At 43.3% G+C, this 70,763-nt stretch overlaps 1 protein-coding gene and 1 pseudogene across 2 annotated transcripts; one reads left to right on the top strand and one right to left on the bottom strand.

Moving 5' to 3' along the window:
• Window positions 1-945: 945 nt before the first annotated feature.
• Window positions 946-25,055, bottom strand: ACTR6 (ARP6 actin related protein 6 homolog). The gene is made up of 11 exons (XM_025403001.1): window positions 24,877-25,055; window positions 20,884-21,001; window positions 20,192-20,260; window positions 18,133-18,256; window positions 15,691-15,826; window positions 15,548-15,604; window positions 13,562-13,660; window positions 13,388-13,466; window positions 7,117-7,288; window positions 5,558-5,696; window positions 946-1,595 (listed from the first exon to the last, which is right to left on the bottom strand). The coding sequence occupies exons 1-11, from the start codon at window positions 25,038-25,040 to the stop codon at window positions 1,466-1,468; spliced, it is 1,287 nt and encodes a 428-aa protein (XP_025258786.1). The 5' UTR covers window positions 25,041-25,055; the 3' UTR covers window positions 946-1,465.
• A 13,997-nt stretch (window positions 25,056-39,052) lies between these two features.
• On the top strand, window positions 39,053-70,260 carry LOC112634954 (annotated as a pseudogene). Its single transcript, XR_003121852.1, has 24 exons — window positions 39,053-39,092; window positions 40,061-40,193; window positions 44,784-44,947; window positions 48,378-48,455; window positions 53,509-53,564; window positions 55,250-55,288; window positions 55,540-55,590; window positions 55,675-55,768; window positions 55,864-55,968; window positions 57,559-57,632; window positions 57,952-58,080; window positions 58,896-58,986; window positions 59,093-59,200; window positions 59,395-59,482; window positions 59,859-60,185; window positions 60,453-60,545; window positions 67,519-67,731; window positions 67,812-67,887; window positions 68,598-68,683; window positions 68,942-69,152; window positions 69,243-69,339; window positions 69,422-69,532; window positions 69,616-69,761; window positions 69,834-70,260. The product of XR_003121852.1 is annotated as a golgin subfamily A member 2-like (transcript).
• The last annotated feature ends 503 nt before the right edge of the window (window positions 70,261-70,763 follow it).

The following is a 70,763-nucleotide window of genomic DNA, read 5'->3' as shown; positions in this document are numbered from 1 at the left end:
TAGGATTGTCAATCAAAGCCCCTAGAGCCATAGGATAGGAACATAATCCTAGTTAGGGTGAAAAGAGTGCTAGAAATTTGATTCCTGAGCACAATGACATAAGATAGAAAATATAGGAGCTATTTTGATGGCAGGGCTCTAGGACTGTCCCTGTTTCTGTAACTTAAGATTTCTAAAGTTACCCTGGTTTTTATCTTTCTTAAGGCTGTGGACCCAGCTTTTCTTAGACTTTATACACTATCCTTTGTCCTGCTGATAAATTTTGTTTTGCTGAAGATATAGCCCAAATGAGTTTCTACTGCTTGCAATCAGAAAAGCCTACCTGATCTATTCATTGATGTCACTGTCAGCTGTTACCTAAAATTGGAAAGCTGGAATCTTGACCACTTTAATGTTTATTGTGGATCATTGTTTTGGGTTAAAGGAGTTTTAAAAACAAAATGCTAACATTTGTATCAAGAGTTCTTGAACAGGCCAGGTGCAGTGGCTCACGCCTATAACCCCATCATCTCAGGAGGCTGAGGCGGGCAGATACTTGAGCTCAGGACTTCAAGACCAGCCTGGCCAACATGGCGAAACCCTGTCTCTACTAAAAATACAAAAATTAGCCAGGTGTGGTGGTGGTGGCACACACCTGTAATCCCAGCTACTCGGGAGGCTGAGGTAGGAGAATCGCTTGAACCTGGGAAGCGGAGGTTGCAGTGAGCCAAGATGACGCCACTGCACTCCGGCCTGGGTGAGAGCAAGGCTCTGTCTCAAAATAAATAAATAAATAAATAAATAAATAAATAAATAAATAAATAAATAAATAAATAAATAAATAAATAAATAAATAAATAAATAAAAGAGTTCTTGCACAACCCTGAGTTAACTTCAAATCTCTTTTCATACATCCTAAAAAAAATAGTACTTTTATGAGTGAAATAAGATATTCTGCCAACACAGTAGTGACCAAAAAAACTTTATTAGCTTAGTCTCCACCCTTTTAAATGTACTCTAGGTACAAAATAAACATTATACACATAAAGATCAGTCTTTCCAACTCTAGAATGTATAAATAAGAATGACAGTTTTTAAATAAAATACTTTAGTCACAGTCACACAAAACTACCTTCTAAGGAAAACTGTCCAGTGAAGCAGTTAAATTTGTGTTTTCACCTATGAAGAATTAAACTTAAAATGCTTCATTCTTTCTTCTTTTAATGAAAAATAACCTACCCTTGGAAACAGCATAAGCATTGTTATGGTAGTCTAGCTCCTAAATGAAAATGTGGACTGAGTTACAGTTTACTATAATAACCTACATAAAAAGCCTTTGAAAATTAGCAATTAATCAAAGTATTTATAAATTCAAGCCTTTTTCTTAGGATGAAAGGTAACACAGTTCCTTAACCTCTTTTAAAAGGAACTTTGAAATTAAACCTTACGGTCACAACTAGTCAAGACTTTCATTCAAAAATGTTGCTTAAATATCAAATTTCTCTTCACAGACACTATGTCCATTTTCTTCATAATCTTCTCTTGTTACCACCATATCTTCAAAATCATCGTTCTCTGATATCAATTTTCCACCTTCCCAGGCATAAGTAATAGGGCTGAAAATAAAGGTATAAATGAACCCAGATGATTTTACAGTAAAACTGAAATGCCTGAAACATAAATTACTTATTAGGTTGGTGCAAAAGTAATTTGTGGGGTTTTTTTTTTTTGCCATTAAAATGTGGCAAGCTCTACCCAACCCAACAGAAAATCATTTAAGGTACAGAAATAAGCATACATTTCATATGAGTAAAGCAACCCAAAAAGGAAAGGAACCTTGTTCACTGCTACAAAATAGTAAATGTTCCTTTTTCCCTATGTCCTGAATTTATGGACCCTCTAATTCTAAGGAAAAAACAAGAATATAAGCAAAAGACCAAAAGATGCCTAAAAAGAAAAACTGTCATACTGAGTCTAAATTCTGAATGTGGCAAAGATATGTCATCTCAGTAATTCTCATAGCAACCCATAAAATAGCTACTTTCTTTCTTTTTGAGATGGAGCCTCACTCCATCTCAACCTCACTGCCCAGGTTGGAGTGCAGTGGTGCAACCTCAGCTCACTGCAACCTCCACCCCCTAGGTTCAAGCAATTCTCCTGCTTTAGCCTCCCAAGTAGCTGGGACTATAGGCACATGCCACCACACATGGCTAATTTTTTTGTATTTTTAGTAGAGGTGGGGTTTTGCCATGTTGGCCAGGCTGGTCTCGAACTCCTGACCTCAGGTGATCCACACACCTCGGCCTCTCGAAGTGCTGGGATTATAGTCATGAGCCCCCTTTATAGATTTGAAAAATGAGGCTCAGAGAAGTTAAGTCTGGAACTAGAATTTAGGCTGGAACTAGGATTTAACTGAGAACTATTTTCACAGTCTGTGCTTTTGCTGCTACACTTTGTTGCCTCTAATAAACGAAACAGAAAACACAGTGTATGATAAACAATTATGTGGGAAGACACAGACAATAGGTAAAATTAGAGCAAGTAAAACATCTAGTTTGGTTTTGCTATCTACAACCAAGGTTATACTTTGTGTTATGACTCAATTCTATTTCTACTCTTCTTTTTCCCCAGTTTAGAGTTTCAAATCTGAAAAAGGTAAAGAAAAAAGTTAAATCAATGTTTTCTAGTCAAGTGTAGTGGCATATACCTGTAGTCCTAGCTACTTAGGAGGCTGAGGCAGAAGGACTGCTTGGACCCAGGAGTTCAAGGTTGCAGTGAGCTGTGATCACACAAGTAACAGAGGGAGACTTTGTCTCTATTAAATAAACAAAGGTCGGTTATGGTGGCTCACACCTGTAATCCCAGCACTTTGGTAGGTTGAGGTGGGAGGACTGCTTGAGCCTAGGAGTTCAAGACCAGCCTGAGCAACACAGCGAGATCCCATCTCTACCAAAAATTTTAAAAATTAGCCAGGCATGGTGGCGCATGCATGTAGTCCCAGCTACATGGAAGGCTGTGGTGAGAGGATCACCTGAGTCCAGAGGTCAAGGGTGTAGTGAGCCGTGATCACACCACTGCATTCCAGCCTGGTGACAGAGTGAGACTCTGTCTCAGGAAAAAAAAAAAAAAAAAAGAAACCCCAAAGCCAGGCACAGTAGCTCATACCTGTAATCCCAGCACTTTGAGAGGCCAAGACAGGCGGATCACATGGTCAGGAGTTTGAGACAAGCGTGGCCAACATAGTGAAACCCCATCTCTACCAAAAGTACAAAAATTAGCCAAGTATGATGGCGTGTACCTGTAGTCCCAGCTATTCGGGAGGCTGAGGGAGAAGAATCACTTGAACCCGGGAAGCGGAGGTTGTGGTGAGCCGAGATTGCACCACTGCACTCCAGCCTGGGCAACAGAGTGAGACTCCATCTCAAAAAATAAAAAAAAAAAGTAAAAAAACCCCAAAACCCAACTTGGCTGGGCTTAGGCAGAAGATTACTGAGCCCAGGAGTTGGAGGCAAGCTTGTGTGAAACAGTGAGACTGTCTCTACAGAAAAAAAAAAAAAGAAGGTTTTCTTTTCTTTCTTTTTTCCTTCTTTTTTTTCTTTTTGTTTTTTTTAGAGACACGGTCACACACTGTTGCCCGGGCTGCAGTGCACTGATGCAATCCTAACTCACTGTAACCTCCAACTCCTGGACTCAAGTGATCTCCCTACCTTGGCCACCCAAACTGGTACAATTACAGGTGTGAGCCACCAAACCTGGCCAATAAATGTTTTCTTTATTGTATTTATTATATTTGCATTAAGCTTTTATAAAAATGGATTTATATGTAAGTATACACATATATTTATACAAAAGCAGTGGATGCACAATAAAAATTTATTTAATAAAATAATAAGACTTATTTCTGTGGATCCTTTGGCCTGTAACCTGTGCATGCAAGATAAAAAGCCAATATGCTTTATACTCTTAAGAACATATGAACATTAGTGGTGAGAAAAATCATTCCAATATTTTTAAATTGTTTATTCATTTATCTCATAGCTATAAAAGAAAGGGATACCAATGAGGGCCTTCTATGAACTTCTATTGATTTTGGAAAATTCTACTTTAGCTTTAAAGCAAAACTCTAGAATTAAGAGTCAGGTATGTGGGGTCTTGTTTGCAACTCTGCCACTAACACTAGAGGTGAGTTTTTTAGACATATATTTTGGTAAGAAGTCCTCACTCAAGGTAAGAAAACTGGGTTTTAATCTGATCATTGCTATTAATTCACTATAAGGCATTTGCCAACTCATGAGCCCTTGTTTCTTTATTTACAAAATACGAATATTGAATAGGATGATATATAAGCCCTTAGAGCTGTAAAATTCTACCTTTGTTTTTTTTGTTTTTTTTGCAGCGGGTCTGGGGGAGTTGTTAGTTTGTTTTTGAGACAGAGTCTCGCTCTGTCACCCAGGCTAGTATACAGTGGTGCAATCTTAGCTCACACCAACCTCCACCTCCTGGGCTCAAATGATCCTCCTTCCTCAGCCTCCTGACTAGCTTGGACTACAGGTGCACAGCAGCACATCCGACTAATTTTTTATAGAGACGGGGCTTCACCATGTTGCCCAGGCTGTTCTCAAACTCCTGAGCTCAAGTGATCTGCCTGCCACAGCCTCCCAAAGTGCTGGGATTACAGGTGAGAGCCACTGCGCCTGGCCCTACCTTAGTTTATTTTAACCACTAAAGTGGAAGTGATGATATGCACTTTTTCCTCATATAACAGGGTACAGGGTAGACATAAAACAGTTTTGAATTTTAAAAACCTCATTAGAAAAATCATTTAGGCCGGGCGCGGTGGCTCAAGCCTGTAATCCCAGCACTTTGGGAGGCCGAGACGGGCGGATCACGAGGTCAGGAGATCGAGACCATCCTGGCTAACACGGTGAAACCCCGTCTCTACTAAAAAATACAAAAAACTAGCCGGGCGAGATGGCGAGCGCCTGCAGTCCCAGCTACTCGGGAGGCTGAGGCCGGAGAATGGCGTAAACCCAGGAGGCGGAGCTTGCAGTGAGCTGAGATCCGGCCACTGCACTCCAGCCTGGGCGACAGAGCCAGACTCCGTCTCAAAAAAAAAAAAAAAAAAAAAAATCATTTAAAGGAGAATTTTTAAAATTCTAAAATAATTTATGAATTGATAAAACTTATCACAATGGTTCAATTATTCAATTTCTATTCCTGACAGAAACTGTCAAGAAATAATACATCTCAAATAAACCATATAGATAATAGCCTGATTGCTTTGCCTATAAAAATCTTTTAGGACCAAGGCTGATTTACTACATGGGAGTAATCACCCCATATACTTAATTGAGCACCTATTGTGTACGAAACATTATGGTTGGCACTTTACATACTTCCATTTAATTTAGTGAAATGTAAGATTTATCATTTCAATTTTTGAAAGAAGAGAAATGAATATTCAGCAGGTGAAATAAATCTGCCACCGTGGGACAGCCAGGCTTTAAACTCAAGTCAACAGACCACCTTTTCTATATGCAGACTTCCATGTTTCATTTCTATATAAAACAACACTTACTTTTCAGGCAGCACAACAGAAACATCATAATCTGTTGGAGTAAGACATCGAACTTCTGAGTAAACCCGATCCCTAAATCCTGGGAAAAGGGAATTTCCTCCTGTCAAGACAATGTTCTTAAAAAAATGCGGCTGCATTTCTTTAAAAGAAAAAAGAGAAAGGAAAAAAGGCATTAGAAAATCTGTTTACTTTTCTGGAAAGATGTGGATGAGGGATCAGATAAGAAGCAATGAGGGATTAGAGTTACTGGTGGGAAATCAAATAAATTTTCAAGTCCATTCTAAGATTCATAATGAGGTTACAGTTTATACAAATAAAGACATTAAAGAGTGAAATATGACCTCATAGATCTTTAAAAGAAAAACCTAAGGTGAGGGGGGTAAACTACTGGCTACTTACTGTACACTCATGTAAGCCATATAAAAATGAGTGACACTGTAGTTAAAAAAAAAAGTTGATAATTATAATTATTATTCTCTAAAATGGGGGGGAGGGGTCTTGCTGTAGGCTGAGACTGTGAGCTATCATAAGGATGAAAAGGTCTTTCATGACATTTGAACTTACAAGCCCAAATCTCCACATTATCTCACTGAGGCAAACATATATGCTGTGCAATACTTACCTTTGATAGTTAAAAACACTCATAATCTATATTTAAAGAGGGGATCTAAGTATGAACACGCATTAAAGTTACATGATAGCAAATGTTAAGTATTAAAAGCCTTCAAAACACCACTGGAAAATCCATCAGGAATTAAGAAGTACAGACTGTCCCACCTAATGTTTCTGTTCAGTAAAACAAGGGCAGAGTTTCCTTATATTGACCTTGAGTCTCACTCTGCCATGACATTAAAGCAGTGTAGTACAAAATGTTGTACACATTGTGACTGCAACCTTATATAAAATGGGAAATATGAAAATAGCTGTGAAATAATTATGTACGGATGGCATTATTATTATTATTATTTTTTTTTTATGAGAAGAAAGTACATGGCCTGTGCTAGATTTTCTCCAATGCCTACTTCTTGTGAACCAGGGAGATATTAAAGTATCCTAAAACTCTAGAACATTATTTACTTAAGGCATGTTTCAGGAGAATCCAGAAATCACTATGAAACACCATATTCCAATCCCTTTAAAATTAATCCTGTATGTTACTCTAAATATAACAGAAAGAATAAGTCAGTCCACCAATAGCTGAAAACCATTAAATTGTTAAGTCATAAATTTTTATTCTGTACAGACCTGGGTTAAATGAAAACTTTTCTAAAATGGATATGGCAATTTAATACTCATGGAGAGATACATTTCTTCAAGTTTAAATGGACCATAATGATTTCTCCTCTATCAAATTTATAATCACAAGAAAAGATAAAAAAAAGAAAAAAACTTAAAGATGAATCAAGAATTATTTAAGTGCATTATGAGATCTAGAAATCTCTGCAAATAAAACAGACTCACCAATTTCCCTGAAATTATTTAGAAGAAACAGCGTTCATAGGGCTTATGATTCTTTTTAAACAATTATAATTCTTTAGTATTTTACTCTATTTATGTACCTTCAGGTAGATTCTGAATTGAATAGACAATAGCTTCTGGAATTCCCATTTCTTGAATGCCTATATCAGAAGGATTAAAGAGTATTTCTGGAACAGCAAATCTCTCATTGGCCAAACGAAGAATTTGTTCCCCAGATTTGTATTTTCCACTCAATACCATCTCTTCCCTTGGCTTAAAGAAAAAGAAGATTAAAAGTTTAAGTTACATTAATAATATGCAATACTAATATATTAACCATGGTCTTGGAAGTTTCAGGATTCTCAAAATTGAGAAAAATGTGGCTGCCTTTACTGTTGCCAAAATCATACAAAACACAACTAAATAATTACTGACGCCAATATGGCCGTTCCTTCAAAGATAATTTGGCAGCTTTATTCCACACACTTTAAAATACAAAGAGGGCCAGGTGCCCTGGCTCACGCCTGTAATCCCAGCACTTTAGGAGGTCAAGGCGGGTGGATCACTTGAGCCCAGAAGTTCAAGACAGCCTGGAAAACATAGCAAGACACCTGTCTCTTAAGAAAAATAAAATAAAATAAAATACAAAGGAAAAAAAGAGAACAGACAAGAGAGAACTTGATAATCTATCTCTAATGGTACAATGATTCTAGTTCCTAGGGAACAAAGAACACACTCTAAATAAAAAAAAATTTACTATGTCTTGTGTTTCTACTGTCTACTTTCACTCCCCTAATTTAGGTGTTTACTGGATATGTGCCTCTATTCTACTAGGATTTCCCCATTCCCTTCTGGAAACAGTCTACATCTCTACATTTCTTTACTATGTATTCAATCTCTCTTCTAAATTAGTTTACAAATGATTTAAGCAAGTCCATGGTCCTTATCCTTGAAATTACCTTATAATTATAAGGCCTATGTATAACAAACAAACTTTAAACAACCATGACTCATATTTTCTTGTTATTTATTTTCTGCTACCCCACCCATTCTGTGAGCTGTAGTGCTGAGGGGGCTAGAAAAAATAATCTCCTCTCACAATATTCTAAATCATTAAAAATAACGGTCCCTCTCAATTTTACAACCATCAGCTTTCCTAGATTCAAGTAAAGACACTCATTTCATTTGACTTATTAATGCAGTTGTCCTCCCATGAAAGGATAGGTCCCAGTCCTTTATGTAAGTATAAAAATACTTAAAATATATTAAAAACTAGCAATTTATTAAAAAGTAACATATACAAATAACATTATAGATTCCTTAATATGATCAGCCATCTACTCTCTATTCAGATTTCAGCTTCCTGAGAGGTTTTTTTCTGCTTCCCAAATAAAAAGATCCTTCACTATTCTCTGTCACCCTGTATTATCCTTCATAGCTTATATTGTTCACCATCACATATCCACGAACTAGCGTAAAAAAGTACCTGGCACACAGTGCTCAATAAATTTTTGAATAACAGTATGCAAGACAACAGCATATCATTCATTAAACATATTACATACATTATCCCACTGAACTCTCATATAACCCTGTAACACGGGCGTATTTTCCTTTTAAAGTAATGATGCAGTTGGGCTCTGCAAGAGCATATTACTTGTTCAAGGTCGTTCATATCATAACCCAAAGCACATATAAAATGTTCCTTCCACGATACTACCACTCATAATCTGGATATAAATGCTTAGATTTTGATCATTTGGGAATTCCATGCTCAAAACATTATTCTAGAATAAAAAATATCCTGAAAATTACACAATATTCACAAATACTCCAGGAAGAACAGAAAACTATCAATCACTTTTAACCCAGAAAACTATAAATCACTTTTAACCCAAAATACAGTTCTATGTAACAAAGAGAAGAATATTATGCCTCACAGAAGTATTCTTCCTTCTCAAGCAGAATGGAAAATATTTTCTATGAATTTACAAATTCATTAAATTCCAGCCATTCACTGACTTGAGTTTAAGGGATATAAGTCATTTTGTCAACATTCGAAATAACCTGAGATAGTTGCAGACTTAGAGAATTTCAGTTGATAAAACATTAGAGGTTATCTAGTTCATAGACCTGATTGACAGAAGAGGATCATGGGACTTATTCTGGATAAAATGACTAACTAGGGGAGAGAGCCAGTCTAGATATCCTTGTTAAATGTTAGCACTAAAGCCATTAACCATTAACATGTAATCTGGAGGCTGGGCACACTGGTTCACACCTATAATCCCAGCACTTTGGAGGCCAAAGTGGGAGGATCACTTGAGCCCAGGAGTTGAGGCTAGCCTGGGCAACACAGATGAGCATGGTAGCTCGTCTCTACAAGTAACTTTTTAAAAACTTAGGCGTGGTGGCAAACATCTGTGGTTCCAGCTACTTGGGAGGCTAAGGTGGGAGGATCACTTGAGCCTGAGAGGCCAAAGCTGCAGTGAGCTGTGATCGCACTCCAGCCTGGGCTACAGAACAAGACCCCGTCTCAAAACAAACAAAAAATGTAATCTGGTACTATAAGTAGTTTCTGTTTTATTACAGTATAATTACAAAAGAGTATAATTACAAAAAGACTTTTATTTTAGACATAGACAAATGAAATTTTTAAGTGTCACTGGGAGCTGCTACTTTAGGTCATGTGTCAATGTAGGTCATGGTTACTACACAGCCCTCATAAAGTTAGTTCCAGTACAATTAAAGAAATGATCAGTGTAAGTTATGCTGGCTCTGCAGAAAGTGCTAATCAATGTTGAGGACGATTTTCTCAATTTAGGCCAGTCAAATTCATTATACATTAGCAGGCTTCCTCTTTCTGATAAGAAATAAAACTGGAATTTCTATTGGTTGTTATCTGTAAGGATATTACAGGCCTATTTTTATTGCTATTGTTACTAGCGTTAGTGCTAGAAAATCAAGTATGTAACTTCCCCCAACTACTTAAAAATATTCTTGAAACTATCAAAGTTCAAGTGTTAACAAAATCCTAGGAATAAAGGCTCTCAAATGTTTATTTTAATCAAGTATTAAAATCAAAACAATATACAAAATCCCAATATGTAAAATATAACTGTTTCTAAATCTTTAAAAAATTAAGATGATTTAACACAGAATCTGAATAAGGTATACATTTTAACAAAATTGACAAAGATTAAACCATTCTTTCTATAATAAACATTTGCTGTAACACTGTATCATCTGCCAAAAGCCCAGTTCCAACTGACTGTGTCCACTCATCTGATATTAAAATACACATTAGATATGAGAATCAGCAACAGTGTATCCTGAGTAAATTAAGTGCAGTCTATAACCAGATTCTGTTCACAAGGTCAAAGGCCAATAAGAAACCTTATACGGCTTCTGCCTTTTCTAAAGATGAGGAAACTAATGGTCAACTAGGAGAATAACCACACCTCTACTGGCTTATTGCATAAGGTACTCACTTGAGAAAACACGGCTTATGATTTGGCAAGGAAGAAGCCGGCAGAGTTTAGAAGACAATGTCCGATAAACAAATAGGTTGTCATTTGCAGGGAAGGAGAGTTGTTCTAAAAAGAAAGATTTCCTAGTTGACTATCCAATCACCTGGAAGAGGTTTTAAGTTTTCAAACTTATGAAGTAAATAATTCTAGGAAGAGGAACTGAGAACATGGCTACAGGTTTTGTTTTGTTTTGAAGTGCCCCAAGAGATTCCAGTGACCAGTCAGGTTTAAGACTGGAAGTCACTGAGACTTTATTCAGATCCATCTCTGTAGAAATCAGGATTACTTTACCCCTGTTAACCCTACAGAGTACCATAAATTTTCCACAAGGTATCAGCTATAAAATATGACGATGATCAAATATTCCTAGTTAGAAAGAGGTTTGGTATTTAAATGTTTGGGGCAGTTTTCCTCGTCTTGTAAAGAAGAAAAAAAATCACACCTTCCGTATCCTAGCTAGGACTTGGGCTTCCAGTTTCTCTCCACCTGATGCATGCCCAGGCAACCTTTTCCCATCATGTATCTTAATTCCCATTTCTGAAAGCCAGCCTAGGTCCTTTCAAAAGGATCTGTTTCATTCTTTGTTTTTTGTTTCTTCTGTTTTTAAAGAGACAGGGTCTGGCTCTGTTGCCCAGTTCTGGAGTACAGTGAAATGATAATAGTTCACTGTAAAATCGAATTCATGGGCACAAGCAATCCTCCTACCTTGGCCTCCTGAGTAGCTAGAACTACAGGTGTGCGACACCATGCCCAGCTGATTTTAATTAATTTATTTATTTATTTTTTCCGTAGAGACAGGGTCTCACTTTGTTGCTGAGACTGGTCTCAAACTCCTGGCCTCAAACAATCCTCCCACTTCAGCCTCCCAAAATGCTGGGATTATAGGTAGGTGTGTGCCACCACAACCAGTCACAAGGATCTGTTTCTAAGAACATAAAAGGCTGATTTCAGTTTTTATAGGGCCCCAAGTGGTCTCTGAACTCTGATTCATATTTCACCTCAATAATCTGGCCAAACAAAATTCATTTTTGTTTTCAGGCATACTAAGTATAAATAACTACATAAAACCCACGTATTCACCAACCAGCTTAATGTAACTTTACAGATAAGCTGACACTCCCCTAATTTGGTGTTTTATCATTCACACACATAGTGTTTTACACTTTTACTTCATATTTAAGTATACCTTAATAACATATTATTATTCTCACCAAAAAAAGAGAACATATATTATTCTGCATAGACTAAAAGTATACATAGCTTTCTAAATGTGCTTTTCTATGAAAATCAGATTTCTGAGATTTATTCATGCTGTTTATATAGGCTCTACTTGATTTCACTACTGCTTATTATTTTATTATATGAACATATTCAAAAATTATTCTCCTTCCATTAGTGGATATTTAGGCAGGACTCAATTTTTCACTATTTTAAAGTACACTGCAATGAATATTATAAATGTCTCCTTGTACAAATGTGCTTATGTTTCTAACCAACGATTTTTAACTTCCCAACAGTCCTCATCAAGTTGGTAACCAGAAACGCAAACTTCACATTTACCTAAACACAGAAGTCATTTTATCTGAGCTGATCAAAGATAAATAGAAATTATTTTGACATCCATGATAAACTGCTTCTCAACACTTTGAAACTCCATTGGATTTTGCCCTTTTCTAATCTAATCATACCAGACCAAACAGAAGTAAAATTTGGCCCTGGGTCAACCATGTCAATAATTTTCACAATAGGAAAATAACCAATTTCTAACTCAATTTAAACTAGTAAACAAAAATGAGTTAGCCATAATATACATAATGATACTGTTTATCTCCAGATTTGCCCTATGTGCTATCTTTTGGCTGATAGTTCTTTTTCTAAATAAATTTACTAAGAAATTTATCAATCAAATTTCACTTTCGCCTGGTGAAATGGCCAGCAGGAAGGTAGTAATCAACAACTCTCTAAGGGCCAGGAGCTGTGGCTCATGCCTGTAATCCCAACACCTACAAGCCAAGGCAGGAGGATCATTCGAGTCCAGGAGTTTGAGGTCAGCCTAGGCAACACTGTAGGACCCCGTCTCTACAAAAAATACAAATATGAGCCAGGCGTGGTGGCACATGCCTGCAGTCACAGCAACTCTGGAGGCTGAAACAGGAGGATCACTTGGGCCTGGGAGGTCAAGGTTATAGTGAGTGCTGTGATCGCACCATTGCACTCTAGCCTGGGTCACAGAGTGAGATGCTGTCTCAAAACAAAAAACAAAAAACAGACAGACAAAAGAAAAGCAACTCTCTAAGGCCCTGCCAATCCCAGCTGGATGTGAAATTATTATATTATTATTATTATTTTTTTTTTTTTTGAGACAGAGTCTAGCTGTGTCACCTAGGCTGGAGCGCAGTGGTGTGATCTCAGCTCACTGCAACCTCCACCTCCTGGGTTCAAGTGATTCTCCTGCCTCAGCCTCCCAAGTAGCTGGAACTACAGGCACCCGCCACCACACCCAGCTAATTTTTTTTATATTTTTAGCAGAGACGGGGTTTCACTATGTTGGTCAGGCTGGTCTTGAACTCCTGACCTCGTGATCCACCTGACTCAGCCTCCCAAAGTGCTGGGATTACATGTGTGAGCCATTGCGCCTGGCCTAAATGAAATTCTTTTCAAATCTAACTGAGGTGATCACTTGAAATATCACTGATTTTTTTTTTTTTTAATTTTATAATAAGAGACAGGGGCTTGCTTTGTTGCCCAGGCCAGTGTCTTAACTCCCATCTTGGCCTCCCCAAGTGTTGGGATTATAGACATGAGCGATAGCAACCATCCATTGATGGTTTTTAAAAATTACCTTACAAAAGCCCTTTTTAATTGTACTGAAGTCAGGCAAGACATAGTCTATCATTACTGTATTTTCTTCTCCTTTCAACCTGGAAAACAAAATTGAGATTTATGAAATATCCTAATTATGTGTAACATCCCCCAACAATCTACTTTCCAATTCTTAGACTGTCATTATACATACTTTGCAATATCCATGTCTCTATAAAAATCCTGAGACACATAGCATACATCTTCTTTCACTTGATTAATCACATGTGTTTCATCCATAACATGTAGCTGCCTAACAAAAATAAAAGTTGTAAAATTTGACACAGAAACAAATATAATTTACAATTATCTGACATTTTTTCTGGAATTAAATTTTCAGGCAACTGATTTTTTGAAATTTGAAATTCTTGAATGTGTAAAATAATTTTAACTTTATGGAATACTGTCACTTCCATTAATTTCCATACTATTCCTCTGAGGGTAGATATTAGTCAGTTTATAGGTAAGGAAATGGAAAACAAAGATATTAAGTGGGGTTTATCTAACTAAAAAGCAAACATCCCCCCGCAAACCGTTCTGAATAGAATCTGGCTACAATGCCTTAACTCTATGCACTTTCTTTTCTGATAAGCATTGTTGAGTCAGCACACAGTACCAAGCACATACAAGCTGTTTAATAATAAATATTTGACTGAGGGTGAAGCTTAAACATTGGCTTACTATAGAAATAAAGATGTTTAACAATAAACAAAAACTTTTCCACCTCCCAAAGTGCTGGGACTACAGATGTGAGCCACTGTACCTGGCCATAATTATTTTTAATGAAAAAATTGGAAAATGTATGGCATGACTGGGTGTGGCCATCCCAGTATTCATTCTCCCACCAGTATCTTTAAAATATATATGTGTATACTTTAAGTTGACATGTAATAATTGTACATATTTCTCAGGTACACAGTGATGGTTTGCTGGGAGCTGTGGCTACACCTGTAATCCCAGCACTTTGGAAGGCTGAGGCAGGAGGACAGCTTAAACCCACGAGTTTCAGACCAGCCTGGGCAACACAGTGAGAACCTGTTTACAAAAATTAGCCAGGTGTGGTAGCACATGCCTGTGGTCCCAGCTACTTGGGAGGCTGAGGCAGGATAATTTCTTGAGCCTAGGAGTTGAGGATGCAGTGAACCATGAACACACCACTGCACTCCAGCCTGGGTGACAAAGTAAGACCCTGTCTCAAAATAAAAAAGAAACTCACACAGTGCATCAGATCAGGATAACTAGAATATCCATCATCTTAAACACTTATCCATTTTTTTGTGTTGGTAACACTCAATATCCTCCTTCTAGTTGTCTGAGACTGTAACATTCTTGCCAAGCTCAGGGGCGCGAAGTGCAGGTCAGTAATCCCAGCTACTAAGGGAGGCTGAGATGGGAGATCTCCTGAGCCCAGGAGTTTGAGACCAGACTGGGCAACATTGTGAGAACTTGCCTCAAATAACAATAATAGTAATAATAAAATTATAAAAAGAAAACAAACAAAAAGCAACTAACATTCTTCAAATAATAAACATATAGCGATGGAAAGCCAATCAGTGGTTGCCAGGGGTCAGTGACACAGTGGGGGAGCAAATATAAAGGAGTAGGGCACTTAGGGGAGCAAAGGGATACTGATGGTATGATACCATCCAAAGTTAATGTAACAAGAAATTGAGATTTAAGAAATCTACTTACGTGTTAAACACAATAAAATTAAAAATAGCAGCATAAGTTAATGTACAACATTTACTATTTTTTTTTTCCTTTTTTTTTTGGAGAGAGAGGGTCTCACTCTGTCACCCAGGCTGGAGTGAAGTGGTGCGATTTTGGCTCACTGCAACCTCCACCTCCTGGTTCAAGTGATTCTCATGCCCCAGCCTCCCAAGTAGCTAGGATTACAGGTGTGCACCACCACACCTGGCTAATTTTTGTATTTTTAGTAGAGGTGGGGTTTTGCCATGTTGCCCAGGCTGGTCTTGAACCCCTGGCCTCAAGTGATGCACCCACCTCGGCCTCCCAATGTGCTGGGATTACAGGCATGAGTCACCATGCCTGGCATTAAAAGTTAAGAATAATCTTAAATTACCTTAAGAAGTTCCTCCCCAGAGCCCCATCCTCCCAAAGAATCAAAGCTAAGCATCACCTGTAAGATATGATCTCCTTTAGATGATTGGTTAAGAGTTTTCCTCCCACATTTATCCTGAAAGAGGAGAACTCAAATTTAATTATTGCACATATCATTCTGTTTAATCTTTAGAAACAACATGAAAATTAAATGCAACTCACCGAATAATTGCTTCTTTTTTCTTTTTACTTCTACAGTAAGGAACTATATGTGTAAAGGAATATCCACTATCAACAATGATACAGCATAATTCGGAAGGATTATCTCGGAAATACCTATGTGCACTGAGAGCCCCAGCTATTTAAAAAAAAGATAAAGAAAAAAGTGAACAAAAATATAACACTACTTTAAAGAAATTAAAAAGGAAGAAAACAAAGACAAGCAGCAAGACAGAAATGTTCCCTTTAATTACAAGAAAAATGTTAATTTATAATACTATTCAGAACTGTCAAAAGATCTGTATAGTGTTTATACTTTAAAATACCACACTTACATGGTAAACATAATAAAAATCTGGTATCCATTTTTAAAGGTAAATATTCACTCCATAGTTTAAAATAATTACTACAACAGCAGCTCATTTTTACTGATCATTTATTACATGCCAGACTCTATTCTAAAATCTGTATAATGAGTGTGTGTGTTAATACTCAAAACAATTCCATTTTACAGATGAGGAACCTGAAGCTCAGAGAAGTTAAGTAATGTGCTCAAAGTCACACAGTTAGGAAGTACCAGAGCCAGGATTCAAACCTAGGCTGTGTGTCTGTACAGCAGGGTTCTCAACCTCAGAACTACTGACATTGGGGGTTGGATAACTCCTTGTTGTATAGGGCTTTCCTGTGTGTTGTAGGATGTTTAACAGTATCTTGGCCTCTACCCATGAGATGCCAGTAGCACCTTCCCAGTGATAACGATCATGGTTCAATGCAACCTCCACCTCCTAGGCTCAAGTGATCCTCTTGCCTCAGCCTCTCCAGTAGCTGGGACTATACACATGCACCACCAAGCCTGGTTAATTTTTTAATTTTTCTTTTGTAGAGATGGAGTCTCATTATGTTGACCAGGCTGATTTCAAACTCCTAGCCTAAAGTGGTCCTGCTACCTTGGCCTCCCAAAGTTCTGGGATTATAGGCATGAGCCACTGCACCTGGTTGAGATTGTGCCCTTAACCACTGCACATACTGCTGCTTATATGGACTTAAATTCTGAAAATTAAATATTTAAATACTTTCATTGTACCCAACCATGTCACGTAATCTAAGCCTGTAATAAACGTGCTTCTAGATGATATTTACAGATTGTTCTCCCTCACACTGGCAGCCTGAGCTTCTAACATAATTTCAAACAATAAGAATTGGGCCTGGAGCCATGGCTTACGCCTATAATCCCAGCACTCTGGGAGGCTGAGGCAGGAAAATCTCTTGAGTCCAGGAGTTCAAGACCAGCCTGGGCAAGAAAATGAGAACCTGTCTCTACAAAAAATAAATAAATCAGCCAGATGTGGCAGCACACACCAGTGGTGCCAGCTATTTGGGAAGCTAAGGCAGGAGGATACCTTGAGCCCAGGAGGTGGAGGCTGCAGTGAGCCATGTTTGTGCCAACACACTCTAGCCTGGGCAACAGAGCCAGACCCTGACTTAACAAAAACAAACAAACAATAATAATTGCAAACACATAAATGACAGAAAAGATAACTACCTCAGAATCTTTCAGAAATGAGAAATATGTGGCTAATAACTTCTTTAGAAAGAAATGTTAGTAAAAAGATAAAATGAGAGATGTCTGACTATATAATCTCTGAGGGTTCGTTTAGTTTTAAAATTCCAAGACTTGCCAGGTGCAATGCCTCATGCCTGTAATCCCAGCACTTTGGGAGGGCAAGGCGGGTGGATCACTTGAGATCAGTTCAAGACCAGCCTGACCAACATGGTGAAACTCCATCTCTACTAAAAATACAAAATTAGCCAGGCATGGTGGCGCACGCCTGTAATCCCAGCTACTTGGGAGGCTGAGGCAGGAGAATCGCTTGAACCCAGGAGGCGGAGGGTGCAGTGAGCAGAGATCGCTCCATTGCACACCAGCCTGGGCAACAAGACCAAAACCCGGTCTCAAAAAAAAAAAAAAAAAAAAGTCCAAATCTAAAAAATGCCACACAGCATTCTGGAACTTTAAGAGTTTATTTACTCGGTTCATATCCATATTCACATTTCACATAACTCAATTTCTTTTTTTTTTGAGACAGGATCTCACTCTGTCACCCAGGCTGGCACGATCACAGCTCACTGCGGCTTCAACCTCCCAGGTTCAAATGATCCTCCTGTCTCAGCTTCCTAAGTAGCTGGGACTACAGGTGTGTGTCACTACGCCCAACTAATTTTTCTATTTTTTTGTAGAGACAGGGTTTCACCATGTTGCCCAGGCTGATCTCAAACTCCTAAACTCAAGTGATCTACCCACCTCAGCCTCCCCAAATGATGGGATTACAGGTGCTAGCCACTGCGCCAGCCAAGAATGCCACTTAATATTTTGGGACTTTATAAATATTACCCTATTCATATCCATAGTCATGTAACTCAATTCCAGTGAAAACCTGAACTCACCATTTACTCTTAATACTGCTTGGAACTGGTATTCTTCAAATAGAATTTCATTCATTGATTCTTGAATTGAAGTGAAGTTAAAGTACGGTTCAGTGATAATAATATTAGTATCTAAAAAATCAACCTATAGGAGAAAATATTCCAAAATGTTTTATAATTTGTAGTGATAATTAACACTTGTTTTACATATACAAATTTATTTAATCCTCACAATAATCATGATAAGTCTTATTACTATCCTCATTTAATAGATGAGCAAACTGAGGCACAGAAAAGTTAAATAAGTGACCAAGGTTCATAAAGCTATTTAATGACATAGGTAAGATTTGAATCCAGGGAGTCTACTTACAGAATCCATGTACTTAACTATTACGCAGTTTTACTTCTCTTGGAGGTAGCACTAATAAAATGTTACCAGCCTGGCATAGTGGCTCATACCTGTAATCCCAGAACTTTGGGAGGCTGATGTGGGAGGATTGCTTGAGGCTAGGAATTTATGAGACCAGCCTGGGCAACATAGCAAGACCCCATCTCTACTAAAAAATAATAATAAAAAAAAATTAGCGAGGCAATAAAAATTAGTGCATGCCTGTAGACCCGAATACTTAGAAGGATGAGGTAGGAGAATTGCTTCAGCCTGGGAAATTGAGGCTGCAGTGAGCCATGATTGTGCAACAGAGCAAGACTCTGCCTCTAAAAAATGAAAGAAAATAAAATGTTACTATAAAATTGTTTAAAGACAATTATGGAAACATTAATGAATGATATAACAAATATTGGGGCTGTTGTTATGTTTTTAAATAAAACGAAAACAAGGTCAGGCAAGATGGCTCAGCTTATAATCCCAGCACTTTGGGAGGCCGAGGCAGGCAGATCACCTGAGGTAAGGAGTTCCAAACCAGCCTGGCCAACATGGTGAAACCCCATCTCTACTAAAAATACAAAAAAAAAAAAAAGAGCCGGGTGTGGCGGCACGTGCCTGTAGTCCCAGCCACTCAGGTGGCCAAGGCAGGAGAATCACTTGAAGCCAGGAGGCGGAGGTTGTAGTGAGCCGAGATTGTGCCACTGCACTCCAGTCTGGGTGACAGAGCAAGACTCTACCTCAAAAAAAAAAAAAAAAAAAAAAAAAAAAAAAAAAAAACAGACAGGACAGGACAAGACAAAAAAAAAACAAGAGAAAATTGGGCTTGGTGCGGTGGTTCACGCCTGGGCAGATTGGTTAAGCCCAGGAGTTTGAGATCAGCCTGGGCATCTCTATTAAAAAGAAAAGAAAATCATATTAAAAAAATACTTGCAGATGTTTTATTTATTTATTTATTTATTTATTGAGACATAGTCTCACCCAGGCTGGAATGCAGTAGCGCAATCTCGGCTCACTGCAACCTCCACCTTCTGGGTTCAAGCAATTCTCCTGCCTCAGCCTCCCGAGTAGCTGGGACTACAGGTGTGTGCCACCATGCCTGGCTAATTTTTGTATTTTTAGTATTTTGTATTCACCATGTTGTCCAGGCTCGTCTCAAACTCCCAACCTCAAGTGATCCACTCGCCTCACCCTCCCGAAGTACTGGGATTACAGGCGTGAGCCACCATGCTTGGCCTGTAGATGTTTGAAATAAAAAAATAAAAAAAAAAAAGCTTAAGATATTCAAGTTTATGTAATTCTCTCACACACATTCTTGAGAAGTATTAAAACTTGAACATTTTCTCTGTATACCTATAATCACATTACAGACATTAAAAACAACAAAATCTTCCTGTAATATTCACGTATTTAGATACGTAAGCAAAGACGTCTTATTGTGAAAATTAAGATGATACAGTGAATTGATCTAGTAATAGAAATCTGAAGTAAAATTGAGTTTCATACAGACTATCTTTACTCAACCTCTACTTCAACATGGAAATTTTATTCACTTGCATTTATTATTTATTTTAAAAGTGACTTAAATTATGTACTAAGAATATATTCATAAGTTTATAAATCTTAAAATGTAAGTTATAATTTTTCCTTACAATTAAACATGGAAATAGAATTTGAATACATACTCTAATTTGTTACCTGATACATTTCTTTTCCAAAAAGGTAATCCCAAACTTGTCTTTGAACATCCCAATTCACCAAGTAGCCCTAAAAAATATTTTTATAAATTTAAGTATCAAGACTATTTGAATAATTTTTAAAAATCAGATTATAAATATTTGAATAATATTTAAAAATCAGATTCTAAATCACTGATTTCTATCTATGGTTATCATTTCCAGTGTAATGCTGTTTGAATTTCTTTTTTTTAATTAAAAAAAAATTTTTTTATCATACTTTAAGTTTTGGGATACATGTGCAGAACGTGCAGGTGTTTGCTACATGGGAATACTGCTGTATGAATTTCAAACCAATTATGTTAGTATGTTTTTCTCCTTTAAAAAGTTAAAAAAAAAACTCACAAATAAGCAATAACTAAAATGTCAGAGGTTCAAAAGACACACCAATATATATATACAGTCGCCTCCCTATGCTTATTTTCTTACATTAATGTGTGCATACCACTTAAGAGTTAATTAAGTAAAAATCAGTACTCACAATAAGTAACTAAATCATGGTCATTTATTTTTACCCAAACAATTAAATTTTAACTTGGGTTTAATTAGGTTGTAGTTAAAATTTAAGTTACACACAGCCTTCTACATACAATTAAAATTATCTTTAAATTTAGGTCTACAATGCTAGAAATGAAACATAATTAATTGGATTACCTTTTGAAAAGGAAGGATGTAAAACAGTCCAGAAGGGTCTTTTATTTCATCTATCTGGTTGGCAGTAAAAGTTTTAAGACGTGCTGTTTTTGACCGGAACTGACAATTAGGAATAACCCTAGAAACAAGGAAACAAATAATTATCCCCTAAATATTTAGCTCCTAAAAACATTTTTACTTAACCACTACTCTTGATGCCAAAAGACTAGTGTATCCTAAGATTGGTATATCCAGTGTTTCTCATTCTGTCTTAAAATAATACAAAAGGCTGGGAGTGGGGGCTCATGCCTATAATCCCAGCACTTTGGGAGCAAGATGATCACTTGAGACCAGGAGTTAAGACCAGCCTAGACAACACAGCCAGAACCTGTCTCTACAAAAAATAAAACATAAGGCCAGGCGTGGTGGCTCATGTCTGTAATCCCAGCACTTTGGGAGGCAAAGGCGGGCAGATCACTTGAGGTCAGGAGTTCGGGACCAGCCTGGCCAAGAGGGTGAAACCCCGCCTCTACAAAAAAAAATACAGAAATTAGCCAGGCATGGTGGCACATGCCTGTAGTACCAGCCACTAGGAAGGCTGAGGCATGAGAATCGCTTGAACCTGGGAGGCGGAGGTTGCAGTGGTCTGAGATCGCACCCCTGCACTCCAGCTTTGGCGACGGGGCAAGACTCAGTCTCAAAAATAATAATAAAATAAAATAAAAAAGAAAAATACAAATCAGGCAGGCATAGTGATGAGCATCTATATTCCTATCTTCTAGAGGAAAGCTAAGGCAGGAGGACTGCTTGAACGCAGGAGTTTGCAGCTGAAATGAACTGTGATCCCACTACTGCATTCCAGCCTGGGTGGACAGAGCAAGGCCCTGTCTCTATTTCACAATAATAATAACATTAAAATGCCCCCTCCCCCATCTTTTTTTTAAAGTTCAGTATGTAACAAGTTCTATACAGATCCTTTCTCTAGTAATCCTCAAGAAAAAACCCTTACAGGTCAGTATTGCTTCTGCCACTGCAGAGATGAGAGCCAGTATTTTGGTAAAGGTCTTAGTCTTTCTGGCTTTAACACAGAAAGTCTTAATACCATTTGGATTAAAGATTCACAAGTTAGGCCAGGCGTGGTGGCTCATGCCTGTAATCCCAGCTACTCGGAAGGCCGAGGTAGGAGAATGGCGTGAACCCGGGAGGCAGAGCTTGCAGTGAGCCAAGATCACACCACTGCACTCCAGCCTGGGCAACTGAGTGAGACTCTGTCTCCAAAAAAAATAAAATAAAATAAAGAGATTCACAAGTTAAAAATTATGGCCATAAAAATTAAGGTTCCAGCTGGGCACGGTGGCTCACGAATGTAATCCCAGCACTTTGGAAGGCTGAGGCAGGCAGATCATGAGATCAGGAGTTCAAGACCAGCCTGGCCAACATGGTGAAACCCCATCTCTACTAAAAAATACAAAAATTAGCTGGGCATAGTGGTGCGTGCCTGTAATCCCAGTCACTGGGGAGGCTGAGGCAGGAGAACTGCTTGAACCCAGGAGGCAGAGATTGCAGTGAGCAGAGATCACGCCACTGCACTCCAGCCTGGGCAACAGAGCAAGACTGTCTCAAAAGAAGAAAAAAAAAAAAAAAGAAAAAGAAAAAATTAAGTTTCCATGAAGCCAAAGACCTTCAATCAGCAAGATGCTATAGGGCAGGGGTCCCCAGCTGCAGGGCTTGTGGTCCGTTACCTGTCTGTGGTCTGTTGGGAATCAAGCCTTCATAGCAAGAGGTGAGCACCAGGGTGGGGAAAGCGGGTGGGGCCATGAGCATTAACATCTAAATTGCATCTCCTGTCAGATCATCCATAGCGTTAGATTCTCACAGGAGGACGAACCCTATTTTGAACTGTGCATGCAAGGGATCTAGTTTGCACACTTTTCTTTGTGGGAATCTAATACCTGAGAACAGTTTCATTTCAAAACCGTCACCCAAACCCATACCCCCAACCACATGTTAAAATTGTCTTCCATGAAACCAGTCCCTGGTGCAAAAAAGATTGGAGACTGCTGCTACTACGGGGTACAGAAGTAGCAACTACTTTTTTTTTTTTTTTTTTTTTTTTGAGACGTAGTCTCTCTCTGTTGCCCCAGGCTGGAGTGCAGTGGCCCAATCTCAGCTCACTGCAAGCTCCGCCTTCCGGGCTCAGGCCATTCTCCTGCCTCGGCCTCCCAAGTAGCTGGGACTACAGGCGCCCGCCACCACACCTGGCTAATTTTTGTATTTTTAGTAGAGACAGGGTTTCATCATGTTAGCCAGGATGGTCTCGATCTCCTGACCTCGTGATCCACCCCCCTCGGCCTCTTCCTGTTTGCCATGAGCTTACAATCTGGTTTGGAAGCTCAACTAGAGCCATTATCAATTATACACATACAACACGACACTGGGATAATACTGTAAAAAATGTTTTATACCTGCTTATTTCACTTATAATACTGTCAACATTTTCTCTACATGTTTAAATATTCTTTGAAGACATAATTTTAAGAAGCTGAATTTGTTAACAATCTCATGGTTGTATTTTGATGTATTTAGCCAATATGCTATTCCTGATTATTTAGCTTGCTTCCCATTTTTTGGCTGCCTGTATACGATGTCTATGAATAATACAAAGCACTTCTAATTGATTCTCTAAGTAATAATAGAATTACTGTGTCGTGGCCAGGCGTGGTGGCTCACGCCTGTAATCCCAGCACTTTAGGAGGCCGACGCAGGCAGATCACGAGGTCAGGAATTCAGACCAGCCTGGTCAATATGGTGAAACCCCCATCTCTACTAAAAATACAAAACTTAGCTGGGCACGGTGGCGCGCGCCTGTAGTCCCAGCTACTTGGGAGGCTGAGGCATGAGAATGGCTTGAACCCGGGAGGCAGATGTTGCAGCAAGCCGAGATGGTGCCACTGCACTCCAGCCTGGACGACAGAGCGAGACTCCCTCTCCAAAAAAAAAAAAAAAAAAGAATTGCTGTGTCAGCTAGGTGTGGTGGCTCACACCCGTAATATCAGCACTTTGGGAGGCCAACGCAGGTAGATTGCTTGAGGCCAGGGACTGAAGACCAGCCTGGCCAACATCGTGAAACCCCGTCTCTACTAAAAATACAAAAAATTTGCCGGGCGTGGTGGCGCACGCCTATAATCCCAGCTACTCCGGAGGCTGAGGCGGGAACATCACTTGAATTCAGGCTGCAGTGAGCTGAGATCGCACCACTGCACTCCAGCCTCGGCGACAATGATAACGATACACATTGCCAAAACGTTTTCCAGAACGGCTGTAACAATTTACATTCCTACTCAGTTTGATTTCCCTCTTTTTCAAAATAAATGAAAAAGGAGGAAAGGAGCAAGGAAGATAAGAATTTTTTTTAATGCTCTGTTAATTTGATAAAGGGAAGGCGTGACTTTAAGTTTACTTATTTATTCAAACATATATTTTATGACTATACATGTTATGAATGCCATTGTATTAATAGTACTTCTGTTTAACTGACCTTACCAACTAGGTCGGCCAGTAGGCCAGTCTTCAAAGCCTCTAGATCCTAAAACCGTGATTTTTAGACTTTTAGGGGGTCATAGAACCCTTTGAGAATCTAATGAAACCTATAATCTTGTACCCAGGAAAATCCACATACACCCAAACACGCTGCCCACAGTTTCCAAAGGCTGATGAACTTTACGGACCCTTCTGTTAGGAACGCATCTCTAAAAGTCTATTTTCCTTGGCTATTTCCTCTTAAGAAATAAAACAGACATCCCACTTCCGGGGCCTCGCAGCCCAAAACTAAAACCAAAATCAATTTCAATTCAAAGCATCACAACCACCCACCCAGCTCCAAGCAGGGAATCCCTCTGGCTAAGTCAGGGCCGCGCGGGGGCGTCTGCAGTTCATTGATGTCCGGAGATGAAACGTAGCACATGAAACCACTAGGCATATATATCTTGTCCCTCGGAGAAAGAAAGCACTTACGACACATTTTCATGGCTGTAACCGATTTTGGCGTTGTAAGCTCCGTTATCCAGCACCAAGGTCGTCATTTCACCACCAACCACACCGCAGCCGCCGTTGTTTTCCCTTTCCGACCCCTCTGCTCGAGCCTTTTCCGGTACTCTATGGTTTCTTGGGCGGAGCATTAGGACGCGCCTCTGGTCACCCTAGCAACGGTGAACGCCGGAAGTCGGAGGTGCTAAGCAGCACAGACCGTTAGGGAGTGTCCGCTGTGCTTCCAAACTTAACCAGTTTATGTGGTGGCGAGATTTGACTGCTAAGTGCTTTCTCGCTCATTTCGTATTTGTTTTTAACTGCGCAGATTGATTTGCGCAACTTTTTTCTAATCCTGTAGAGAACCGGCTGCGTGCCGTGTGTGTGTGCATGTGTGTGTATATGTGTGTGTCTTCCGATAGCATTCTTCAGACGGTGACATTCTTTGAAGAAAAAAGTGCAAAACCATACGCAGCAAGAAGGTCTATCGACTGCCTTGCTCTTGGACTCACATTCATACCGTCCTCTTCCCCATTCCACTTGCTCTTCAGGACGCAGCTGAGTCTTTCTCATCCAAAAATGGCTTTTGGACCGGACGCGGTGGCTCACGCCTGTAATCCCAGCACTTTAGGAGACCGAGGCAAGCAGATCACTTGAGGTCAGGAGCTCGAGACCAGCCTGACCAACACGGCGAAACCCCGTCTCTATTAAAAATACAAAAAGTAGCGGGGCGAGGTGGCAGGTGCCTGTAATCCCAAGTACTCGGGAGGCTGAGGCAGGAGAATTGCTTGAACCCGGGAGGCGGAGGTTGCAGTGAGCCGAGATGGCTCCACTACATTCCAGCCTGGGCGACAGAGCGAGACTCCTGCAGTGCGGGGACTTGGCAGGTGCGGGAGGCAGGACCTGGCCTCCGGGGCGCCGCGGGGGCAACGGCCAGCGGGCGGGGGCAACGGCCAGCGGGCGAGGACAACTGCCAGCGGGCTTGGAGGGGCCAGGAGGCGACTGCAAGTCCCAGGCCACTTTGAGCGCCTGCAGGAGGAGCGGGGTGGCGGGGAGGGGGCGCCTCGGGGGCAGGGAGCGCAGCAGTGGCAGCGCGAAGGCGCGGGGGCCCGGGCACCTATGGTTGGCGCGCAGGCAGCGATACCGGGGCCGGAGCCCGGCCAGAGGAGGGCAGCGACGGCAAGGGGGAGGCCGAAGAGCCCGGGGCGGGTCCCGCGCGGGAACCAGCGTGACTGAGCGGCTACCGCAGCCGCCGGTTAGTGTAGGACGCGCGCCGCTGCTGCCTCTGCTACTTCAAGAACCCCCACCACCCGCTGCCCCTCGGCCACCTGGACATAGCGGAAGCCTGCTTCAGCTACCAGGGCGCCGACGAGGCGGTGGAGCAGCCTGCGCACTTCCAGTTGCACAGCGCGGGAGTCGCCAAGGTGCTTGAGGTAGGACCGCGCGCCCTGCAACCGCCTGGGCGCTTCTGTCGGCGCCCCCTGCCTCGCCTGCGGGCCTGCCCCATCCACCCTCGTTTCTCCAAGGCCTCCTCGCACCCTGCCCACGTCGGCCTGCCTTTCCCCACTTCTCCACATCCCGTCCATGGTCCTATCTCCTCCCCTCCACCTGGGTTTAGGCCAGTGTGGCTGGGGCTACCCAGCCCTGTCTCCTTCTTCCGACACTTTGACCCATTATCTCCCTCTGCGCCTTCCCTCTGGCCCCTCTCTAGTGTCCTCTCACCCCTAGCATCCCATGGATGTCCAGTGCAGCCCGCCCAAGCATTCATAACCGTAGGTTTCTGTCCCCGGGGCCTCCTTTAGAACTCTGCTAGGACCTTGATACATCAGTTAACCGCTCTGCGCTTCAGCCTCCTCTAAAATGGGGTAGCAGTAGTATCTATATCATGGGGTGTTGAGATTAAACTAATTATACTCTAAACTGCTCAGTAAATATTAGTACATTTATTTTATTTTTATTTATTTGTTCTTTTTGCGATAGGATCTCGCTCTGTTGCCCAGACTGGAGTGCAGTGGTGTGATCTCAGCTAACTGCAGCCTCGATGCCTGAGCTCAAGTGATCCTCCCACCTCAGCCTCCCAAGTAGTTGGGACCACAGGTGCGGGCCCATGCCTGGCTAATTAAAAAAAAAAAAATTGTGTGTGTGGAGATGGGGGTGTCTTGCTATGTTGCTCAGGCTAGTTTCGAGCTCCTGAACTCAAACCATCCTCCCCACCCAGCTTCCCAGGATTCCAGACGTGAGCCACAGTGCATTTAGCACTATAGACAAAAAGAGTCAGAAATGGCAGGGCCCTTAGAGATATTCCACTACATTTCCTCCCAGAGTGTGCAGGGCTGCTCCAGCTAAGGTCACACAGCCAGTAAGTGGCAGAGCCTTTTTTCTTGCTCCTTGTTTTGTCCAGAAGAGGTGGGAGGAGGTCACTTCAGCCAGTTAGGCCTTGCTCCTTTGAGGTTCTTTTAATCCTCCAGCGAAGAGACATCATGGGAAAAATAATGTAGAAGCGAGAGAGTAGAGTCAGGAGTCCTGGTGCTGAGAGGCCTCCCCTTTCCTTGGGAGTCCTTAGTGGGCTAGACTCTGTCACCTCCTAGGGGTCCACCTGCTTCGAGCACCTGGAGGGATCTGGGCCCAGGTCTGGAGTCCAGTATCCTTTCTCCAGGCTGTGCTCCCTGCCTGGTTCCGGTGAACCTCTATCTTCACTCTCACTCTTCTGCATGGCAGGCTCGGCTTTCTCTAGGGCAGCAGGTTTGGGCTGGGATGTGTGAAAGCACTCACTCTCAAAGCTGGCCACGTGGAGAGCAGAGTAGGCAGGCTCTTGGCCTTGTGAGCACAGGACTGTTCCTCCAACCTCCAGAGCTGCTAACAGCTGGAGCTGCCCCCGGAGATGTTCTCAGAGCTTTGTCGACTCAGCTTTTGCCAATTCAAGCAGGATCTGATTCCCATGTTCTCTCGGGCTCCTCTGTCCTGTCTGTAAGTGGGCGCAGACAGCCTATTTCCCTGAAGGAAGCCAACTAGGTTTGCAGTCCTAGTCAGGCTTACTTTGCGCCTGTATAAACTTGGGAATGACCCCAGTGGAGGACCTTTGCCAAAGGTAGAGGCTCTTCCTCAGTGTATACACGGACTGTTCCCATGTCAGGTGAATTTCCTATGGGATGTTTGTTAACAAAGAAAATAGAGTGTCATGTTTCAGATTTTTCTCAGATGACTGTAGAGCCCTATATCAATTTTTTCGTTAAAAATAAAATCTGAATCTACATAAATGGGGTTACAAGGCATATTGTCAAGAGGATGGCTTTAGACTTGGATGGACTTGAACTTGAAGCAGGAGTCTGCTGCTTACACGTATTGGACAAGTTTCACCACGTCCCAGTTCGTCTTTGGTCTAATGGGAATCTCACCTTCCTCATTAGTGGTTGTGAGGATTCTGGAGAATGTTATGGAAATGGCTGGCACATTTTCCATAGTGGTATGGAAAATAGTAGGCACTACATGGCATATAAAACATCAAGCGGTGTCTTTGGCCAAATATGTGGTATATTCATATAATGGAATATTCTGTGGTAGTAAACAGGAACTAGAGCTATAGGTGTCAATGTGGATTACTCTCACAAACATAAAATAGAGCAAGAAATAAGTTACAGACTGATTCTGTTCAGAATGATACCATTTATAGAGAGGTTAAGAAGATCATGTAAAATAGTGCTACAGATCATATTATATACTGTGTCAGGAGGGGAAGAGATGCAAGGGGGTGATGAGCTCTGCTTTCTAGGTGGTGGTTGCCTCTGATGGGAAGAGGAGGGATGTGATTGGGAATGGCTGCCTTGGGGCTGGTGCCTTGTGGCTTCCACTGTTGTTTTGCAGTGTTTTATTTCTTGGACTGGGTGGTAGGTGTATCAGTGTTGGTTGTATTATGCTATCCATCTTTTTTTTTTTTTTTTTTTTTTTTTTTTCTTTTTGAGACAGGGTTTTGCTCTTGCTGCCTAGACTGGAGTGTAATAGCATGATCTCGGCTCACTGCAACCTCTGCCTCCTGGGTTCAAATGATTCTCCTGCCTCAGCTTCCCAAGTAGCTGGGATTACAGGCGTGCGCCATCACGCCTGGCTAATGTATCTTTAGTAGACACGGGGTTTCACCATGGTGATCAGGCTGGTCTCAAACTGCTGACCTTTGGTGATCCACCCGCCTCGGCCTCCCAAAGTGCTCGGATTACAGGCATGAGCCACTGTGCCTGGCCGCTATCCATCTTTTTGTAGGTTCAGAATGTTTCTTTTTTTTTAAGAAAAGGAAATGTTTTCCTTTGGGTTGCTGACGATGGAGGAATATTTGACATGTAAAATTAAATTGGTCACAGAATAAGATAGTACCTAAGGCCTCGAGTGTTGGCTATATGCAACAGTGGAAATGGAAACACAGGCAAGGCTTTCCAAAAGAAGGGAGCAGGGCTTTAGAGTAGAGGTGTTTTTTGTTTGTTTGTTTGTTTTGAGACATTGTTTCGCTCCTGTTGCCCAGAGCTAGAGTGCAATGGTGTGATCTCAGTTCACCGCAACCTCTGTCTCCCAGGTTCAAGCAATTCTCCTGCCTCAGCCTCCCGAGTAGCTGGGATTACAGGTGTGCACCACCATGCCCCGCTAATTTTTGTACATTTAGTAGAGATGGGGTTTCTCCATGTTGGTCAGGCTGGTCTCAAACTCCCAACCTCAGGTGATCTGCATGCCTTGGCCTCCCAAAGTGCTGGGATTACAGACATGAGCCATTGTGCCCGGCCAGGGGTCTGTTTTAAGAAAGATAAATTTTGTTGTACCATTACTTCTTTTGAGCTCTAGGAGTAAAAACTTCATGGTGGTAAATACCACCATAAAGTGGAAATTACCGATTTATCTTCCTTTTCGTCTTTCAGATCCAAGAACAGATTCCCATAAGCCTTAATGTTTCACTTTAGGGCTGCCCAGCCATAGAGGAGACCCTGATTTCTAAGGATTTTTAAGTTAGGATTTTAAGTTAGGATTTAGCCCTGCTTAGACTTCAGCTGAGCTGAAGTCTTTTCGAATACCATTTGAATTTTTTTTACAAATACCATTTTTATAAATACCATTTATTTTCACATAGGGTTAAAAAGTAAAGAAAAATCAGCAGTTTTATTTTTCTATTATTATACATTTTTCTTATTTTGAAGCATCTTTGAGCCTTCTCTGGAGAAGCTGTGGTTTTGTTGGGCTTTTCCAAAATGTTTTACTATGTGAGTCTTAATGAAAGCTGATACAAGAATTTCTTGGTAAACTCCTCTATTCCGAAACTTAGGGATCTGATCTGGTGTCTTCTTTTACAGATGAGGTAATAGAGGCTAGAAAGGGTATGTAATTTTGCTGATGTCATGAAGCTAGACTCACACCCTCCAGGAACAGTGAATGTCCAAATCGTGGAGTATCTAGTTGTATTGTCTGGTCTGACAAATCTACTTTTTTTGACTTTGGATATTAATTGTCTTGGATCAGATAAGGTATAGTAGTCTTTCCTTTTACTGTGTTTGATAGCTGTCCGTTTTGGACAGTGAGTATCACCAGGAACATTTTACTGCCCAGTTCTTAACCAGCATGCATAGTACCTTTTACTGGATGTATCTGGAAACTGTTGTAAGGGCCTAGCAGAGACCTAACAGAGATGCTTCCTGTATGTGTCTCTCTCTCTGTGTAAGGGTACTGGAGGCTTCTCATGGAGCTTTACTGGAATCTGAGGCACTTAGGGGAAGGACAGCCAGCATGTGATTGACTGAGAGTGAAGCTTAAACAGCCTTGCTCTTCCAGATGTCTGCAGTCTTTGGAGCAAGAGAGTGTCATCAGTCAGCCAGCAAATGATTTCTTCCCTCTGCTCCCTTCTTGTAGGTGCTTGGTGCTCAAATGGACATGTGTGTTGGTTTCCGAGCCACATGTAACTGAATAGTTATGTACACCTATTCTTAACCCACTTTTGTGGGAATGCACATTCCCTGTTGTTGAAATTGCTGTTAATGACAAACATTTATTGGCTTGTTAATCAGAGTGTGTTCAGTACAAAATAGATGTGGTGAACCAGCCTTCTTTGCTGTATGATTCTCTTAAGCTGTTCTACCCTGGGGCATCTGCTCAGTCTTGAAGCATTATTTAACTCTAAGTTATGGGGACTTAACTTTTCAAGGCTTTCCCATTAGGAAGTTCCTTCAAGGCAAGTCCAGTATTGTGCTTGTGATACCACAATGGCATTCCATCTTCCACTGCCTCTCACACAGTCCTCATTGCAGGGGAGTCCCCATCCTATTTCCTACCCGCCAGAGGGTGAGCTCCCTAAGGACTATTTGTATCCTCAGTTCATGCAGCAGTATCTGGCACAAAGGAGGCTTGCTATAGACTAGTGTCTGTGTTTGTATTCCTGAAAAAATTCACAGGTTGAAGCTCCAACTCCCAATGTGATGATATTTAGAGGTGGGGCCTTTGGGAGGTAATTAGGTCATGAGGGTGGAGCCTTCATGAATGGTATTAGTGCCCTTATAAAAGTGACCCTGGAGAGATGATCTCCCTTCTCCACCTATGCGGATACAGCAAAAAGGCATTCCTTTGCAAACCAGGAAGAGGGCCCTTGCCAGGAACCAAATTGACCAGCACCTTGATTTTGGACATTCTAGTCTTCAGAACTGAGGAATAAATTTGTGTTTTTTAAGCCACTCAGTCTGTGGTGTTTTTGTTATAGTAGCCTAAACTGACTAAGGTATGGTGCCCAGGGAGACACTTGTCAAATGAATGAATAGAAAATGCTTACCCAGTAAGCACTGGTTTTGGTGACCCTTTAGAACTGATCAGCCAGAACTCCCAAATGTACAGATGTATTATATGCCATTCTTGCCTCATGTCATAGAGGTGGTTGCCATTCAGTAAATACCCACTGAGTAGAACAGATATTAGGAATCCAAAAGGGGGTTATGACTCACCCTTCCCCAGAGGAGAGAATTTACTTACAGTCAGTTCTGTATTTTCAGGTCTCTTGTATTTCATGCCCATAGTCAGGACTTCCAGGACACTGTTACAGCAGGAGCAAACTATTTATATAAACGGCCACATAGTATTTTGGTTTTGCACACTCTGCCATCTCTGTCACTATTCTGCTGTAGTAGTACAGAAACAACCATAGAATGAGTATAGCTGCATTCTGATTTTTTAGTTATGTACCCTGAAATTTGGATCTCATGTAATTTTCACATTTCACAAAATATTCTTTTAATTGTTTTCAGCCACTTAAAATTGTTAGCTGGGCACAGATCCTCACTCTTATAACCCCAGCACTTTGGGAGGCCAAAGTGGGAGGATCACTTGAGCCCAAGAGATCAAGACCAACCTGGGCAACAAAGTGAGACCCCATCTCTGCAAAAATGTAAAAACTGGCCAGATGTGGGGGCAAATGTCTGTATTCCCAGCTACTTGGGAGGCTGAGGCAGGAGGATTGCTTGATCCCAAGAGGTAGAGATTGCAGTGAGCTGTGTTCGTACCACTGTACTCCAGCCTGGGTGACAGGCTGTTTTTTGTTTGTTTTTTGTTTCAAAAAAACAAAATAGCAAAATAACAATGTTGAAACGATTCTTGGCTTGTAGATTATACAGAAATAGGCAGAGGCTGGAAATGACCCCAGGCTGTAGTTCACTGACTTGCGTTCTAGGAAGGCCTTGGGAGCTTCCCACTCACTCACTCACTCACTGTGTGTGCTTAGGCACTGGGGACATGACTGGACAAGACAGTCCCTGTCCTTGTGGAACTGTCAGTATCCAGGGGACAGATATTAATAAAATGTAGCAAACACCAACCAGTGCTAGGAAGTTTGAAAGGAAACAGATGCAGTGCATGTATAGTTCAGGATCTTGATCTGGTTTAGGGGTTGGGGAGGGCTAGGAAAGACTTTCCTGAAGAAGCGACATTCGAGCTGAGACACAAAGGATGAATTGGTGTTGACTGGGGGGCGTGGAGAGGGGGAGTAAAGCGTTCTAGGGAGAGGAAGTGGCATAAGCAGAGGCCTTTAGGTGGGGGTGCTGGTTGCATGTGGGACTCAAGGAATGCCTGGTGGCAGCTAGGGGTAAAGGGGACATAGCCTTTGGAAGAGGCAGGCCTTGGGCCAGGGGAGGATTTCGGTCTTTGCCCTAAGAGCTATAGAGTCAGTGAAGAGTTTTAAGCAGAGTTTGACAAATTTTTTTTCTTTCTTCTCCCAAATTGATCGTCTTTGTTTATTTGGGCTGCTGTGATAAAATACCATAGACAAGGTAGCTTATGAAAAACATAAATTTATTTCTCATAGTCCTGGAGGCTGGGAAGTCCAAGATGAAGGCACGAGCAGATTTGGTGTCTGATGGGGGCTCACTCTCTGTTTTAGAGATGATGCCTTCTAGTGGTGTTCTTACAGCAGAAGCGACAGACAAGTTCCCTCTGAGGCCTCCATCGATGTATATATGTATGTATGTATCTAGCTACCTAGCTAGCTAAGTGTATTTTTCTCCCGAAATCCCTTTTACCACTCTGGCCTCTTTTATAAGGACCCTGATCTCATTCCAGAGGGCTCTGCCCTCATGACTTAATCACTTCCCACAAGGCTTCACTCTTAATACAGTTATCTTGGGGACTGGGTCTCAACATAGGAATTTTGCAGGGACACAGACATTCAGACGGTGGCACTGATGGTTTCGTCATGCCTAGTATTTTTATTTAACTAGGTGGGAGGATTATCTTGTTTGTGTATGAAGGGTTGAAGTATTTATATGTTATGTACTGGCAAACAGAATTAAAAGTAGACAAATGCAAAACTGAACCTATTTGGAGCTGTTGCTCCTTAATTGTTTCTGAGTCGGGGGTGCTGTGATGGATGAAGCTCACTTTGGCAGGTGTGTGTGGCTGGGGCCAGCCCCGCCCTGGTGGACTTCCTTTCCTGAAGCATTCCTAACGGCCCCTAGCATTGACTTCTCTCCTGCTGCACTTGCTTTGCTCGTATGTACATTGCCAGTTTCCTTCCCCCATGGAGATAATGAATTCTTGAGAAATGGAAGGAGGGGTCGGATGCATTCGGGGTGGAGGTGTACCAGCTCCCACCTCACTGAGGCATCTGATGGGAGTAGACAGGTCTCCTTGGTCAGACGCTTTTACCTTTGAGTCTCTGGGGTGCAGACTTCCCACCTCCAGTCAGAACAAAATACAAATAGTAACACCCCCTTCCTCTAAAGAAAGAAAAGGACCCTGCCATTGTATCTCAGATTGGGAGAGGGAAAGGCATTTTCATTAGCAATTTTTGGTTCTGGTATTTATGTAGTGGAGTCTTAATGACATTTGATTGAGTGTATAGTATCAGGCCAGCCCTCAGGTGGGTTTCCTTTGCTTTCACAGAGTGAATGCATTGTGGAAATGGTAAAGTAAGTAGTCATGACTAGTTAGTGGCTTCTAACTAGTGTTCTGTGAAATACTCTGCCCGGAGTGCTCAGTTCAGTAAACATCCTGAGCACTTGGATGTGTGACACCATGTGAGGGGCAAGAAGCTGAGAGGATCTCTAGGGAGACTGTGGCTTTCATGATTGTCCAGTAGGCAGTAGCTCACCAGCCAGCACAGGAGGCCCTCAGTTGGCTAGAGATTCAGGATGGTTTTGCTCCCTGATCTAGTCTTTGAGCATCTGCTGTTGTGTCCTACTACAGCATCACTTCCCAGGAGGAGATTTTGTCAGTGTAGTTCGCTACTGTGCCTTTCATGCTTAGAGGATGCCAGATGCTTCTTGCCCAATGCATGCTTGAAGCCCTCATATCCTCTTGGAGTGTGTGTGTCTGTGTGTCTGTGTGCATGCATGTGTGTGTGTATCTGTGTGTGTGTGCGTGTATGTGTGTGTAAGTAAGCCTTTCTCCCTCTGGATTGGTGACAGTGTTGTTAAGGTTATAAATCAGAAATGCCTAGCACACTGCTTGACTCATTGTAAGTACTCAGTAAATGGTGGCTACACAATCCAGGCCTGCTGGCATTGTTGCCACTGTCGCCACTCTGACTCTTTTGAGCCAATAGGTGAAGTGGGTCTCCACTCCCTTGAGTCAGGTGGACAGGGTGCCTTTCTCAAGGACAGGTGCGAGGGCTGAGATGGCCGGGAAGGTGTGCTCGTCCTTCCAGGCCTGCCTCCCATAGGTCTTCTGTGGGCCCTGCAGTTGGCCTGCTCTGACTCTTAGTTTTTGCTTCCCTCTTGACCCATTCAGGCCTGGTAGAAAGAGTTATCTGTGAGCATGGCGAGGGGTCCCGATAATCTATTATGGTTTTAGTGTCTAGGACTGTCATGACAGTGACTCATCTCTTTAGCCCCCGTTTGCAGCGAGGGCCCAGCCCAGCCCAAAGCAGGCACCCAGATGTTTGGTGAATTGGGGCAAGTTTTTCCTGTCCAGGAGCCATAATGTGGTATTTGTAGTTTTCCTCATTGGAAGGCATGGCTCTGTCTGCCAAGAAAGACAAGGCATGTAGTCACCATGCTGCTGCCTCACATTGATATTTATAAAGCCAGGTCTTCTGGAGAAGGAAGCAGGAAGGAAGGCGACTTGCTTTTGGGCCCATAGAGTTTCAGTAGTTGTGGGAAGTTGGCTGGGCTGTGTGTGTGTTGCTGCACTGGTGCCTGGTCTTCTTTGATAGCTCTCAGGAGCATGAGGTTGTGCTTAGCAGTTATGTCCCATCAGTCCTCTTGGTCTCGATCAGTTCACATGCTCCCAGGGGCCCATGTATCAGAAAGGCTGCTGTTGCATGATGCTGTCCATGGAAATCACTGCAGTCATGAGAGGAGCAGTGGCTTCGGCCTGTAGACTCAGAGACCTTTCACTATGACTCAGCATGGGAAGCTGAAGCTCAGAGAACTTCAGCCTGTCTCATCCAGGGCCACCAAGGGAACAATTGGGCCATGTCTCCTGTTGTATTTAGAGTTGGAGGCTGAGGAGAGGTGCCTGTCTGCCTTCTCTGCTGGTCCTGGGTCTACCTGTTGCAGGGACCCAGTTCTAAGGGACCTGAATCAATTCAATCTACTGCCTCAGCCTTTCAGAGGCTTCTCATTGCTTTAGGCCAAAGGCTGTGCTGCTGAACATGGCCTTCAGGGTCCCATGGGGTCTGACCCCTGTCATTTCCTCTGTTGCAGGCCCACTTGACTTCTTTCACTTCTTCAGATATATCATCTTCCCATCAGGCCCTGCCTCAGTCCCTTTGCAGGGAGGGCTCTCTCTTCTCTGGTTACTTCTGTTCATTCTTCAGAGAAGCCTTCCCTGTACCTCCCACTCCTCACTGCCGTGCTTCTCCTTCACGGCCCTTACCGCTGCCTGTAGTTACTGTATTTCTTTGTGTACTCATCTGTGGTCCAGCTCCCTTGCAAGACTGGGAGCTCCATGGGGCAGGGACCCTGTCTGTCTTGTCTCTGGTTTACCCCAGCGCCTCATGCAGCCTGGCACATGGTGGGTGTCCAGCATCAACTTGAGGAAGAGTGATGAGGGAAGGCTCCAGACCCTTCCAGGAGCAGAGTTGCTCTACTGCTCCTGCTCCTGCTGCCTGGGGCTCATCGTCCTCTGCCCTGCACACCCGTGGCAGGGGGGTCTGCCCACACCCACCTGCCTTTGTGCCACACTCCCTTCCCTAGCAAGACGATGGTTCCTCTCAGCACTGTCTTTTTTGTTTGGCCTCCTAATGAGAGGTGAAGCCAGCTGGACTTCCTGGGTCGAGTGGGGACTTGGAGAACTTTTCTGTCTAGCTAGAGGATTGTAAATGCACCAATCAGTGCCCTGTGTCTAGCTACAGTATTGTAAATGCACCAATCAGCACTCTGTAAAAACGCACCAATCAGTGCTCTTTGTCTAGCTAAAGGATTGTAAAGGCACCAATCAGCACTCTGCAAAATGGATCAATCAGCACTCTGTAAAATGAACCAATCAGCACTCTGTAAAATGGACCAATCAGCAGGACGTGGGTGGGGACAAATAAGGGAATAAAAGCTGGCCACCCCAGCCAGCAGTGGCAACCTGCTCGGGTCCCCTTCCACGCTGTGGAAGCTTTGTTCTTTCACTCTTCACAATAAATCTTGCTGTTGCTCACTGTTTGGGTCCGTGCCACCTTTAAGAGCTGTAACACGCACTGCAAAGGTTTGTGGTTTCCTTCTTGAAGTCAGCGAGACTAAGAACCCAGCGAAAGGAACCAATTCTGGACACACTGGGAAAGACGTTACCTTCGGACACAGTGTTGTTCACTTTTTTGACTGGGATCAGACAGCAGATAATACACATGTTTGTATGTAAATGTATACTGTCAGTGTGTACATAAAACCGAAAGAAAATGTCACTACTACATATAGTAAAGCTAAGTACTATTTTCTCTTTTAATACTAAAGAAAATGCTTGTCCCCTCAAAATTGATTTCATATCTTCTTAATTTGATATCCCTGGCTACCAGTGGGTTACCACTCAAGTTTAGAGAAGCCCATTCTGCAGGACTGCTTGGCTGTGCAGCTGGTGCTCCCTCCCTCCCTGCTGCATCTTCCTCTCCCTGCCACTGTGGGATGGGGCTGAGGTTGTTCCCTTGGGTAAGAGGCTGTCCCTCCCTGCCTTCAGCAGTTTGAAGGATTCTCAGGAAGACAGGCAGGCAAGGCCTGTGAGTCCTCTGCCTCAGGTGCCATAGGGTGCAGTTCAGGGCTGCACCCAACGTGTCACAGCCTCCCTGGGTGCACCAGGAAGAAATCACTTATTCTTTGTGGTGTGGGTTTTGGAAGAGGCTAGTGATGGTTTTGCTGTGAAGATGAGTTTTGACTTAAAGGGCTTGAGAGATGGAGAGGGACTGGCCAAAGGGAAATGCAAGTTCAAAGACACCCGTGCAGAGGCAAGGAAGTCAGAACAGGGTGTGTCTCACAAGTGGCGTGGGTTCTCCTGCCGGGTGCATAGGGTGCTTAAGGGGGTGAGGATAGAAGAGGAGCTGAGGAGGCCAGGGAGTCCAGGGTGAAGGGATAGGGGTGTCTGCCCTTTGGGCAGTAGGGAACCAGTGGAGCTGTACCTGTCTGAAAGTTCTACAACAAGAGTATTGTTTCTTAGATGTTTGGTTTATTTGAGGCCGTGCATGTTTTATTAGGTGTTTGCTCCAATGTGTTAGAATTGGAAGGATGATGTACTCATCTGTCCACATAAATGTCTAGAGTATTTTGGAAAGGATCTTTCTGATGACACCCTCCCAGATCCTCAGGATCAAAAGACATCATATCAGAAGTAAATACATTCTAACTTTGGACATTAATGCTCCAAACTTGAATGCCAACTGAAGCCTGGACCACAGCAGAAAGCAGCCTCGCAAAGTCCTTGGTTTGAAGGGCAATAACTTATTAGAGAGTGGTTGAATTAATTTGCTCTGACTGCTGTAACAAGTTACCATAAACTTGATGGCTTAAAACAACACATATTTATTCTCTGATAGTTTGGGAGTCCAGAAGTTCAAAATCAGCTTCACTAGGCCTAAGTTCAAGTGTCGACAGGACTGGTTTCTTTGGAGGCTCCAAGGCAGAGTCGGTTCCCGGCCTCTTCCAGCTTCTGGTGACTGTTGGCATTCCTTGGCCTACGGCTGGCTTGCTGTAATCTCTGCTTCCCTGGCCACATCGCCGTCTCCTCTTCTGCAGTTGAATCTAGGCCCACTCCTGAGATAACAGCGTTAATCTATTCATGAGGACTGAGCCTTCATGGGCTAATCACCTCTTAATGGTTCCACCTCTTAATACTGTCACAATGACAATTACATTTCAACATGAGCTTTGGAGAGGATGTTCAAATGTCCATAGCAAGTGACCTCTGGCTTGCAGGCCTGCCACCTGACAGGTTCCCTATTTGGCCTGCCTTCTTAGTTGTGTCTTTGTATTTCATTGTAAAAGGCATGCATGTGTATAAAAAGAAAAATCAGCCATTGCTGAGGGGTGCGCAATTAAAAGTGAAAGTCCTTCTAAGTCCACTTCCCAGAAGTCACCACTAGAACTGAAACTGGTTATGTATGCGCCCTGAAATTTGCTCAGTGTATATGTGATCTACACAGAGGGATCATGCAGTATCCACTGTTTTAGTGTGTAGCTATTTCAGTGACTTAGAATTCCACTCACTCTTCCCTCAAACATGGTTTCTCTATATTTACCATGTCATGAGGCCCACTTGCGCCAAAGCTGTGCTCTTACCTGCAGGTGAGTCAGGAGGGGTTAGCAATGGTGGGGAGTGTAGGGCCACTTGCCATGCCCCTTTGAGCTGGGACATTTTATTAGGCACTGATATGGAATGTCTTAACTTGTTAGTCTTTATTAGAGCTCTTGTTCTAACAGAGTTCAGCTATATGAATGTGCCCTAATTTAACCAGTTTCCTAGCCATGGACATCTGCTTGTTTCTACTTTTTTGTCATTTCAAATAGCATTTTTCTGGTATCCTTGTGTGTGTGTGTGTGTGTGTGTGTGTGTGTATATCTGGGTCCTTGTGAGAGTATATTTGAGGAATTAATTTGTGGAGGAGGAAATACTGAGTCAACTTTATTGGGATGGCTACAGAGGAACCCCCCCCCAACCACCTCCTCCCTGCACCCCCAACCTTTGTTTCCCTCAACAGGGCTTGTAGTCTGGAGGAAGGAAGGGAGCTGGCAGCAGTGGTAGCCTGCCTCCCTCCTATGCACAAAGTCCCGGCAAGTGCAAACCCTCTGCTTCGGCCGTGGCATCCCACTGCTGAAGAGGTTGTGGTGTTGCCTAAAACGTGGCTGTGCAGGCAGTTTGTGGAGGGGTTAACTCGGAAGAGATTTGATGGAACATTTCCCAACAATTCTGTCAACTCATAAATTCTAGCTGGTTAACAGAATTCAAACGCGTGTCAAAAAATGCATGTCAAAAAAATGATAACTGTTTTAGTTAAGACATTTTTAAACTGTTCTGACTTCCATCTGAAATATGTAAGCTTAGAAAGTGGTTTTCTTAATGATGACACAGATCGCTGGTATTTGTTTACAAAAAGCTCCGGCTGAACACAGCCCCTACCAAGGTGCTCTTTTGCTGGTTGGTGGCACTTCAGAGCAGCTGAGTGTTTCTAGGTGGGCACCTGGCACAATGCCTGGGAGAACACAGAAAGCCTCTCAAAGATCTGTCAAATGAGATTGGGATCTTTAACCAGCAGGTACTGCCATAGAACAGACTCTAACCCCAGCTTCAAAACACCCTCCATTTAAACCAGCTGTGAGCTCCGCAGTACAGTGCACAGGCAGGACACATGCTTACCACCGAGGCCTCTGTGGGCCAGAGCAGACAGGGTGAGTGTGTCTGAAAAGTCTGCCCCCTAATGACCTCCCTGTTGCACAGTCCCGGAATTGGGTTTCACCACATAAGAGCAGCTTTAGGAGGCTTTCACTTTGAGCCTGATTCCATTTCTCTGTTACCCAGGGCTTGGCAAGTGGCACCGCACCCCGAGCAAGGCTGTCCCTCAGCTGCAGGTTAGAGCACAGCTTTGTGTGAGTCGGCTTGTGACAGGCTGGAAACACAGAACCATGGTGGGAGGAAGGAGTGTGTGTGGCAGTTCTAAGTCATTGAAATTGCTGTTCTTTCTCCGCAGGCCATGTGGGGTGTCCCTGCTCTTACTCCTCTTTCCTGCATTCATCCTTTAGGAACCAGAGCTAAGGAGCACAGTTTGATGGCTAGGGCAAATGGCAAGGAGAATTGAATTCCTAAAATTGATGGTGGTAGCAGTGGCATACCACCTAAGAGAAGGCTGTTGTGAGATCCTTGCCACAGGCAGGGCCACTGAAACGTCATGGTACACTGAGTCCAGTGGTGTGTCAAAAAAAAAAAACGAGGAAAAGTATAGCAAGCATTTGTGAGAGTTTTCTTCCTGAGCAGCTGTTTTGAAATAGCTTTCTCTAAACTTTTATAATTTTTTAATAATTTTTATAAAATCAGACTTTATACAGTATCTTGCTCATTGGGTTACATGGGAATTGACTAGAATCCTTTTATGCAGTTTTCTATGAAAATGTGTGGCACAATGCCAGGCTCTGGAAGAGACTTAGGAAATAAATAGCACGTGCAAGATGCTTTATGTTGTTGACCAGCTTCCTCTTGGTCCTAAGTAAATAAGCTATGAGAAAGTGAATATGAGTTCTAAACAGTGACTCTTTGTTAAAGCGGTTAGCAAAAGGTTATACATTCACATGTTGTAACAGTGTGATGAGAACATAAGTGTGTTACATAACTTCTCTGCATTCTTCTGAGTGTTTAAAGTACAAGTAAAAAGGAAAAACGATATGCTTTAAAAAACACATTGAGGGGCGCGGCGCGGTGGCTCATGCCTATAATCCCAGCACTTTGGGAGGCCAAGGCAGGAGGATCATGAGGTCAGGAGTTTGAGACCAGCCTGGCCAACATGGCGAAACCCTGTCTCTACTAGAAATACAAAAATTAGCTGGGCGTGGTGGCAGGCGCCTGTAATCCCAGCTACTGGGGAGGCTGAGGCTGGAGAATCACTTGAACCTAGGAGGTGGAGGTTGCAGTGAGCCAAGATCGCACCATTTCACTCCAACCTGGGCAACAAGCCTGAAACTCCATCTCAAAAAGAAAAAAAAAAAATTGAGAAATTACTATTTTACATGAGAATATCATCTGCCTGATTCAAACTAGAGATGAAACCACCTTTTGCCTCCTTACCTTTAATCTTCCTCAGAAAACACCACATTATACATTTCTTCCTCTTCCGTATTTATTTGCATATTTATTTTAATAACTTCATTGAGGTATAATTTACCTCCAGTAAGTTCACTTATTTTAGGTGAATATGCTGATGAATTTTAGAAATTATACAGAGTGATGTAAACACCTCCATAATCAAGATAAGTAGGACATTTCCATCACCTTTAAAAATGCCTTCACGCTCTTTTGCAGTTGATCCCTTCCCTTAATCCCCAGCCCTGGGCAACCTCTGATCTGCTTTCTGTCACTATAGCTTTGTGTCACTACAAAAAATTTTATATAAATGGAATCCTACTCTGTGTAGTCTCCTGTGTGTTTTCTTTCACTTAACCTTTTGGAGACTTATTTGTATTGTTTGGTGTTTTCATATTTCATCTCTTTTATTGCTGAGTAGTATTCAATAAGTATGGCTCTATGAAGTAAGAGAATATAAGCATATGTGTATGTGTAGGTGGTTCATGTGAGCATGTTCTCTTCCTCACCACTCCACTTACTGACTGCTCAAATGAATTAATTTAAGATGGCTCTTCATCTTTTGACAGTTTAACTTTTAAAATTTGACTATTCCTTTATTTCTTTTGCAAGTTAAGGTTATACTTACAACTTTAAATATTATTTATATTAAGCAATTTAGTTATCATGTCCCTTGATACCGTTTTCTTCATGATTCTTGTGCTTGAAGTTTGTTGAGCTTCTTTGATCTGTGAGTTTCTAGTTTTCATCAAATTTGGAAAATTTTTTGGTCATTATTTCTTCACATACTTTTATTCCATTTCCTCCCTTTCTGCTCTCCTTCAGTGACTGGCTCATTGGTCTATCCTTCCTTCCTTCCTTCCTTCCCTTGTTTCTTTTGTCTTTTTTCTGTTTCATTTTAGGTCATTTCTATTGCAGGGTCATCAAATTCACTAGTCTTTCCTTCTACAATGTCTAGTCTGCTCTTATTCCCATTTAGCATATTTTTCACCACAGGCATTATAGTTTTATCTTTGGAAATTTGATTTAAATCTGTTGTTTAAAAAATATCTTCCATGTCTCTTAAGATGTTCATTCTTTTTTTCTAGCTCCGAGAACATGAAGAATACAGTTAGAACTTTTAGAGTCCCTGTCTGCTAATGTTATCATTTGTTGTTTCTGGCCTGTTTCTGTTGACTGATTTTTCTCCTCATTATGTGTTGTACTTCTCACTTCTCACATGCCTGGTCATTTTTAAAATTGGATACAAACTATTGTGAATTTTACCTTTTTGTGTGCTGGATTTTTTGGTATTGCTATAAATATCCTTGAGCTTTGTTCTTGGATGTATTAAGTTACTCAGAAACAGTTTGATCCTTTTGAAGTTTGCTTTTAAGCTTTACTAGGTAAGATGAGAGCAGGCGTTAGGGATGCTGTCGGTAGCCTTTCTGAGTACTCTTTCTGATGCCCTGTGAATTATGAGGTTTTCCACTCTGACTGGTGAGATTAGGCACTATGTCCGGTCCTATGTGAGGCTCTGGGATTGTTTCCTTTGCTTCTCTCACGGGGTTCTTTCCCTGTTCTCAGTTTTCTCACATGCAAGCCCTGATCAGTACTCAGTTGAAGATTTGGGGGACCATCTAAGATCTCTGCAACACTACCTCTGTGCAGCCCCCGTCTCTTTATTACCCTGCTCTGTGAGCTGCAACTGCCTTGAGACTCCCCAGTCTATCTTCTCAGCTCAAAGAGATGCTGGGCTCCTCCTGGGTGCCCCTTGCCTGCACCCCGGCCTGGAAACTGTCCCCGGGCAGTAAGGTGGGCTTACCTCGTTGGCTTTCCCTCTCTCAGGATCACTGTCCTTTGCTGCCTGACGGCCAATGACCGAAAACCACAGTTTCTATACTTTTTTCAGTTCTTTCGTTTTCATGGCGGAAGGTAAATGTAGTTCCTGTTATTCCATCTTCACTGGAAACGGAAATCCCAACCTAGTTTTTAAAACTTTTAATGAAATATTTTTAGCACTCAGGCAAGTGTATTGATTATGCAGATAGCCATGACTCGTTTTTATAGTTTTGTCATTTTTCCACTGCATTTTTAAAAACAAAGTAGTACAGATACAATTAAAATCCTCTTTTTTTTTTTTCCAGACAGAGTCTCACCCTGTTGCCCAGGCTGGAGTGCATTGGTGCAATCTCGGCTCACTGCAGTCTCCATCTCCTGGGTTCAAGCAATTCTCCCGTCTCAGCCACCCTAGTAGCTGGGATTATAGGCATGTGCCACCACACATGGTTAATTTTTGTATTTTCAGTGGAGATGGGATTTCACCATGTTGGCCAGGCTGGTCTCAAACTCCTGATCTCAAGTGATCTTCCCACCTCAGCCTCCCAAAGTGATGGGATTACAGACGTGAGCCACCATGCCCAGCCAAATCCTCTCTTCTTAATCCTATTCTTCTTTCCCTTTACAGAGGTAGCCAATATTCTGTATTTGATTATTGTCATTCATGTGCGGATTTAAAAAAATAGTTTTACTACATATGTATGTATCTATAAATAGTCTCTATTAACAGTATTATCTGAAGACATAAAACAGTATTATGCTGTACCTATAATTCTTCCATTTTCTTTCACTTTTCATTCAGCATTTAAAAAATATTTATCCCTATGACACGGATAGCTTTAGCTGAAATGTACATTCTACAAGAACAAGAATCTTGCTGTGTTTTGTTCACTAGGATATTCCAAGCATCTAGATATTGTCTGGCATATTATAGGGTCAATCAACATTTGTTGAATGAATGAGTGCTGTATCGTACTTGACTATATGAGTATGCCACAGTGTATTCTCCTGTTGATGAATACTTAGGTTGTTGTACCTTTTTTTTGTTTTTTTGTTTTTTGTAATATGAACAGTGCTACGGTGAATGTTCTGGTTTGTGTCTCCTTGTGCACGTATGTAAGGATTTCTTTTAGGAAATACTGGGTGTTAGGGGCAGGCACCTCTCCAACTTAGCAGTACCTTGCTGAGTTACCCTCCATGGTAATATTATCAATTTATACTCCCACCAGCAGTGTATAAGAATCCCAGTTTCTCCATATTCTCACCAACATTTGATATTATCAGATATTTTGATTTTTGCCAATCCTATATACATAAGATTATGTTTTGTTTTACTTTTTGTTAATAACACATATCATTTTTCTTAATAGAAATTTGATGTATTCTTTCCATCCTGGGAATGGACATAATGATAGTCGGAGGACTGTGTTTTATACCAATGAAGAGTGGGAATTTTTAGACCCAACCCCTAAGGACCTAGAGGAGTCCATAGTACAGGAAGAAAAGAAGAAGCCGACCCCTGAAGGAAACAAAGGTATCTATGCACTTCCTGTTGTCTGTCATTCTCTCTACTGCCATCTGTTAACCACCAGTGATGTGGGAGACACTTTATTAGCAGGTATTTCTGGAAGCAGAAGGCCTAATTGAGGCTTGCATTTTCTTTGTGGGACTTAAAACATAAAGGCTTGGCAAATTATTTAATAAATGTTACAAGAAATAAATGGCTGTCTAGTCCAATGGCTCAAAATTTTTTGGGAAATAGAACACTTAGAAGTCATGATCCTCTTTATGGAAATATTGATTTTTAAAAAACTTTTTAGTTAATATAAATGATCAAAGCCAGGTGCAGTGGCTCATGCCTATAATACCAGCACTTTGGGAGGCCAAGGTGGGTGGATCACGAGGTCATGAGTTCGAGACCAGCCTGGCCAACATGGTGAGACCCTGTCTCTACTAAAAATACAAAACTTAGCCAGGCAGGAGAATTGCTTCAACCCAGGAGGCAGAGGTTGCAGTGAGCTGAGACTGCGCCACTGCACTCCAGCCTGGGCAACAGAGCGAGACTGTATCTCAAAAAAAAAAAAAATTGTCTTTAGAAAACTCGTAAAATTAAGATTGATAATTCAGAATAACATTGGATTTTTGTTATTTGCGTAATATTATATGACTGTGGCATTTTGGGAAAATCATTTATTTCATTCTTTCTGTATCAGGCAAATTTACAGTTTATGACCTGGTTCGGTGTGTAATCTTATTCTTCAGATTCCCAATGCAGTTTTTGCTTGTCTGTAGATGCTATTATTATTACGACGCACATAAAACTTGAGGGATAAATAGGGTTGGGTCCATTGCAGTCACCGTAGCTATGAATTCAAATAGGATCTTTCCAGAAGCATTTATTATAGATAGTATTTGATATTGAATCTTTATTAAAAATTGTTTTAATGGTTAATAGATATTGTGAACTGTCACTGTATGTTCAGTTGGTTACCTTTTGCCCTCATTTATTCCACTCCAACAACCGACCTAGGTTCTGTTCTTCAACCCTACAAGGCATGCTCCTATCTCAGTAACCTTTACAATTGGTGTTCCTTCCATCTGGAATGCTTTCTCCACATATGTGCATAACTGATTTCCTATCTTCCTTCAGATATTTGTGCAAGTGTCATCTTAGGGAAATCTTTTCTGATTGCCCTAGTTATAATTGCAACTTAAATCTCCTACTTCTTGTCCCTCTTTTCTACTTAATTTTCTCCTTAGCAACTATCACTATCTGGCAGGCCCTCTATTTCACTGCCTCGTTGTCTTTCTCCCCTTTCCTAGAATATTAGTTTCATGAGAGTAGGAACTGTATCCACCTAGTTGCCTACTGGATACATTATACCTAAAACAGTACCTGGGTAAAGCAGATACTAAACTATTTGAGTGAATGAAAAAACAAAAAACAGGAATGAGTGAGTGAGTGAATGAATAAAAATATAAATGGTTGGAAACATATATATGAATAAATATGTAGATGAAAAATACTCTAAGGCCAGATGCTTGGCTCACACCTGTAATCCCAGCACTTTAGGGGACCAAGGCAGGCAGATCAAGAGGTCAGGTGTTCGAGGCCAGCCTGGCCAATATGGTGAAACCCCGTCTCTACTAAAACTACAAAAATTAGCCAGGTGTGGTGGCATGTGCCTGTAGTCCCAGCTACTCAGGAGGCTGAGGCAGGAGAATTGCTTGAACTCAGGAGGTAGAGGTTGCAGTGAGCTGAGATTATGCCACTGCACTCCAGCCTGGACAACAAAGTGAGATTCTGTCTCAAAAAAAAAAAAAAAAAAAACCCGATAGTAACCTGTATTTTTGTGCAACAGAAATAAGATAACCCATTATAAAATTGAGTTTTTAGATATGGATAAATTTTTGCTTGTCTGCCTGGCAATATTTAAGTTAAGTTGGTATCTAATGTTATTTAGCTACAGTAATGTTTAGAGTGCTATAAAATTTGTAATCAAACACATTTGTTACTTTTTTAAAAGTTTATTATCTGTGAGAAAAGAGTAGTTTTCAAGTTTTGATAGAGTTAAGCAGTACAGGAGACAGAATTTTTTTTTTTTTTTTTTTTAAAGACAGAGCCTTGTTCTGTTGACCGTGCTGGATGGAGTGCAGTGATGCAATCATGGCTCACTACAGCCTCCTGGGCTCAAGCACTTTTCCCACCTCAGCCTCCTGAGTAGATGGGGGACCACAGGCACACCACCATACTTGGCTTATTTTTTAATTTTAATTTTAATTTTTTTGTGGAGACAGAGTCTCCCTTTGTTGCCCAGGATAGTCTCTAACTCCTGGGCTCAAACGAATCCCCCTGCCTTGGCCTCCCAAAGGCCTGTAAGTGCTGGGATTATAGTGGTGAGCCACCACACCTGGCTGAGAAATTGTAATTCTTTCTGATAATGTCAGGTATCCCTTTATCACCCCAATAATGTTTATGCAGTTTGGCTAGATTTATAGCAATGAGAGCTCTTTTTTTGCACACAAATCCTAGAGGTATATGAAGTCTGACTTTCAAATCAGTACAGTAACTAAAATATTTTAGAGCCACTTAAATAGATGACTACACTGGTAGGTGTGAGACTCATCAGTCCGTCAGAGCCATAGTAACTGTATATTGGAGAAATTGGAACTGCTTTATCTCTGGATGGCCCTGGGCTGCTGCTTACCTGCTAATTTTGAGTTTCAGTGCAGTTAATACATTGGGAGTTTGGAAGAAAGCTTAGCTTTCTTCATTGAAAACTTTAAAAGGCAGATGGTCTGACTCCTCCAGACCCCTCAACCCACACCAACATTACGTACAACCCTCCACCTACATACATATGTGCACAGCCTAGATAAAAAATTAGTTGTACGCTATAAGATACCGAACATAGTGAAGCTACTAGATTGTAACTTTCTGAGGGCCTGCTTGGTTCTGAGTTTTCTTCTCCTTTTTGAATAGTTTGGAGATTATGGTTTCATATTAGGGTAATTCATCTAACAATAACTGCTTTGCCAAAATCTGCTTTTATGCATTGGACAAGTGCTGCACTTACTTTATTCTATACTGTGTGCTGTATAGTTTATTCTATACTTTTATCTTTGTTTTCTTTGCATCTATAGCATGTTTGCTGGTGGTTTGTTTTCTCTTTGCTATTTTGACCAATGACACATTGGAGATTTTCTCATCTATAAGAAACTATTTTTAAAAGCTTATGTTCCATCCCCTTTTCTTTCCACCTTAATGCACTAAGCATCACTTTTTTGTTTCTTTTTGACTTTTTTTTTTCCTTTTTGTGGAGAATGGGGTCTCTTGCTTCTAGGATTCTAACATATTTGCACCTTATGGTTTCCACTCTGATAAATTTTCAAGTTTGTATCAGAAGCCATAGCCTTTATGGTGTACTTACAGGCAAATATTACAATTCCTTATTTTTCAACAGTTTCACAAAGGCTGAAAAATTTGCCTCATACTTCCCTCAAAGCCAAACAGTTGCTTCAAACTTCATCTACAAATAGAGGTAAGTACTATGTTTAAAGTTCAGCAGATGATCTAGTTCAATCTTAAGCCTTTTGACATACTGAGTGACCGGTGTCTGTAATATAATATAATATGTTTAAGTCTTTTTTAAAAAAATAACAATAGGCCGGGCGCGGTGGCTCATGCCTGTAATCCCAACACTTTGGGAGGCTGAGGTGGGTGGATCACGAGGTCAGGAGATCAGGACCATCCTCACTAACACAGTGAGACCCCGTCTCTACTAAAAGTAGAAAAAAATTAGCCAGGCATGGTGGCACGCACCTGTAATCCCATCTACTCAGGTGGCTGAGGTAGGAGAATTGCTTGAACCCTGGAGGTGGAGGTTTCATTGAGCCGAGATTGCGCCACTGCATTCCGGCCTGGGCGACAGAGTGAGACTTTGTCTCTAAATAAATAAGCAAATAAATAATTTTTAAAAAGCAATAAAATAATGAGAATTTATCATGTTATTTGGGTAAATCCAGAAGAAACATTTTCTACAGAGGTATGTATTGGGTTGTTTTGCTGAAAGGAGTAAGTGATATATAGAGAATTTATTTTTGTTACCAACTTAAAACTAAAAGTCATTGTTTCAACTTTATGCCAACTGAAATTCATAAGTGCTTTAAAATGAGCTTTATATATACATTTTAATGGACTCGGGAAAGCATTTCTGGACTGATTTCATAGAAGTAGAATTTCTGGAGGAAAATAATATAAAACAGTTTTAGGGATTTTAGTAGAAATTTTCAAATTATCCTGCAGGAAAATTGGTTCAGTTTATACTCCCACCAACAGTGACAGAGCTCCAGTTTCCTCCCTCCATTTGGCATCTTTGCTGGTCTTTAAGCAGAAAATATTGTTTTCATTACATTTCTTTGGTTTTAGTGCTTTTGAATCTTTTTTATGTGCTTACTGGCCATTTTTATTTTTGTAGTAAGTGCCTGTTTCTCCATTGCCCACTTTCTGTTAGAAATCATTTGGTTTTTTCTGAGTAATTTTATAAAATTATAAAATATTTTATCTTTTTTTAATCATTTGTCTTTTTCTGAGTAAAGATTTCTTTATTTATTTATTTATTTTTTCTTTTTTTTGAGACGGAGTCTCGCTCTGTCACCCAGGCTGGAGTGCAGTGGCCGGATCTCAGCTCACTGCAAGCTCCGCCTCCCGGGTTTACGCCATTCTCCTGCCTCAGCCTCCCGAGTAGCTGGGACTACAGGCGCCCGCCACTCGCCCGGCTAGTTTTTTTTGTATTTTTTAGTAGGGACGGGGTTTCACCATGTTCGCCAGGATGGTCTCGATCTCCTGACCTCGTGATCCGCCCGTCTCGGCCTCCCAAAGTGCTGGGATTACAGGCTTGAGCCACCGCGCCCGGCCAAAGATTTCTTTATAAGCTAAGGATACAAACCTTTTATCTGTCATTGAAGTTTCAAAAACTTTCTCCCAGTAAGTAATTTGTCATTTTGCTTTATTTTTTCTTCCTTTGTTTTTTGCTAGCCAAACTCCAAAGTCACATTTTACTTAATTTTTATCCTGCTGAATGAAAGCATTTTAACTTAGTGATTTTAGTGTAAACAGGAGCAGGACAGAATGTAATTATCTAGGTCTTGCTCTGTCACCCAAGCTGGAGTGTAGTGGCATGATCATAGCTACTGCGGCCTCAAACTCTGGGACTCAAGTGATTTTCCTGCCTCAGCCTCCCAAGTAGCTAGGACTACAGGTGTGTACCACCACGCCCTGCTGATTTTTAAAATTTTCTGTAGAGATACGAATTCGCTGTGCTGCCCAGGCTGGTCTTGAACTCCTGAGTTCAAGTAATCCTCCCACCTTGGCTTGCCAAAGTGCTAGGATTACAGGTGTGAACTACTGTTTCTGGTTGAGAGTTTACTTTTGTTTGCTAGTGGTGTTCTTGGTATCTTTTCACATTTGAGGCTTTGGTCCTAGTGCTGAAGTATTACACTTACCATCTGAGGTTTACAGGACTTGTGTTTTAATATTGAACAGATGGAACTGTTCTGCATCTTTGCAGGTATACAAAATGTGCCTACCAGGACTCCCTTTTGTATCCATTGAAAGCAAGAAGTAATAGAGTAAAATTTTGCCTGGCTAGAGGCTTTGAAAGAATGGAGTATTCTGGTTTAATTCTATTAACTTAGAATTATGAAGGTGAAAATTTTTCAAAACTTTAATTTCATATTGAACGCAATTTGAAAATATAACCAATGATTCCATTTTTTTTCTCTAATAAGTTTGGACATTCAGATCTACGTGATCTTTTATTATAGAACTCCTAGTGTGCCTGAGACTTACATTGTGAAGATCCTTTTCTGAAACTTTAGATGTAAGAGGATGTAAATGGTATTGTGTGAGATCAGGCTGGATGAGAACTGTTACCTGTAAATACACTTTTTAGACTAAATCTCTGATTGCCACTTGTTTTCTAATTTAACTTATAAAAATAAAACACACTGGGCCGGGCTCGGTGGCTCAAGCCTGTAATCCCAGCACTTTGGGAGGCCGAGACGGGCAGATCACGAGGTCAGGAGATCGAGACCATCCTGGCTAACACGGCGAAACCCCGTCTCTACTAAAAAATACAAAAAACTAGCCGGGTGAGGTGGCAGGCGCCTGTAGTCCCAGCTACTCAGGAGGCTGAGGCAGGAGAATGGCATGAACCCGGGAGGCGGAGCTTGCAGTGAGCTGAGATCCGGCCACTGCACTCCAGCCTGGGCGACAGAGCAAGACTCCATCTCAAAAAAATAAATAAATAAAATAAATAAAACACATTGGATGGAGGGTGGAAGTAGGAAGGAGATTTATTCCTTTTAATTGCATGTCATTGTTTCATATCAAGACAGAACATATAGCATCCCTGACTTTGGACTTACAGAAGGAAACACATTTTTCTACCTGCTGTATGCCAGATGTTCTTGAGCACCTGGAGGGTTTATTGAAGCACAGATTGCTGGGCCCTACTCCAGAGTTTCTGATTCATCAGGTCTAGGATGGGGTCTGATAATTAGAATTTGTAAAAAGTTCTTAGGTGCTACTGGTCCAGAGACTACATTTTTGAGAACCACTCTTGTATACTAATTATAAATTGTAGAACTCTAGAAAAAAGCTTAGTTTGGTCTGGGATAAGCAGCACACAGGTTATGGAGCAAATCATGAGAGATTCAACCATTGATCCCAGTCTAGTGTGGAATTTGGATAATAAGCAATACACAATGACATAACACAATTCTTGGTTTTCATGATTGTAAGTCGTAGCCAAGTATTTTTTAGTGAGAAATTCAGATTCGTTTGCAAGGTTTAGAGATTCCAGGTGATTCTAGAAAAATAGGATTTAGTGATTAACCCCATGAGAGTAGGAGTTATTTATGTCCTTTTTCTCTCCCCCATCACTTAGCATTTAGCCTTACTTTAGAAGGGCCCTGTATTTGCTTTAGACTGGTAAAGAGCTTTGAGTGCTTATTAAATTGAAAGCTTTGTGTTTTTATTTATTTATTTATTTATTTATTTATTTATTTATTTATTCTTGTGAGATGGAGTCTTGCTCTGTCACCCAGGCTGAAGTGCAGTGGCGTGATCTCGGTTCACTGCAACCTCTGCCTCCTGGGTTCAAGCGATTCTCCTGCCTCAGCCTCCTGTGTAGCTGGAATTACAGGTGCCCATCACCACGCCTGGCTAGTTTTTGTATTTTTAGTAGAGACGGGGTTTCACCATGTCAGCCAGTCTGATCTCAAACTCCTGACCTCAGGTGATCCACCTGTCTCAGTGTTCCAAAGTACTGGGATTACAGGCATGAGCCACCACGCCCGGCCCAAAAGCTTTGTGTTTTTAAAGATATTAGACATGTTTCTTGTTTAAAAAAAATCTTAACAGTAATGTAGGAGAATAAGAGAAACTTTTTCCAAAAAAGAGAAATCATTGTGATTATTTTTTTCATTGGAATGTTGGATAATGTAGTCTGCTTCATTAATCATCAAGTGTGCTATGGATTTTTCCATTTTTACAGGATTTGTACCTCAATTGATGGAATACTGGTAATTCTTCTATTCCATTTGAAGATGAAAAAGGCCAAAATCGTAGGCCTGGCATAGAAGTTGGATAATGAAGACAGCTCTGGAAGAACATATAGATACACACACATATAGACACACACATATATAAAATACACAGACATATTATTTTTAAAGTTTATTTTTTAAAGTTTTAAAGTTTTCAAAATGAAAACTGGCCCTGCCCCTCTCCCAGAGTGAGCGGAGAACAGTGGTTACATGAGCAGCTTTCCTTGTGAGGCCACAGGTCCCTCTGGACATGCTGCTGCCTGGCCATGGCTCCTTTCCCTTTCATCTTTCTCATAGACCAAGGGGCTTCGAGCTTTAAGGCCACACCCCTATTATGCATTCTAGTGCGACCCTGGTTACACCTCCTCTGGCTCAGTCACACAGCTGTGTGGTAGGCTACTAGTAGTGTTTAGCAGTTGTCACTGGGATCACACTGATGTGGCCCCATCCCTGCCTCTCCCTGCCCAGTGATATCGGAAGAAACCTGACAGAGAAAATTGTCCATGGCCAAGAAAAAGGTAAAATGCACCAGGTTATGGCCCCCTGACCCAGGCCGTATCCCCCTCCGATGGTAGGACTGCTGCCAGAGTCTGTGCCACTCCTGAGGCACACCAGGCTGGGCCCCACCCAATGCCTCTGGGCTCCCCCAACCAAAATCTTATAGCCAGCCCCTCCCCCTCAGCAGCCCAGCCTCTGCCCTCACCAGTTGCCCCAGGGTGACTTTTGGGTGGGTGACTCCTGGGGCTCCCTGCTCCATACTCAGTCTTTACCTTCTGCTGCCCCAAGTGTGACCTCCCTTGGGTCTTTGGGCTGACATCTCCAAGGACCTGGGTCCTGGCCCTGCACCTCCTTCCCACATCTCAAAGTGGTGACTCAGGCGTCATGCTGATAGGCACCCCCACCCCAGGGAGGAGTGGAATATAGTGACATCACAGTTCCCCTAGGAACTGTCATTACTGCCACGAAACTGGTCTTTGATCTTAGGACCCAGTCCACTAAGTGTTCTCACCCTGCTTCTGGTTCCTCTGGTCACAACACAGGTTTCCAGCTGGAAGGGGAATGGGGACTATGGGACCTAGGACTGAGAGGTTTCAGGCTGCCTTACTCCATTAGCAGAGACATTGACAATGTGAAAAGCCCACACTTTCCCCATGAGCTCAAAATGTTGACAGTGTCTCTGGGTGGCAATAGGAGAATGGGTTTGGTTTGATTTTCTCCCAGGCTTCTACTCTCCAGAGAGTTTAACATTTTTTTCTGAGTTTTCCACCTCATATTCAAATTCTCTGTGGTTCCGGGACCAGAATGCCCTTCAATCAGTGGTTTCTAGAGTAAGATCTGCTTATCTTCTGTGGAACAGATCTTGGGAAACTGAATTTGACAGCTTGAATCTTCCTCGTATCATCTCAACCTAGGGTACTTTGAGTGCCTGGGGTTGTTGCTTCTTGGGAAAGTGCTAGCCTGACTAGTTGTCAGAAGCCCTATATTTTTATCCTGACTGAGTCCCTAATTTGCTCTTTGATTCTGGACAAGCCACCTCTCCTCCTTGGGCTTGCATTTCCTGAGGAGGTAGAGTTAGAGAATATCAAAGGGCTCTGTTAGCTCTGAGAGTCCAAGGTTTAAAGGCTCACTAGAGCTGGGCATGGTGGCTCCTGCCTGTAATCCCAGCACTTTGGGAGACCGAGGTGGGTGGATCAGGAGGTCAGGAGTTCGAGACCAGCCTGACCAACATAGTGGAACCCCATCTCTACTAAAAATACAAAAATTAGCCAGGCATGGTGGCACACGCCTGTAGTCCCAGCTATTCAACTCAAGAAGCTGAGGCAGGAGAATCGCTTGAACTTGGGAGGCAGAGGTTGCAGTGAGTTGAGATGGTGCCACTGCATTCAAGGCTGGGCAACAGAGCAAGACTCCATCCCCCCGCAAAAAAAAAAAAAAAGGCCCACTAGAATGAAAACCTCAGGGCCAAGGGCTCCTGTTTGTCTTTTTCTGCGTTATATCTCTGCTATTACTCCTGTTTGTCTTTTTCTGTCTTATATCCCTGTATTAAGAACCATACCTGAGGCCTGGTGTGGTGGCTCAAGCCTGTAATCCCAGCACTTTGGGAGGCCGAGACGGGCGGATCACGAGGTCAGGAGATCGAGACCATCCTGGCTAACATGGTGAAACCCCATCTCTACTAAAAAAAAAAAAAATACAAAAAACTAGCCGGGCAAGGTGGTGGGCGCCTATAGTCCCAGCTACTCAGGAGGCTGAGGCAGGAGAGTGGCGTAAACCCGGGAGGCGGAGCTTGCAGTGAGCTGAGATCCGGCCACTGCACTCCAGCCTGGGCGACAGAGCAAGACTCCGTCTCAAAAAAAAAAAAAAATAGAACCATACCTGGCCCATATGTGCTCAGTAAATGTTTGTTGAATGAATATACCTTTCTACATCACAAGCTGGCAGAAGGGGGGGCTTTTCTCAGACTTCATCTCTAGAGGTTTATGTTACTGTCCCTTTGAGAGAATTCGGATTCAGACTTTCAGTTCTATGACTGTGGGCCAAAACCAACAAAGATCCAAATCCTCTTTCCTTGGGAGCTTGAGGAGAGTTTACCAGTTCATGTTTCCATTAAGTCTGAGAACTTTGCCTTTAAAATCTATTCCTGGCTGCTGCCTACCCCTTCCTGGTCTGGGGAATAGAGTCGAGGGGGCCATCCTTAGTCACCATCCTTTAACTGTCTCCACAGAAACAACAGAACCAAGAAATGGTGGATCAGTTGGAAGAAGTAACTGTTTGCTCACAACATGACTGCTGGATTTGGGAGGCACTCAGATGTAGAGGCTTCAGTCTCGTCTCACCCACTCCCAGCCTGGGGAAGGCTCACCCCCAGATTCCACCCCATCCCCATAAGGTCCCTGATAACTTGGTCCCATGGGTGGAACGGTCCTGGGGCATTGGTGCCATTCTGGGGGCATGTCCCTTGCTGTACCATCTCTGCTTCCCCCTAGTAAGAGCTCTGTATTCCTTTTCCTATAGGAAAAGAAAGAGTGCCACCAAAAGCAGGGAGCTCTAAGGGAGCAGTTACAGGTGAGTAGAGAGTGTGAAGTTCCCTCCTGTCCTCTGGAGAATGTTTCTTTCCTTCTCTTTCAGCTTTTGGCTTTTCTACCAAAGGTTCACATTCAGAATGTAGAAATCCTTGTATCAGAGAAAGCCGAGTTACAGACAGCCCTGGCTCACACTCAGCATGCTGCCAGGCAGAAAGAAGGTGGGAATCTGGGCACCCCATCATCCTTCAACTTGGCACTTTGACAGGCCATTGGGGGAGTCCTTTGGGCCCCATCTGAACCTCTCTCATTCCAGGAGAGTCCGAAGATCTGGCCAGCTGCCTGTAGTATTCCTGGCAGTGTGTGGGAGAGTTGGAGCAGGCTCTTTGCTGTCTCCATACAGCAGAAGAAAGCAGACAGGGTGAGTCCAACCACCTGCCCCATCCCCTGGCAGCCTGGCTTCCCAGATGGCGGAGTGAGCCTAAAGGTCCCTTCTGCAGGATGGAATGTCCTGCCCAGAAAGCAGCATGGACTATTTCTCACTGCTTGTGTGTGTGGTTGTTAGAGGTAGCCTGGGGCTGAGTCAGCTGCTGTGGGTGAGTTAGGGGTCCTATGGAGAGCGAGCACTGGATGCAGAGTTCAGAGGCCAAGTCCTCGCCCTACCCTTAACTGGCTTTGGCCTTTGCCAAGTGCTAGGTGGGGGATATGGTACTTGTACTGTGAAGGTACAGAAGAGTATCTTCAGTACGTTACCATTTGTGTAGAGAGAGGGAACGTGTGTGTGTGTGTGTGTGTGTCTACATACATACTATGATCATATACATAAAATGTGTCTACAAGGATTCATCAACTCAGGAAGGGGTTAGGGGGAAAGGGGAAGGAGAGCATTAGGACAAACACCTAATGCATGTGGGGCATAAAATCTAGATGACGGGTTGATAGGTGCAGCAAACCACCATGGCACACGTATACCTATGTAACAAACCTGCACATTCAGCACATGTGTCCCAGAACTTAAAGTAAGATAATAAATAAATAAAATAAAACACAAAAAACTCAGGAGAGAGGAACAGGGTGGCTGGGAGATATTTCCCTTCTGTACCTTCTGAGCTTTGGACTATGTGAATGGATCATCCTTTCAAAAAGTGAACAAGAGATTGATTTCCCCCTTCCTATCTGTGCCCCCACCCCCAGTGAACAAATGGGCTTAGCGAATCAGATACACCTGAGGGTTCAAATCCCAGCTCTGAGTGATCTTAGGCAAGCACTTAATCTCTAATACCCCATGTTTTTTATCGACACAATAGAGGTAATAATAGTAGTTGTCTCATATGGTGGTTGTGAGGATTAAATGGGATTGTTAGCATGGTGGCTAGTGAAGCACTCAATAAGGGTTCAAACAGTGGTAGTAATAATGGTAAAATAATAACAATATTGTTTTATCCCTCTGGGCCTCTGTTAGCCAGCTATAAATTCAATCTCTTTCCCTGTCCCTTCACCCTTACTAAGTTCTTTTAAAAACAAATGAGACTGACCAGGCGCTCAGACTCATGCTTGTAATCCCAGCACTTTGGGAGGCCTAGGCTGGCGGATCATGAGGTCAGGAGTTTGAGACCAGCCTGGCCAGCACAGTGAAACCCTGTCTCTACTAAAAATACAAAAATTAGCTGGGTGTGGTGGTCGGCACCTGTAAATTCCAGCTACTCAGGAGGCTGAGGCAGGAGAATTGCTTGAACCTGGGAAGCCGAGGTTGCAGTGAGCCGAGATAATGCCACTGCATTTCAGCCTAGGCAACAGAGCTAGGCTCCGTCTCAAAAACAAAACAAAAACAAACAAACAAACAAACAAAAAGCAAATGAGATCATGGACTTAGAAATGCCTTGAAAAAATGTCAGGTGTGATTCGGAGTGAGGAAGTGTTACTGTGGAATAGTTACTGAGCTGTTGGTACTGGTCGGCCAGCTGCTCCTCTGCCTGCTATATCCTGACTTAACCTTGGCCTGTATTTTCAGTACAACAAGGAGTTAACCAAAGAGAGAAACACCCTCAGGCTGGAGTTACACAAGAACAGGTAGCATGGGGGAAGGTGGGATGGGAGGTCTGGGGGCCCTTAGCATGGGTGATGTGCTGGGAGGTTGAGGGGGTACAGGTAAGCATGGTGAGGTGGTCATACAGGTTTGTACATGTGCACAGTTAAGCTGTAGTGCTGGTGACTCATGATGTAGCCTCGAACAACTCACGCCTTCTCTCAGGCCTGCCATCTGTAACTTTGGATTCCTGGGGTTCCTTCCAGTGCTACGGTTCTGTGGTTGTGAGGCAAGGGTGGAGGGTTGATCACCAAAGGAGTCCTTTCTGTTCTTAGTTCATTCCTTTCTCTACTGCCTCTGGCCATAACCGAATCAAAGAGGACTGAAGCAGGAGAAATCGGAATTGGAAGAGAAGCTTTGAGTCCTAGTGACTGAGAAGGCTGGCATACTGCTTAACTTAGAAGAGCTGCAAAAGAAATTACAAATGACTGAACTGCTTCAACAAGCTAAGGACTGCAGCCGCGGAGGTGGTTGGAGCCCCATCCAGCTGGGGCCATGGTCTAGGGATCATGCCAAGAGTTGGAAAATTTCGGTCCTTGTTCTAATGCTGCCATAGAATCCTCTAGAGAGTGCTAAAAAATCTACAAATTGGGGCCCTACCATAGACCTGGGGAATCAGAATCTCAGGGTTAGGGCTTAAAAAAAATTTTTTTTAACACATCATAGATGAAAACCATTATTTGATAAATTACATTTATATGGCTAGCTAATGAGTCTGTTTATTTCCATCTCAGGTTCAAGCCAACACTTCCACTATTCCATGGGTAATAATAGAGAGTAGAGGTTTTTTGTTTTTTGTTTGTTTGTTTGTTTGTTTGAGATGGGGTCTCTCTCTATCACCCAGGCTGGAGTGCAGTGGTGTGATCTTGGCTCACTGCAGCCTCTACCTCCCAGGCTCAAGCGATCCTCCTGCCTCAGCTTCTCAAGTAGCTGGGACTATAGGTGCACACCACCACACCTGGCTAATTTTTGTATTTGTAGAGACGGGGCTTTGCCATGTTGCCCAGGCTGGTTTTGAACTCCTGAGCTCAAGTGATCCGCCTCCCTCAGTCTCCCAAAGTGTTGGGATTCAGACATGAGCCACCATGCCCAGCCTGAGATCTTTTTAAAATTATTTAATTTTTTATTTCTAAAACAAAGAAACTTGACAGCAGAGTTGTATTGACTGAGTTGTACACTGAGCCTCGCCCTAGCCCTTTTAAGGGGCACTGTTGGAACGGCCCAGGCTCTCGGAATCTAAACTTCTCACTCTTCACTATCTGGTTTTCAAGGCACTGTGAAGGCCCTGATACTAAACAGCAGTTACTGCAGGCCATGGAGGAGCAGGCATAGCTGGAAGCACACCTGGGGCAGGTGAGGCTTTGCAGGGGAGGGATATGGAAGGAAGATGACCCCAGGTGGCCAGGAGCAGGTGAGGACCAGTGACAGCCCTTCGTAACTTCTGTCCCCATTCTTGAAGGTAATGGAGTCAGTTGCACAACTACAAATGGAGAGAGAGACGTATGCTGAAAATCTGAAAGGAGGGAGTGCCATGTGGCAGCAGAGGATGCAGTAGATGTCAGAGCAGGTGAGACCTGACCCTTCAGCCCCCCACCTTATATAGATCACTTGATCTTTCTAGGCATCTGTAAAATGGGAAGACTATAGCCAGAGGTGATCATGGGTCTAGGCTCTGTGGAGGCAGGGTCAGAGATGGAGATGGTAGCCCATCCAGCCACCAGCCCCTCTCTTCAGGGCCCTTTCCTGCTGTATTTTGGGCAGGTGCGCACATTGAGAGAGGAGAAGGAGCATAGCATGAGTTGGGTATAAGAACTGGAAATGAGCTTGGCTGAACTGAGTAACCAAATGGGTAAGCTGGGACTGTGGTGACCTGGGAGCAGGACTGGTATCAGAGTGCTGTGGGGGTGGCTTAGAATGCCCCAGGGAGGTGGGTGGATGGAGGGCTTTGGGGCAGAAGGAAAGAGGTCTGTGCCAGGAGTTGGCAAGTCTCGTAATCTCCATGAGCCTCAGTGTTCCCATCAGCAAAGAGGGAAGTGTGCCCATTGTCAGCCATCCACAGTTGTCTCTATCAGAAAGTGGCGGGAAGACTGGCTAATATCCGGGTGCAAGGAATCATTAGCAGGGAGGCCAAGTTTGGGGAGCCTGAGAGGAGCTGTGGACCAAGAGGAGGGTTTTTTTTTTTGAGAATCCAGAGGCCCTTACTGTCGCTTCCTTTCTTACCTGAGCCATGCCCCTGGAACTCCAAGCAGGGCCCTCCAGGGTGGAGCAGCAGCTACAAGCAGAGGCTGGCCACCTGCAGAAGGAACTGGAGAGCCTGGCAGCTCCAAGCCCAGGAGCAAGACACTGAGGGCTTCAGTCACCCGAACCAGGAGTGGGAGGAGAGGCTGCTGGAGCTGCAGCAGGTGGCCAAGCTCTTGGGGGAGCAGGCAGAGTCGCACAGACAAATCTTGGAGACCATGCAGAATGACTGCACCACCATCAGCCGCGTGCTCACCCAGAACCACGAGCTCAAGGAGCAGCTGTCTGTGCTGCAGAATGGATTCATAAAGCTGGTGCGTGACCCCATCAGGAGAGCCTGCCCTCCTCCCTAGCCCTCCCGACCTTTGTTTTCCCGCCCATAAAATGAGGCAGTGTACCCCTAATGTGAGATGGTACTTCTGAAGGTACCTGTGAACCAGAGCCCTGCTCTGATGGCTGTGGGGAAGAGGGAATGATTTTTCTAACCTGCCTCCACCCTTCCTGGTGCCATGGGAGGCAGACACCAAGTTCTAGGGTCTCCAGCTGCAGTGGATGGCTGCCGATTGCTTCTCTCTGTCCAGACTAACGAGAACATGGAGATCACCAGTGCAATGCAGTTGGAATAGCACGTAAAGAGGGAGCTGGGAAAGAAGCTGGGCAAGCTAAAGGAGACGGTAACACTGCCCCATCCAAGAAGAGCTGGAAGGCGGGCACCAGCCTCTGGGGAGGGGAGGTGTGAGGCCAGAGGCAGCTCCAGCCTGGGGGACAGGTGACCCCAGCACCCTCCAGGGCAGTCTGTGACTGTTTCTTGCTTCCTGCCCTCTGACTTTTAGTGGTGGGCTCCTCCCAGGTCTGAACATCATCATCCCGGCTAGAGTCATGGAGCCCCCCAAACATAGGGAAAGAGACGGTGGTATAAGAGGCTCCTCAGAGTCAAACTGGATTCTGGCCTTGGCTCCCCTCATCATCATTCAACTACTTTGCATCTCTAAGTCTCAGTTTCTTTACCTTAAAAGGGACGTTAGCACCTTCCTCGCAGAGGTGCTGAGGATTAAATGAGATAATACGTGGAAAGCATTAGGCATGTGGCACAGTTAGCAGATGGAGGTTGGCTCCCTCTGCTTTTCCATCAGTCTGTGGCCTAGTTTAAATGGTGGGAGGAAGGGTGTGAGATTTAAGTCTGGGTGTAGGGGATCAGTCAGTGTGGTTGGAAAAATTGTAAGATGAAGTTATAGGATATAGACACAAACCTTCTTAGAAGGCCAGAAGGTCTGCACAGCTTCAGTAAAGGATTTGGCTGAAAGCAGCCTAATCCCCTTTACCTTGAGTTGATAGCAGTAGAGCAAATAACATGGGAATGTGGGGTAGTTTATCTGAATAGCTTGTTTTCTCATGTGGTCCTAAGACCAACCTTTGATTATCCGCGGGTGCATGATTGCTCTCTACTCGGTGGTCGGCAAAGTTAATTACTCACAGGTGTGTTGACTCAACGCCTTTGTCATTAAGTCTGTGCTGAATAAATGCCCTCAGGGCCAGCTAGTCAAGGCACACAACTCTTTTTGTGTGTGGCCTGGCCCCTTAGCTGCTCTGTCACTGAATATCGGTGTCTGAGTATGTTATTCATCCGCCATGCAGCTGGGGTCTGCAGGATAGACCCTTGCAAGTGGTGCCCTGCGGGAGGCACACTGTGAAGGATCACAACGGACCCCTCAAAAACGAAGATGAAAAGAACTGTGCAAACAGTAAGTTAGTAAGTCATTGATGCCCACTCGGAATTTCCAAGTTTGGGGGGATTGTTCAGGCTAGGGTTTCATCATGGGACAACAGTTATCAGCTTAACAGAAACAGTATATAAAAGTATTGAAACAGCTGCTTAAAGCTAGTGGAGCCTTGGTTTCACAGGCTCAATTAAGGGACCTAATGCAAACTGTTGTCTCACAAAACTCATGGTTCCCAGAAAAAGGAACGCTAGACGTAGAGCTCTGGGAACAAGTGGGGAGAGATCTTAATCAACATCATGCGCAAGGGCAACAGGTCCCAGTATCATCTTTAATACTATGGGCCTTAGGGTGACCCTGGCTCTGTTATACACAGAAGAACCTAAAAAGGGGAAGGAGGAGGAACTGTCACCTGCCTTACTACCTCCTTTTCGCTCAGCCCTGATATCAGCAGACCAAAATAACAAAGAGGAAATGGAGGTTTTGCGTGAGCCCCCTCCTGCAATAAATAGGAAAAAAGACAAGAGCTACGCTACAGCTATGGGACCCTTTCTTAGGCAAGAGGCATTAAAAGGGGAGCTCTTAGCCTGCCTGGTAATGCAAGGTTGACAAGGCAATTGGGTATATAAACCTATTTCTTTTAACGTTTATAAAAAGTTAAGAAAAAGCATTAGAGGTTGAAGCCGTGTGGCCAAGCTGGTGGTAGGCAGAAGGAAATGCTTGGCAGCAAAGGAAGCTCGTACACCTGGAGCCAGCGAGTGCTTCCAGGAACTCGGCCTGCACAGAGGTAGCAGTGACAAGGAGCCAGGCCCAGCACACCAGAGCTGGCCTGCTAGGGAGAGGCAGGAGGCGTGCACGAAGGTCCACTCGGCTGGCAGCAGCTGCCCAGCGGCAGCAGATTGAGGGAGCAGCACAGACAAAAGGTGGCACAGACAAAAAGCAGTGCAAGTGCAACATGGCGCCGCCCTGGTACCCACCTGCTAGACGCCCAGCTCCGCAGGTGGCCCACGGCAAAATTTCACGTGTTCCTTGTATACAAGTGACATCCCGGATTATAATTCCCTGCTAAGATTTAAGTACAATTTAAGAATTTAAAACACCTCTTTCTAATAATGGCCACTGTTGCTTTTACACTGTTTCCCTGGAAAAGCAAGACAGAGAAAAATTTGTGTTTACAATACCAGCTATCAATAATGAAAGGCCAGCTTTCCCGATTTCATTGGAAAGTGCTTCCTCAAGGAATGCTAAACAGTACTGCCATGTGTCAGTATCATGTAAATCAAGCTTTGTTCCCCAGCAGAAAAGAATTTCCTGATTGCAAGGTTATTCATTTTATGGATGATATTCTACTAGCAGCCCCAACAGAGCCAATGCTTTTAAGTTTGTATACCTCTGTCATAAAGAATGCACAGCTGAGTGGTTTAATCATTGCACCTGAAAAAGCACAAATGTCCTCTCCTTGGAAATATCTTGGGTACATACTTACTTCCTGGTCAGTAAAACCTCAAAAGGTTAAATACTAGCAACTTACACACCTTAAATGATTATCAGAAATTACTAGGCAATTTTAATTGGCTTCAGCCCACCTTGGGCATTCCTACTTATAAGCTGCAAAACATGTTTTCTATCTTAAAGGGCAACACAGTCCTGGATTCTCTCAGATATTTAATCCCAGCAGCAAAAAAAAAAAAAAAAAAGATGGAAGAAATAGAACAGGCTATTTCTCAAAGACAAGTAAATCTCATAGATCCAAAATATTCTGTTCAATTGTTTATTTTTCCCAGTAAACACTCCCCTACAGGGTTAATAGGACAAATGGCTCCAGAGCTATGTTTTTTAGCATGGGTTTTTTTGCTCACATACCGAGACTAAAACACTATCTCCCTATATCCAGTTAATCAGTAAAGTCATATATTCAGGCTGCAGATGATGCAGTCACTTGCTAGGTTATGATCCTGATATCATCAGGATTTCTTTAAATAAAAAGCAATTCAAAGCAGTATTGCCCTTATCGATGGACTTCCAAATAGCACTCTCTGATTACACAGGTCAAATAGAGCATGTCATTCCCGCTAACTCCTTCAGTTTATCATACTCCTATGATTTTCCCTACAAAAAGAGTTCACTTCCCCATAAATGCTTTAACACTGTTTACTGATGGTTCTAGTAAACATGGAAAAGCAGCAGTCTGGTAGAGACCACATAATTCCATCACTCAATCTGGATTTACTAGCACTCAGAGAGCTGAGTTTGGGGCCTTGATATTGGCTTTGGAAACTTTTTCCACTCAGCCCCTCAATATTGTTAATGACTCTGCTTACTCTGTTTTTTTACTGCAGAACCTTGAGACAGCCCTAATTAAGTCCACTCTGGAGTCCACCCTGTGTGCTCTTTGACTTCAGCAATTGCTAGATCAGTGTACACATCCTATTTTTATTACACGCATTCAGGGCCACAGCTCACTGCCTGGCCCATTGATTTATGGCAATGATCAAGCATACCTTCAGGTTGTAACATCACTGCTTGACCAAGCCACCCAATCACATCAATTTTTCCGGCAAAACTAGAGAAACTTGTCTAAACAATTTCAATTTACCCAGAGGCTGGCTAAATAAATTATCCTGCAATGCTGAGATTGCCAGCTCACAGGCATGTCCCCTCCTTCAACAAGTGTTAACCCTAGAGGATTGGCACTTTATCAGTTATGGCAAACAGATGTTACACACATCCCTGAATTTGGAAAACTTAGATATGTACATGTCTCCATTGATACCAATTCTCATTTAATTAGTGTACATGCCCTTCCTGGAGAGTCTACTCGATATGTCATTAAACATCTTTTAACTTTTGCATTTATGGGGCAACCCATAAAAATTAAAACTAATAATGGTCTAGCTTACGCCAGCTCACAATTTCAACAATTTTGTCACACGTGGAACATCCAACATTCCACAGGCATCCCATATAATCCCCACGGACAGGCCATAATAGAACGTGCCCACTCCACCCTTAAAAATATGCTCAAAAAACAAAACAGGGGAGTATGGATAAGGACCTTGCAATGCTATTGGCACAAGCCTTATTTACCCTTAATTTTTTAAATTTAGATGATAAATTTCAATCCACTGTAGAAAAGCACTTTGCTAAAACCTCTCAAGACATAAAACTGCAGTTTTATGGAAAGATGTAAACAATAATGTATGGTGTAATCCAAGTGAATTGTTAACTTGGGGAAGAGGGTATGCTTGTGTTCACACCCCCTCAGGTCCTCTTTGGATTCCAGCACAATGCATCAAACCATACCATTACGTGGCTAGGACCCAACCTGGTACCAGAAATGAAGGAAGTGACCCTACAGGACTCGCTGCCCTGGATGATGCGGCTTCCTCGGACGACACAAGCCCTGGACATTACCTGGGGGATGCTGAAGAAGGCAACTCAGGAGGCGGAATGAATCCTGCTCTGGACACAGACACCATTCACTCCAGATAATCTGTTCCTTGCTATGCTCTCTGTTGTACGTTGCAACTCATATAGGGTATTGATCCTTCATATGCTCTTGCTTTGTCTGCAACCTCTACCTGCTACACTCTATTGGGCTCATATCTTAGATCCACCTTTCTTTCACCCTGTCACCTGGGCAGACACCTCCTTCTCAGCCTTTAATAACGTAACTGCTTGGCTAGGAGGGATAGATTTACCCCCAGTGGGGTCCATCATTAATGGCACACATTAGACTAAGGTGCCAGGTAACACTACATATCATCCCACTATCCTCCCACTGTGTGTAAGTTATAAAGGGTCTAACCCTTACTGCGTACCTGCCCAAACACACTTATGGCTACATCATGACAAAGGAAATGTCTTAACATTCCTAGCTGCAGGTAGCCTCAAACCGGGCGATGCAATCAATGCCACTTTCCCAAACATTCCTTCCTGTGCTAAAGAACAAAGCTGGGAAAGTAATGGATTCCACTTTAGCTGGGAGGTCTGTCATGGGGAACAAGCCTATACCCTCCAGTTAGGCAATTGTAACATCTTAGACTGGAGGTCCCACAGCCATTTGCAGGGAAGCCTTACTGATGTCCTCATCCATCATGGCATCAATCACAGTTTTGTAGCCACATCCCATTCCCCTATGATTTGGGCCAATGGTGGGGGTGGATATTTCCGACCCCAAGTAAAATCCATGCCACCCCAAGACACTCTGTGGTGCCTGGGACATCTTAGCACCTCCTTTGACACCTGGCATGGGACATACCATAATTCCAGTCACAACTATACTGTAACCTTTATTCATAATCACACTGATCAGTGCCTGATTTGCACTACCCATCCATATGTTTTCTTTATAGGAACCAATATTTCTGTTATACCCCGAAACTCCACGTTTGTGACCCAGGTGCAGGGACAGACTTGGTTTGCCTCATGTATTACTAATTACAATATATAATTTAAATATTACTAGAGTCATGGTATTAAGGAGACAATCTGAGGCATTCCCACCAGTCAATTTGACATGCGATTGGCAAGGTTCCTCTGCCCTTGCCACCTTAGAACGTGCCCTGTCCCAGATCAGACCCAAAAGATTCATAGGTACATGTGTAGCCTTTATAGTCTCAGTCATAGTCATCCTAGTAACTGCTAGTGTGGCTGTAGCATCTATTACTGAATCAGGAAAAACAGCTGCTTTTGTAGATAATTTGGCCAGAAATGTTTCTAATGTACTTCTCTTACAGCAAGGTATAGATCAAAAGATTCTTGCACATCTGCAGGCCCTTGAGGCTGCCCTTGGAATATGTGGGGGAGCGACAAGATGCACTGGCATTCCAACAGCAGTTAAACTGTGACTGGGAGCATAAACATATCTGTGTCACTTCTCTACCGTGGAATCAATCAATACATAGTTGGGATGAGGTGAAACAACACCTCTGGGGAACCTTTCATGACAATTTAACAGCAGACATAAGGCAACTTAAAAATACAATTTTAGAATCCCTTCATACTGTAGATCTATCTACACACCCAACAAACAGCCATATGGAAGGGTGTGCAAGATCGTCTCTCCTGGATAGACCACCGCTCCTGGGCATCACTCCTTGAGTGGAAAAGAATGTTGCTAATTATACTCATGTTTGTCTTATGTTATTTACTAATTTTAGGATGCAAAGCCGGAATAAGAGCAATGACCACCATTGCTGACAGACCAGTTGTTGCACACACATGTACTCTCCAGCTAACAAGACTGAATGCAAAAAACAGAAAAGGGGGAGCTATAGGGGATCAGTCAGTGTGGTTGGAAAAATTGTAAGATGAAGTTATAGGATATAGACACAAACCTTCTTGGAAGGCCAGAAGGTTTGCATAACTTCAGTAAAGAATTTTTCTGAAATCCTTTTTACCCCTAATCCCCTTTATCTTGAGTTGATAACAATAGAGCAGATAACATGGGAATGTGGGGGAGTTTATCTGAATACCTTGTTTACTCATGTGGTTCTAAGACCAACCTTTGATTATCCGCAGGTGCATGATTGCGCTCTACTTGGGGGCGGGTCGCAAAGTTAATTACCCACAGGTGTGTTGACTCAAAGCCTTTGTCATTAAGCCTGTGCTGAATAAATGCTGTCAGGGCCAGCTAGTCAAGGCCTGCAGTTGTCACAACTCTTTCTGTGCGTGGCCTGGCCCCTTAGCTGCTCTGTCACTGAATATCGGTGTGAGTATGTTATTCATCTGCCATGCAGCTGGGGTCTGCAGGACAGATCCCTGCAGCTGGGGAAGGAGGCATGGGACTCTGGGAAAGGGAGGCAGTCACTTAGGCCTGGAACCAAGGGGTCAGGGGCCTGGGAAAGCAACAGAGCCACACAGTGACCTTGCTACCCCATTTATGGGCCAGCCACCACCTGCCCTCACGCCTAGGGTCTTTCTGCAGATGGAGCTGAAGAGCCAGAAGGCTCGGTCTGCAGCAGCAGCAAGACCAGTACCTGAGTCACCTGCAGCAGTATGTGGCCACCTATCAGCAGCTGACCTCTGAGAAGGAGGGGCTGCACAACCAGTTCCTGCTGTAGACCCAGTTCGTGGACCAGCTGCAGCAGCAGGAAGCTCAAAGCAAAGCAGTGGTCAAGATGAGTTGCGGGAGACCCAGGTGAGGGAGTTGCTCAGGGCAGGGCCCTGAGGGGAACGACCTGGCAACCTCTGTGCCTTCTCACTCTCTTGGCCCCTTAGGAGTGCCTGGAAGCTTTCAGCCAGCAGAATCAGCAGCCTCAGGCCCAGTTGAGCCTCATGGCTCTACCTGGGGAAGGTAGTGGAGACTGCTCCCAGAAAGAGAGCCCCGGGAGGAAGGGATAACTGTTAGCAGCATAGGATTGAGGAGTTGAACAGACTTTTAGAACAGCTGGTCATTATGCCAATCAAGTGTCCACACTAAGTTTGGCACCAATATGGTGACCTCCTGGAAGCAGGGGACCACTAGGTTGCCTAAGGATGGTGAACTGGTCCAGCTCAGAAATGGAGCAGGTCAGAACTCCCGTGCCTATTGGTAGTGGGACTGCACCTGGGCAACACGGCAAGATCTTGGCTCTTTAAAAAATAATGAGGCTGGGCACGGTGGCTCATGCCTGTAATCCCAGCACTTTGGGAGGCTGAGGCGGGTGGATCACGAGGTCAGGAGTTCAATCAAGACCAACCTGGCCAAGATGGTGAAACCCCGTCTCTACTAAAAATACAAAAATTAGCCGGGTGTGGTGGCAGGTGCCTGTAATCCCAGCCACTCGGGAGACTGAGGCAGAGAACTGCTTGAACCCAGGAGGTGGAAGTTGCAGTGAACGGAGATCACGCCACTGCACTCCAGCCTGCACAACAGAATGAGACTCCATTTCAAAATAAAGAAGAGCTGCTCATTCCCCGCTAGGGAGGGACTGGCCCAGGGTTACACAGTGAGAGTGGGGGCAGAGGTGGGCCCACTCTACCCTTGTTGGGTTGTCTGAGGACCTCTCTGGCCACCCCCAATAGGAGATGGACTGGACAGTGAGGAGGAGATGGAGGTGCCTCAGCCCATGCCGAGCATCCTGGAGGACCTAGAGAGCCAGAAGGCCATGGTGAGCCTGACTCCCCCTGCCCCACCTTTGCTGTCTCCCTCCGTGGTCCCTCCCAGACCCCCTTCTGCTCTTGGGTTCCTGGCCTTCTGATTTCTCTGGACCCTCACCCCTTCCCTGGGAGCCAGTGGTCAGACACCATTTCACTTGTGACTAACAGGTGCGCCGTCTGAGGCCCCCCAAGGCAAAGACTGCTCTCCACCTCCCTGCCCTGTTTGTCCTGTGTATCCCCCTATAAGAATGCGTACCTCTTGCCTGCAGGGGGCATTTTTCAACTCAGCTGTAGCTAGTGCCCAGGAGGAGCAGGCATGGCTACGTGGGCAGCTGAAGGAGTGCACTGCCAGCGCATGGCTCATCTGCTGGCCTCGACCCAGAAGGAACCTGAGGTGGCAGCCCCAGCCCCAGGAACTGGGGGAATTCCATGTGTGGGGAGACCCACTGGGCCCTGCAGGCAGCCATGGAGAGGCTGTAGGTGAGTGAGTCTTTCCAGGCATGGGCCAAAAAGGGTTGGGGGGGGCAGGCAGGTCGCTGCCTTAATGTGACCCCATTATTTTGGCTCCAGAGCCGCTTTATGGAGCTCATGCAGGAGAAGGTGGACTTGAAAGAGATGGTGGAGGAACTGGAACATCGCTTCATCTAGCTGTCTGGAGAGACAGACATCATCGGGGAGTGGGAAGCCAGGGCACAGCAAGGAGAGCTGCACATCGGTCACAGGGGCCCCAGCGTCTGAGCCCTGTCCTCCTGTAGGAGAGTACATCGCAGTGTACCAGAGCCAGAGGGCAGTGCTGAAGGAGCAGCACCAGGAGAAGGAGTGCATCAGCAGGCTGGCCCAGGACAAGGGAAGAGATGAAGGTAGAGCGTGGAACATCTCTGCAGGGGTGGGGGTGGGGATGGGCTCAGGCACAGGCAGAGCAGCTGAGTACCCCTCCCTCCAGGTGAAGCTGCTGGAGCTTTTTGCGGCTTGTGAGCGACTGCAACGAGTAGCATGGAAGATCCCTGGCAGCTGCCCAGAACCCTGCTGATGAGCCCACTCCAGAGGTCCCAGCCCCCCAGCAGCTTGGGGCTGCTGACAAGCAGGGTAGTGAGTAGAGCCCTCAGGCAGGGTGGGCACACAGGAGGGCTCGCACAGCTCCCTGCCTCCCTCTCTCCAAAGATCTTTGCGAGGTGAGCCTTGCCAGCAGTGGGGAGCCTGTGCAAGGAGAGGCAGGGAAGGGTTCTCCCTGCGGTAACCCCACTGCGCAGCAGATCATACCTCTGCTTTATGAGATGCAGAACCTCCAGGAGCACCCAAGCTTGGGCAGCAGCCCTTGCATTCCTTTTTTGTACCAGACTGCCGAGAACGATGAGGTGAAGATCACCATCATCTAAAAGCCGGCCACTGCCAGCAAAATCTGGAGAAGTGGGGCTGGAGGCTCTGCCTCTACTGTGTCCCTACCACCCCTTCCCAGTCAACCCTTTACCCTTACAGTAGCAAGCATAAGACCCCTGTCTAATGTGGAGAGCTGGGTGGAGATGAGGTGAAGATCACCATAATCTAAAAGGCCACTAAATAAAATAAATCTTAAAAAGGTATGGGAATTTTAAAACATGTATGGGATTAAAGAAGTTATGGGATTTAAAATGTTATGGGATAAAAGTTATGAAAGTTATGAAAAGTTATGAAGCCGGACACGGTGGCTCATGCCTGTAATCCCAGCACTTTTGGAGGCTGAGGTGGGCGGATCACTTGAGGTTGGGGAGTTCGAGACCAGTCTGACCAACATGGAGACACCCTATCTCTACTAAAAATACAAAATTAGCCGGATGTGTTGGTGCATGCCTGTAATCCCAGCTACTGGGGAGGCTGAGGCAGGAGAATCGCTTGAACCAGGGAGGCGGAGGTTGCAGTGAGCCAAGATTGTGCCGTTGCACTCCAGCCTGGTCAACAAGAGTGAAACTCCATCTCAAAAAAAAAAAGGTATGAAAAAGGGCATAAAAAAGGATAAAAATGTTAAAACAAAAAAAAAAACCGGGCCACTGTCAGCAAAGCCTGGAGAAGTATGGGGCCAGAGGCTCCGTCCCCATCATGTCCCAGCCACCCATT

This window comes from Theropithecus gelada, chromosome 11 (assembly GCF_003255815.1).
Source record: "Theropithecus gelada isolate Dixy chromosome 11, Tgel_1.0, whole genome shotgun sequence".
NCBI classification, from domain to species: Eukaryota; Metazoa; Chordata; class Mammalia; order Primates; family Cercopithecidae; genus Theropithecus; species Theropithecus gelada.
The sequence above is the reverse complement of the archived record's forward strand: the minus strand, read 5'-3'. Positions and strand labels throughout refer to the sequence as shown.

What these genes read in the sequence shown, in the direction of transcription:
- ACTR6 (XM_025403001.1), bottom strand. Translation starts at nt 25,040, where the DNA reads ATGCTCCGCCCAAGAAACCATAGAGTACCGGAAAAGGCTCGAGCAGAG. An exon ending in TACAGCCATGAAAATGTGTC is followed by an intron (nt 21,002 to 24,876) that starts GTAAGTGCTTTC and finishes CCTTGTTTCTAG; the next exon opens with GGTTATTCCTAATTGTCAGT. An exon ending in TTGGAAAAGAAATGTATCAG is followed by an intron (nt 18,257 to 20,191) that starts GTAACAAATTAG and finishes TTTCTCCTATAG; the next exon opens with GTTGATTTTTTAGATACTAA.